A 62,132-nucleotide genomic window follows, 5' to 3' on the forward strand; every position below is an offset into this window, starting at 1 on the left:
ACTTCAATAGTGAATAAACAATTGATTCCTACGTGTTAGGGAACTTTAGGAAGTGTTAGGATTTTGTTTTTCCACTCGACATATTTGTGTTTTTAATTTCTTTTATTGTCAATGTACAGTAACCTCAAACTTCTAAAAGTCCAATTGATATCTATATTCCTGATTGCCTTGAACATCTGTGGGGATAAATTTACATTGCTTCTTTAGGAACTCTAGAAAGTCACAGCAGGACCTCGGGCATTTTATTTTACCTTGGGGACCCATGGGAGAAGAAGTGGGAGACACAGAATGGGGACTTTGGGCTCAAGGTCATGTTCCTAGAAACTAGAAGAGTTAAGAAGGGTACTTGTGGAAAGGTTGGGTCAGATTCCCGGCTAGGTGAGTGAAGGGATATATTTTTTTATTTGGGAGATTGGCCAGGGTTCTTAGAAGAAGTCAGCTAGAAAATGTCATTGGAAACTTTCCAGACTTGGGTTCTATGGGATCTGAGAACTGTCCCTCAAGGAACAGATGTAAAGTTCAAAGCAAAGAGTTACATTTTGAGGGCACAAACCCCTTAGAGTCAGATGCTTTAAAACTGGCTGAAAGAGCTGCATCACCTGAGGAAAATTTTTCTGCATTGAGACAGTCAGGGGCTAAGAAATGAGGCAGTCACCAGTGCTGGATACTGAAAGTGCTGGGGAGGAGTTGGAAATGGTCAATAGAGCAGATCAGTGATGGAACAGACACTGGAAGAAGTCAACAGAGAACTGGAGGTAAAAAGCACCCCTGGTGGGGGGAGCAGCATGGCAGGTCAGGATGACATGTGCTCATGATTTGAAACCTGAGAGGGAGGTGGGTGAGAAGGGTGGCTCAGGCCAGCTTCCTCTTGCTTCATAGTCTGGGCTCGGGATTTTCACCCCATGAACAATATAGCCTGAGAAAATCACGTGGGTTTTTGCTGTTACTCATTTCATTCCAAGTAACTTCAACCTATTTTCTTTCACCTGGAATAAGCCCATTAATCCTCAGCAAAGTGGGACCATCATGAAGGAGGTGGCTCTTGAAATAGACTTTGAACCTCATGTAGGATTATAAGAGTATTGGTGGAAAGAGTTCTAGACCAAAGCACATGCGTTAAAGCTTAGAGGCACAAAAGCAGGTTGGTAATTAGTAAGCAGTGAGATACCTGGTGACTGCCCCACAGGTTTTCAATAGGAGGGGGGAATCAGCTGGAAAGCACATTTGAAGCCATGGGGCAGAAGACGCAATGGCCCCAGGAACCAGGGAATTAGCAGAATCATTTTGGGAAAAATTACTTTCTTCTGATTTCTCAGAGTAATAATCTAAAATCTCCATCCTCATTTTTTTCTTTAAATATTTTCTTTGATTTAAAAATCAATAGGGGAGTTTAGAACATTTGGGAAAATAGAACAAGGATAGAAAAAAAATCACCTGTAATTTTACCACCTAGAATCAACCTTTTACATTTTCTTCTACAAATTTCATTTACATATTTGTGACATAGGAGCATTTATTAAGCTTTGAAAGTTTAATTTATGTGTATAATATCACATCTTAAGCATTTCTTCATGCTATTATCTGGTTTTCATAAATACCAATTAATGGCCTTCCGTATTCCATGATGTTGGTACATTGTAGTTTAATCATCTGTCTCCTGCTAGATTTATGAGTTACTCCTTTTATTGGGAGGATAGTGAGCCTGCAACACAGTGATAAAAAAGATCTTTCCAGTTTAGCATAGTAACTATAAAGGAAGAAAATTTAATAGGAATGTATGGGTCTTTTAATAACTTATATTTTAGTTTCAAAAGAATAACAAGTATCAGTGAGATACCAGATGAACTGACATGAAAAGAACCCAGGAGCTTAATTTAATTGGACTCTCATTGAAATGAGAGTTGTGCCCTGTGATTGTGATTTACAATAAGAAATATATACTTGATCTTCATCCCCGTTTCTGGCACAGAGTTCTAAAAACTTTGGAATAACCTAAGTGATGACAGCAAGGAAAAATGTCTTTTGTTATGTTAATTAGGACCCTACTTAGGGTTTGGGGCTGGTTGCCAGTGAAGCCAACCTTGTGATTAGAGGGTTGGAACTTCCAGTCCTACCCCTGCCCGCCCCAACCTCTCAAGAGAGGAGAGGGGCCCGAGAACGACTAATGTTTGATCAACTGTGCCTGTGTCATGAAGCCTCCACAAACCCCCAGAAGGACAGAATTTGGAGAGCTTCCAACCAGGAAGCTTGGTGAACAGGTACAGACTCGGGGAGAGTAGAAAGCTCTGAGAGAGCTTGGAAACTATGCCCTTTCGACACATCTGTACATGTGCTTCTCTTCCATTTGGCTGTTACACCCTTTTATAATAAAATGGTGATCTAGTAAGTAAAATGTTTCTCCTAGCTTCATGAGCCACACTAGCCAATTAATCCAAGCGGAGGAGGGGCTACCATTTGTTGGAACTTCTAGTTTGTAGCGGGTTGGTCAGACACACAGATAACAACCTGGCTTTCAATTGAAATCTGTAGTTGAGGGGGGTAATGGGGAAGGAGCAGGCTTGTAGGAGTGACCCTTAACCTGTGAAATTTGATGCTATTTCTGGTTAGATGGTGGCAGAATTGAGTTAGAATTGTAAGACACCTTGTTGGTGTCTGGAGAATTGCTTGGTGGTATTGGAATTTGTCTCAGAACCAAAAGAAACCAAATAGCTACTGTGATCTTAGGTTTTTAATGTAAACATAGTGCCACGATAAAGGTAAGTAAAGGTCATCTAAGCTCTGACACATTTATTAAGGAAAAAAGAATTACTTGAGAATGCATGAGAACAAGGCAAAGTCAGTACTTCCCAAGGCAATCACCTTGAGAAGTATATATATAATGATGAGCTTGAAATTTCAACTTTTAAATATAGATTGGTGATGAGAATGAGTAACATTACTTTCCAGGAATGCTTTCCCCATGACATTATGCTAACAGTTCTCCTGGGGTCCAGGGTATTAAATCAAAGACGTTGTTGGACAACAAATGCTAATTTCCATTTTGTGCAGGAGATGAATCAGCAAAAGGCAATTAGAATCAAATTCTTTAATAAAACCTAACTGCTTAGGTCCTTAAATTCTGACCATGAGTTTAATAGACATGCAATATGTAGATGTCAATGAGAAAGGTTCAGAAATCGGGTTGAATGGAAATGAGGACCCTGGTGTGTTGCAGAGCATGAAATGTTAAATTATAATTGCTGTTCACTCAATATGCTTTTTTGGAATGCTTCCTAGGAGGCGGGCAAGGTGAAGGTGTGAAGCATGCAAAGGTGGTGAGCAGAACACAGTCTCTATTTAAGAATTACACAGTGAAATGGGGTCGGCAAGGGCACAGGTGGTAAATGGGATGTGTGCTATAATAGTGATCAGTACAGGGACTAGGAGAACTGACATGAGTGAGGAATTAGTGACTCTCTATTGAAGTGTGATGACAAGAATGGAATGATACCTACAGGGGACATTGAGCTGGTTGTGGAGGACAGAAGATGAATATTCCAGAAAGCAGTGGCAGCTCATGAGAAGGTAGAGAGAGATCATCTCTTTGACAAGAGTCACATTCTAGCTAGACAACAAGCTATGAGGTTTCTGGGGCCTCTTAAGGTTTGAAAGTAGATAAATATATTTCAGAGTTCTTTTTAATAAAGTGGTTGTAATAAAAAATGTTTTCTTCCTTTAGTTAGCCAGAAAGTTATTCATAATTTTGTTGAGCAGTGTGCATTACAGGCCACATATCATTTATTCTTCACAACTCTGTAATGTAGGCATGACATTGTTATCTCCATTTTGCTTCTGGGGCAACGACGTCTAGAGAGTTCCTGTATCTTCTTAAGATCACTCGGCTAGACCCGGTATCTGAACCCATGTGTTTGTCTGTAAGCGCATTCTCTCAACTGTTATTTGTTTGTTTGTTTGTTTTAAAGATTTTATTAACTTATTAGACAGAGATAGAGACAGCCAGCAAGAGAGGGAACACAAGCAGGGGGAGTGGGAGAGGAAGAAGCAGGCTCCCAGAGGAGGAGCCTGATGTGGGGCTCGATCCCAGGACTCTGGGATCACGCCCTGAGCTGAAGGCAGGCGCTTAATGACTGAGCCACCCAGGCGCCCCTTGTTTTGTGACCATTCAGTTTTCTAGCTTTTCTCTATCGTGTGAGACTTCTTCTCAGTGTACAGACCTGTGCAGGCGGGTGCACGTATAAAGTGGTTGTTTGTTATTGCCTGGCCACATGGATCATAGTGTTCATTTTGTAGACATCTTTTGGAATCACTAATCCTCATTCCTCTCCTGTATAAATGTTGACAGCAAACCTTGCTATGCACTGTTCCAAACACTGCTTATATTAACTCATTTAATCACAAGTAACTTGCCCACAAGCAAGCAGCTAGGAAGTAGTGAGAGGTTCTCGTGTGTGAACACAGGAACCAGGACTCCAGAAGCTATGCTCATAACCACTACAATATTTACCTATTTAAATCTTAGTTACTCTTCAAGTTCCCACCCTTGAGCTCATCTTGCCTGTTAAACTGTCTCAGACTGTGAAGGCTGAGTCCCCAAGTATCTAACTTATGCCACTGGAGCTGTGGTCCTGGAGCTTTCCTACATTGTGTGGTTAGATATTTCACTGCACATTCTAATTCTTCTGCTCTTACCAGACTAAAAGCCCTGTAGAGGCAAGCATCTATGACTGACATTATCATAAGGCACATCTCTCCCTTCAATATTTGTCATCTGGAAAATGCTTAATAAATATTTGTGTAGTTACTAAGATCAGAATTATGGATATTAATATTTTATTATTGCATTGTGCTATAGAACATTGATGATCCCAGGTGCTCTCACCATGTGCATAGCCATTTATCTCAACCTTAAGTGTCTCTGTATTTTTATCTTCTGATAAATTCTTTATTTTGTTATATATATGTATATATATTTATAATTTTATATATATATCTATATATATATATATCTTTCCCTTGCTGGCTGGTGACCTGTAATCATGGCTTCTTTTGATTAACAAACTCAATTTTTTCAGAGCAATTTTAGGTTCATACCAAAATTGAGCAGGAAGTACAGAGTACTCATATATCCCCTGCCTCCACACATGGACAACCTTCCTTAAGATCAACATCCCCATCAGAGAGGTACATTTGTTACACTTGAAACTTACATCAACACCTCATTATCATCTAAACTCCATAGTTTACATTAAGGTTCACTCTCGATGTTGTACATTCTATGCGTTTTGACAAATGTACAATGACATGTGTCCATCATTTTAGTATTCTACAGAATAGTTTTATTGCTCTAACAATCTGCAGTGCTCTGCCTATTCATCCCTTTGTCCCCTTTATCCCTTGACAACTACTGATCTTCTTACTGTGCTTATAGCTCCACCTTTTCTAGAATGTCATATTGTTGGAATCATACTGTATGCATTTTTTTTTCACCTTTTGTTTTTAAATGTTAGCTCTATGACCAATGTGGGGCTTGAACTCATGACCCTGAGATCAAGGATTGCATGCTCAACCTACTGAGCCAGCCAGCTGCTCTTGTATTTTTCTTTTTTTTTTAGATTGACTTATTTCACTTTGTAACATGCACTTAAATTTCCTCCATGTCTTTTCATGGCTTGAAGAAGCCTTTTAGCACTGTATAATAGTCCATTGTCTGGATATACCGCAGTTTTTTTTACCCATTTACCTAGTGAGGGATATCTTGGATGCTTCCAAGTTTAGGCAGTTATGAATAAAGCTGTTATAAACATCTGTGAGCAGGTTTTTATGTGGGCATAAGTTTTAACTCACTTGAGTAAATGCCAAAGAATGTAATTGCTGGATCATGCAGTAAGAGTATATTCAGTTTTGTAAGAAACCATCAACTTGTCTTCCAAAGGGGCCATTGCAATCACCTTTGTTTTTGGGATCTCTAGTTTTTTTCTGTACTTTTTTTTTTTTAATATTGTGGTAAAAAACACCTAACATGAAATTACCCTCTGAAAAATTTTTAAGGACTTACTTATTTGAGAGAGAGAGAGAGAGAGAGCGCTCATGCACTAGTGGGAGGGGCCAAGGAAGAGCGAGAGAGAATCCCTAGCAGACTTTTCACTGAGCATGGAGCCCCATGTGGGGCTGAGATCATGACCTGAGCTGAAATCAAGAGTTGGATGCTTAACCAACTGTGCCACCTAAGCACTCCTACCCTCTTAAATTTTTATAGAATAGTATCATTAATTATTTGCACATTATTGTACAACAAATCTCTAGAACTTTTTTATCTTGCATGACTGAAAGTCTATACCCATTGAATAGCAGCGCATTTTCACCTCTCAGCAGTCCCTGGCCACCACCATTGTACTTTCTGCTTTTATGAGTGGACTACTTTAGATCCATCATGTAGGTGATCCGGCAGTAGTTGTCCTTAACTACCACGTGATCCAGCAATCCGCTTCTGAATATTTATCCAAAAGAATTGAAAACATGATCTCAAAAAGATATTGGCACTTCATTGTTCATTGCAACACCATTCACAATAGCCAAGAGTTGGGAACAACCTAACTGTCCACCAACAGATGAATGAATAAAGAGAATGTGGTATATACATACAATGGGATATTATTCAGTCTTAAAAAAGGAAGGAAATTGTGTCATATGCTACAACATAGATGAACTTTGAGGGCATTATGCTACTTCTGTACTTTTAATCTCCTTCCAACATCCTGCAGTCAGGGAAGCCAGATAACTAAGCTTGTTAGAATTGTGTCTAAAGTAACAGGAGAAAGCAAAACAGATCTGATCAAAGAGTTCTGTGATGCACACATGCACGTCAATATGTATAAATGTAGAGACTTTCCTTGGTCATCCTTGTTTTATATTTTATGACTTATGATATACATTGTTACATAATTATAGTCAGTATAAAGACTATAACTAAAAAACAGGAATAAGCAAAAAATGTTTGCATTTCATTTTGTGTTAAAGATATGTAATAAACAGCAGTAATAATTTATATAAAATTTGTGAATAAAATCTATTGTTCAGAAATCATCATGTCAGGTAGATGATTCCCACTGTTATTAGCTGACTAGCTGTCATATTTATGTCCCTGATCGACATGAGAAAGGTTGGGAAAATTTTGTTTGGTGTTAAAATAAATTTTGAGGGTTGATAGATTTTTTAAAATTCTGTCATTATGTTATAGCATTTTTTCATTGAGTGGAAGTGTCACCTGAGGGATTCTCCAATTATGTCTGAATGGAAATTTCAGTTGGTACAAAAATAACTATGTCTTAAAATATCATTTACTTCACTTCGCTCACTTTTTTTCCTCTTTGAAAGTCTCTGTGAAGGGAAATCTTTCTGCACTTTGCTCCCTATAAATCTCTAGAGAGCCAATTCCATGAGAACTATAAATTCCCCTCAAAACACACACCCACACAACTCTTTTTCAAGTTTTTTTTTTTTTTTTTTTTAAATCAGACAGGCTTCATGTTTCATTTAACCACAACATTCAGCATTTGCACACATTTCTGGGGATGTGTGCTAGAACTCGCAAGTGTGCCCAGTAATACTACAGCTTGGGTTTGGACGCCATCTTCCTCGCTGTTTCATTTGGGCGGGAAGCTGTGCGGAATCCAGATCGGTGGCTGATGTGCTAGTGACCTTACCTCATCTTCTCTAAGAGCTTTTAGAAACTCCTCTTTAGGATTGTTGGACGGGACATTTGGACAAACGGATAAGCTGGGATAGTCCATGGAAGTTTATGTGGTTCAAGTAAGGGATAATAACATTTAATAACCTAAAACATGGTTGTGATGAACATAATTATCTTGTTGATCTAGGATGAAAAATTCCTGTGAAGTTATCTTTTGGGACTGTTTCCTTCCTCATACTTATTAGGCAAATACCACTATTAGGCAAATATAGTCTCTCTCCCTCCCACATACATGTGCACATACTTACACAAGTATAGGTTTGGCATAGAGTAGTGACTCAATAAACAGTAGGAATTATTGGGGCACCTGGCTGGCTCAGCTGGTAAAGCATGTGACTCTCCATCTTGGGGTTATAAGTTCAAGCCCCATGTTGGGCACTTAAGAATAAAATCTTGAAGAAAATCAGTAGGAATTATTATTATTACCATCATCACCATTATTTTTTTAAACTATCATCTTAGTCATAGTCATCAGGTGAAAAAAAGATTTACTTTAGGTAGTTGTGATAAATTTCTCCATGAGGTGCTGTTTGATCTTTGTTTCTCTTACTCTTTTTTTTTCTCTTTGTTTCTCTTGAGAAATTTGTTCTGTCCTCATTATTTTAGAACCTATGGACCCTGACTGATATTTCATAATGTATGCAGCTGATTTCATGTTTCATTGTGTTTTATATTTTATCATGTTTTGAAAAATTACCTGGAGGACATTGGGTTCTGCCTGTGTCATGGATGGCATCTTATGTTACGACTTGGGGCATGTTGTGATGTGAAGGGTCCAATGCTCTTCCCATTTCTTACCCTCCTGATGTTACTGCTCACACACATTCATTTCTGAGGAATTGTTTGCTTTAGGAGAACTCTATCTCATTACCTCATGAGATGTGTGTTCATAAGAGTCACAAGGAGGGTTTTAAATATGCATAATAAGATCTGAATTAGAAACCCCAATGGGGCCCAGGCACTTAGACGAGCTTGCTAAAGGATTTTAAGGTTCAGTTAAAGTTTTAAATCACTGAGCTAAACCTGCATAATTATAAATTTCATCCTTCCACTGTTCAGTCATTCACTGAGGCAAATGCCATTGAATACCCAATTCCACAGACTGTTCTTTCTTTCAGGAAACATTTTAATGGTCATTGCTGGTTTTATTGATTTTTCTTTATTGTTTTTCTGTTTTCTATTTCATTGATTTTCGTTTTTATTTTTATTACTTCCTTTCTTCTGTTTATATTTGGGCTTTTTTCATTCTAGTTTCTTAAGATGGAATCTTAAGTCAGTGATTTGAGAAACTTCTTTATAAATACGTATTTTTGATGAATTCAACCCTTCATTATTATCAAATGACCTTTATTGCTTGTAATTTTCTTTGCTCTGCAATTTACTTTTTCTAATATTTTTTCAATAATTTTTATTTTGTTATATTAGTCACCATACAGTACATCCCCAGTATTTGATGCAATGTTCCATGATTCATTATTTGCGTATAACACCCAGTGCACCATGCAATATGTGCCCTCCTTAATACCCATCACCGGCCTATCCCAATCCCCCACTCCCCTCCCCTCTGAAGCCCTCAGTTTGTTTCCCAGAGTCCACAGTCTCTCATGGTTCATTCCCCCTTCTGCTGACCCCCCCTTCATTTTTCCCTTCCTTCTCCTACCGATCTTCCTGCTATTTCTTATGTTCCATAAATGAATGAAAGCATATAGTAATTGTCTTTCTCTGCTTGACTTATTTCACTTAGCATAATCTCCTCCAGTCCCGTCCATGTTGCTGCAAATGTTACTTTTTGTAATAGTAATATTGCCACAACAGCTTTCTTTTTATCAGTGTTAGTGATGTAGTTTTTGAATGTAGGTGAGGTCAGGGCAACTGCCAAGAAAGAATTCTTGAGATGTCTTTGGGGCAAAATGGTGGTTTTATTAAAGCACAGAGATAGGACTTGGGGGCAGAAAGAGCTGCTGTCTTGGGGTTGTGAGGGGTGGCTGATTATATACTTGGGAGTTGGGGGTAAGGAGAAAGGGAGGTTCTCAAAAGAACTTTCATATGCTAAAGAGGACCTACAAGATACTGGAGGCCTCTCCATTGTCAAGTTAAGGTGGTTTTTCCCTCTAATAAAGCGTTAACATTAAGACAGTTGGGAGCTCTGCCTGCCTCAAGTATTTGTCAATGGGCAGCAGGTTATAAGGTCATTAATTTTATCTACATTTCCTTCTGGAAGTTAGGTTATTGATAAGAATACTTTTCCCTTGTAAATCACTAATACATTTGTAAACTGAGGGAGACTCATGTCTTGCAGGCCTGCAATCTTTGTACTGCTTGTTAACCGTTTGTTTTTCCTTCCCTTAGCTTTAGGACAGCTACTAGTGCCTGAGGAATGTCACACATGGTCCACCTGGGAGTGTGTGTGGGGGTGGTGGCTGTGGGGTGTCAGCGTGTGCTTTGTCCTCAGCTTTCCTTTTGCTCCCTCATCATTAACATGGTATATCTCTTCTTCTTTTTTTATTTTGGTGGTTGCTTTAAGAATTATTATATACATCTTTCTTTCTTTTTTTTTCCTATTTATGTCTTTATATTTAAAGTGCATTTCATGTAGGCAAAATGTGGTTAGCTCTTGCTTTCTTACCCAATCAGGTAATATCTGCCTGTTAATTTAAGGGTTTAGAGCATTTACGTTGAATGTGGCTATTGAAGTTTGTATCGCTCATCTTGTTGTTTCTTTTCTACCTGTCCCATCTGTGATGGCTAATTTTATGTGTCAACTTGACTGGGCCAGAGTGCTGGATATTTGGCTAAACATTATTCTGGGTGTGTCTACAAGGATATTTCTGCATCAGATTAACGTTTGAATCTGTATATCCAGTAAAGCAGATTGCCCTTCTTAATGTAGATGGGCTCTGTCCAGTTAATGGAAGACCTGAAGAGCTCACAAAGGTCCTTCTGCAGTAGAGGAAGACTGTGTGTCTTCAAGCTGGGACCTCAATCTTCTCCTGCCTTTGGACTTGGACTGAAACTTGTACCATCAGCTTTCCTTGTTCTTATGTCTTAGGCTCACACTGGAACTATGCCATTTAGTCTCCTGTGTCCTCAGCTTGTCTACTGCAGGGCTTGGGACTTCTTAGCCTCCAGAATCACTTGAGTCAATTTCTTATAATAAATCTATCTCTCTAATACACACACACACAAACACACATCCTATTGGTTGTTTCTCTGAAGAACCCTGACTAACACACCATCTAACCATTGTTCCTCTTTTCCTCTTTTACTTTTATGATACCATCTTATTTCTGTTGTTGGTTTATTAGCTATAATTCCTTGTTTTTTTATTTTGGTGGTTGCTTTAAGAATTATTATACACATCTTTAACTGATCACACAGTCTACCTTCAAGTGATAGACACTCACATACAGCATAGGAATCGTACAATATTATACTTCTATTTCTTCCTTCCTGCTCTTTGTGATGTTGTCATTCACTTTACTTTTCTATATGGTATACCTCCTACACTACATTTTTATTATTTTTGCTTAAATAATGAAATTTCTAAGAGATTTAAATAATAAGAAAAATATCTCATATTTTTGAGGTATTTGTATTTCTGTTGTTCTTCATTCCTTTGTGTAGACCCATGTTTCCATTTGGCATCATTTTCCTTCTACCTTAAAGACTTCTTTGAACACTTCTTGTGTAGTGTGGGTTTGCTGCTGCGGAATTCTTTTTTTTTTTTTTAAAGATTTTTTTATTTTTTATTTATTTGACAGAGACAGAGACAGCCAGCGAGAGAGGGAACACAAGCAGGGGGAGTGGGAGAGGAAGAAGCAGGCTCATAGCAGAGGAGCCTGATGTGGGGCTTCGATCCCACAACGCCGGGATCACGCCCTGAGCCGAAGGCAGACGCTTAACCGCTGTGCCACCCAGGCGCCCCCTGTGGAATTCTTTTAGCTTTGTGTCTCAAAATGTCTTTATTTGCCTTTGCTTTTGACATGCATTTTCTCTGGCTATAGAATTCTACATAAATCTCCACTCCTGCCCCCTTGCCCATTACTACTCTTAACACTCTGTTCCACTGTTTTTTCTCTCGCATTGCTTCTAGTGAGAAAATCTTTGTTCCTCTGTATGTGATGTGCCCTTTTTCTCTGACTGCTTCTAAAATTTGCTTACAATCACTGGTTTTAAGCAAATCAATTATGATGTGACTGGTTGTAGTATTTCTTTGTGTGTCTTATACTTGCAGTTTATCGAACTTGGATTTGTGGGTTTAAAGTTTTACTCAAATTTGGGAAAAAATGCAATATTTTTTTGAACATTTTTCTGCTAAAGTGACTCCAATTACACATACATCAGACCATTTGAAGATGTCCTACAGCCCACTGATTCCCTTTTAATTAATTAATTAATTAATTTTTAACGAGTGTATTTATTTGAGAGAGGGAGAGCACCAGGGAGCTAGGAGGGGTACAGGGAGAGGAAGAAACAGACTCCCCACTGATCAAGGAGCTCAACAACAGGGCTTGATCCCCGGACACTGATGTGGGGCTCGATCCCAGGACCCCAGGATCAAGACCTGAGCTGAAAACAGACACTTAACTGACTGAGCCACCCAGGTGCCCCTGATTCACTTTTAATTTTTTAGAATTTCTCTTTTCTCTTTATGCTTCATTTTGAGTTTCTATTACATTTTCTTCAAATTTGCCGTTCTTTTCTGATCTAGTTTGTCTAATGCACTGTCACTCCCAGCTAGAACATATATATATTTATCTTGGACATGTAATTTTCATTTTTAGAAGTTTGATTTGGGGCATTTTTGTATTTTATATTTTCCATGCCTCTAGGTAACTTTCAAACATACATATGGAATACAGTCATAACAACTGTTTTAATGTCCTAGTCTGCTAAATTCTAATGTGTCTCAGATCTGGGTCAGTTTTGATTGGTTGATTTATCTACTCATTAGAGATGGCATGTTCCTGCTTTTTTTTTTTTTTTTTTACCTCCCAACTCCTTCTTGATGCCCAAGTTTATATGTTAAATTTCAGTGATGCAGCATTAACTTGAAACCATCTGTTTTTCTGATCTGTCAATATAGCTTTTTACTTATAAGCTCTTTAATAAGCCTCAGGCTCCAGAATTTTATAAAGGAAGATTTTCTTCTTTGTTCATTTTTCCTTAATCTCCTTTGTTTGGGCAGTCTGGATTCTTCCTCCTTGGATAACACATGGAAACTCTCTTGAGGCAGAAAGTGGTGTCCCAAAGCGTACATCATAAACTTGTCTTTGGGCAGAGTGACATAGGAGTCTCATAGTCTCATAGGAGGCAAGAGAGAAATCCTTGAATATGTCGGCAATGTGAACCTTCCAGGCGGAGAAAGGGCCAAGGCCCTGAGGAGGAAATAAGGAGAATTGAAAAATAGCTAGCTATCATAAAACTTAAATGTACTAATTTATTTATCAAGTAATTTGTTATAAGGCATGGATATCTAAAATAATTATTGCATCCAGTGAAATGATTTAGATAAATTCGAGTTTGTTCTGAGCTAAGATGAAAGCAATCCTTCAAAACCATGACCCCAGAGACTGAGTATAGGCTAAAATTCTGAAAATAAAATGTTGCTAGATAAATTATTTGTTGTAGCTCAAGTGACAAGTTGGATTACTTCAGTTTAGTTGATGCATAGTTTTTTGTTTTGTTTTGTTTTTTTGCTTTCTGCATGGAAAACACATTCATTGAGATGGATTTTTACAATGATTGCTTTCCTTATCTAAATGGAGGAACAATTCTGCATCCTTCTAGATGCCCAAGTTTATATGTTAAATTTCAGGGATGCAGCATTAACTTGAAACCATCTATTTGAGTGTTCTTTGTTGTAAGTCAAAATGACAAACAAAGGAGATTAAGGGAAAATGAACAAAGAAGAAAATCTTCCTTTATCAAAATCCACACCCCGAGGCTTAATAAAGAGCTTGTAAGTAAAAAGCTGTATTGAAGGATCAGAAAAATAGTACCATGACTAATCATCTGAAGAATTTAGAAGCAAGCAGGAAGAGATAAAAGTAAACCCAGTTAAGGGGGGTTCTAAAAAAGTAAAAAGGCCCCAAGAGTGATACAGAACAGAAAGTCACAATCTATAGAAACAAAGACTTTACTGGCAACAGGACATCTTAAAATCATATCGCTCAATAATCAGTCTCAGTGTAAATGGCCTAAATGCTCCCATAAAACGCCACAGGGTTGCAGATTGGATAAAAAGGCATGACCCATTCATTTGCTGTCTACAAGAGACTCATTTTGAACCTAAAGATACATTCAAACTGAAAATAAAGGGATGGAATACCATCTTTAACCAATGGACCTCAAAAGAAAGCTGGGGTAGCAATTCTCATATCAGACAGATTGGATTTTAAACTAAAGACTATAGTTAGAGACACAGAAGGGCACTATATTATTCTTAAAGGATGTATCCAACAAGGGGATATGACAATTTTAAATATATATGCCCCCAACAGGGGAGCAGCAAGATACACAAGCCAACTCTTAACCACAATAAAGAGACATATAGATAAAAATAAATTAATAGTAGGGGACCTCAACACTCCACTATCAGCAATAGACAGAGCACTGGAGCAGAAAACCAACATAGAAACAAGAGCTTTGAATGCCATACTCGACAAGTTGGACCTCATAGATATATATAGAACACTACACCCCAGAACCAAAGAATACTCATTCTATTCTAATGCCCATGGAACATTCTCAAGAATAAACCACATTCTGGGTCACAAAACAGGTCTCAACCGATCCCAAAAGACTGAAATTATTCCCTGCATCTTCTCAGACCACAACGCTTTGAAGTTGGAACTCAACCACAAGGAAAAACTTGGAAGAAACTCAAACACTTCGAGACTAAGAACCATCCTGCTCAGGAATGATTCGATAAACCAGGAAATCAAAAATCAATTTAAACAATTTATGGAGACGAACGAGAATGAAAACACAACAGTCCAAAACCTATGGGATACTGCAAAGGCAGTCCTAAGGGGAAAATACATAGCCATCCAAGCCTCACTCAAAAGAATAGAAAAATCTAAAATGCAGTTTTTATATTCTCATCTCAAGAAGCTGGAACAGCAACAGAGGGACAGGCCTAAACCACGCACGAGAAAGCAGTTGATAAAGATTAGAGCACAAATCAATGATTTAGAAACCAGGAGTACAGTAGAGCAAATCAACAGAACTAGAAGCTGGTTCTTTGAAAGGATAAATAAAATTGACAGACCACTGGCAAGACTTATCCAAAAGAATAAAGGACTCAAATTAATAAAATTATGAATGAAAAGGGAGAGGTCACAACCAACACCAATGAAATTAGAGGGATTATTAGAAATTTTATCAACAGCTTTATGCCAGTAAATTAAGCAATCTGGAAGAGATGGAGGACTTCCTGGAAACCTATAAACTACCAAGACTGAAACAGGAAGAAATTGATTTTTTAAGCAGGCCAATTAATTATGAAGAGATTAAAACAGTGATAATAAACATTCCAAAAAACAAAACTCCAGGACCTGATGGTTTTCCTGGGGAATTCTACCAAACATTCAAAGAAGAAATAATACCTATTCTCCTAAAGCTATTTCAAAAAATAGAAACAGAAGGAAAGCTACGAAACTCATTATATGAGGCCAATATTACCTTGATCCCCAAACCAGGCAAAGACCCCCTCAAAAAGGAGAATTACAGACCGATTTCTCTAATGAATATGGATGCCAAAATCCTCAACAAGATCCTTGCTAATAGAATCCAACAGTACATTAAAAGGATTATCCATCATGACCAAGTGGGATTCATACCTGGGATGCAAGCATGGTTCAACACTCGCAAATCAATCAATNTGTGGTTCAATATTCACAAATTCGATCAGTGTCATAGATTTTATCCAGAAGGAAAAAGCCAAAAATCATATGATTCTCTCAATAGATGCAGAAAAAGCATTTGACAAAATACAGCATCCTTTCCTGATTAAAACCCTTCAGAGTGTAGGAATAGAGGGTACATTTCTCAATCTCATAAAAGCCATCTATGAAAAACCTATAGCAAATATCATTCTCAATGGGGAAAAGCTGGAAGCCTTTCTCTTAAGATCAGGAACAAGGCAAGGATGTCCACTCTTGCCACTATTAGTCAACATAGTACTAGAAGTCCTTGCAACAGCAATCAGACAACAAAAAGGTATAAAAGGTATCCAAATCGGCAAAGAAGAAGTCAAACTGTCTCTCTTTGCAGATGACATGATACTCTATATGGAAAACCCAAAGGAATCCACTCCCAAACTATTAGAAGTTATAGAACAATTCAGTAAGGTGGCAGGATACAAAATCAATGCCCAGAAATCAGTTGCATTTCTATACACGAATAACGAGACTGAAGAAAGAGAAATTAGGGAATCCATCCCATTTACAATAACACCAAAAACCATACGTTACCTTGGAATTAACTTAACCAGAGACGTAAAGGACCTATATGCTAGAAACTATAGATCACTTTTGAAAGATATTGAGGAAGACATAAAAAGATGGAAAAATATTCCATGCTCATGGATTGGAAGAATTAACATAGTTAAAATGTCCATACTACCCAGAGCAATCTACACTTTCAATGCTATCCCGATCAAAATACCGAGGACATTTTTCAAAGAACTGGAACAAATAGTCCTTAAATTTGTATGGAACCAGAAAAGGCCCCGAATCTCCAAGGAACTGTTGAAAAGGAAAAACAAAGCTGAGGACATCACATTGCCGGATTTTGAGCTGTACTACAAAGCTGTGCTCACAAAGACAGCCTGGTATTGGCACAAAAACAGACATATAGACCAATGGAACAGAATAGAGAACCCAGAGATGGACCCTCGGCTCTTTGGGCAACTAATCTTTGATAAAGCAGGAAAAAACATCCGGTGGAAAAAAGACAGTCTCTTCAATAAATGGTGCTGGGAAAATTGGACAGCTACATGCAAAAGAATGAAACTTGACCACTCTCTCACACCATACACAAAAATAAACTCCAAATGGATGAAAGACCTCAATGTGAGACAGGAATCCATCAAAATTCTAGAGGAGAACATAGGCAACAACTTCTATGACATCGGCCAGAGCAACCTTTTTCACGACACATCTCCAAAGGCAAGAGAAATAAAAGATAAAATGAACTTATGGGACTTTATCANTAAAACATCCGTCGGAAAAAAGACAATCTCTTCAATAAATGGTGCTGGGAAAATTGGACAGCTACATGCAAAAGAATGAAACTTGACCACTCTCTCACACCATACACAAAAATAAACTCCAAATGGATGAAAGACCTCAATGTGAGACAGGAATCCATCAAAATTCTAGAGGAGAACATAGGCAACAACTTCTATGACATCGGCCAGAGCAACCTTTTTCACGACACATCGCCAAAGGCAAGAGAAATAAAAGATAAAATGAACTTATGGGACTTTATCAGGATAAAGAGCTTCTGCACAGCCAAGGAAACAGTCAAAAAAACTAAGAGACAGCCCACGGAATGGGAGAATATATTTGCAAAGGACACCACAGATAAAGGACTGGTATCCAAGATCTACAAAGAACTTCTCAAACTCAATACACGAGAAACAAACAAATAAATCAAAAAATGGGCAGAAGATATGAACAGACACTTTTCCAATGATGACATCCAAATGACTAACAGACACATGAAAAAATGTTCAAAATCATTAGCCATCAGGGAAATTCAAATCAAAACCACACTGAGATACCACCTTACGCCAGTTAGAATGGCAAAGATAGACAAGGCAAGAAACAACAATTGTTGGAGAGGATGTGGAGAAAGGGGATCCCTCCTACATTGTTGGTGGGAATGCAAGTTGGTACAGCCACTCTGGAAAACAGTGTGGAGGTCCCTTAAAAAGTTAAAAATTGAACTACCCTATGACCCAGCCATTGCACTACTGGGTGTTTACCCCAAAGATACAGACGTAGTAAAGAGAAGGGCCATATGCACCCCAATGTTCATAGCTGCATTGTCCACAATAGCCAAATCATGTTAGGAACCGAGATGCCCTTCCACAGATGACTGGATTAAGAAGTTGTGGTCCATATATACAATGGAATATTACTCAGCTATCAGAAAGAACGAATTCTCAACATTTGCTGCAACATGGACGGCACTGGAGGAGATAATTGCTAAGTGAAATAAGTCAAGCAGAGAAAGACAATTATCATATGATTTCTCTCATCTATGGAACATAAGAACTGGGAAGATCGGTAGGAGAAGAAAGTGATAAAGAAAGGGGGGGTAATCAGAAGGAGGAATGAAGCATGAGAGACTATGGACTCTGAGAAACAAACTGAGGGCTTCAGAGGAGAGGGGGTGGGGGAATGGGATAGACTGGTGATGGGTAGTAAAGAGGGAACGTATTGCGTGGTGCATTGGGTGTTATACGCAACTAATGAATCATCGAACTTTACATCAAAAGCCAGGGATGTACTGTATGGTGACTAACATAAAATAATAAAAAAAATTAAAAAAAAAAGTAAACCCAGATTCTTATACTCTTTCTCTCCTTTCACAAGGGGACGAGTCAACACTATCAAGTCTCATTGTATCGGATCTCTGCAATGTCATCCTGGTTCCTTGCTTCTTGCTCTATTTCTAAAATGGAGCTCTTCTCTTTCCTCCTTTTCACCAATTGATTCATTCAACAAATACTTACTGAGTGCCTACTGAGTATTTTCTGATATTGTGCCTGGCCCTGAGAATTCTGTCAATGGCCAACAGACATAGTCTCTGTTCTCATGAATTCTTCTGTCAAGCACAAGGTAGTTGCCAGTTTTACAAAGGAGAGGTTCAAGATTATTTGGGAATACATAATAGGGGGTCACAGTTTTGTGGACTAGATGCTGGAAACTCTTGTCCTGGTGGTGTCATTGAGATACTTTTGGCGGAGCTCCTGAGGTGTGTGAGATGTGCACTTCACAGTTTCTTATCTTGGGTGGATACCAGGGGTCCCAATAGTGGTTAGGTGCTAGATCTGATAAAGGGACCATTGTCCTGGGTTTGATGTTTTTACCTACTTCAGTATCCTTAGGAAGCATATCCTCTCATTTCCATTGGCCTATTTGCTTATTTCTAAAATAGGGATTTGCTGCCACAAGATTTTGGAGACATTTTAAATTCCTATTAATGCTTATTGGATAGGTGTTTATCCCAATTGCAGTTAAATTTTTTTGTGTTGTAGGATACAAAAATACTGATTTGAAGGGATACATGTACCCCCAATGTTTATAACAGCATTATCAACAATAGCCAAATTATGGAAAGAGCCCAAATGTTTATTGACAGATGAATGGATAATGAAGATACAGTACACACACACACACACACACACACACACACACACAATGGAATATTACTCAGCCATTGAAAAGAATGAAATCTTGCCTTTGAAATGACATGGATGGAACTAACACGCTAAGCAAAATAAGTTAGTTGGAGGAAGACAAATGCCATATAATTTCTCTCATTTGTGGAATTTAAGAAACAAAACAGATGAACATGGGGAATAAAAAACAAAGACAGGCAAACCAAGAAACAGATTCTTAACTATAGAGATAAAAGGATTACTGGAGGGGAGGTGGGCAAGGAATGGGTTAAATAGGTGATGGGGATTAAGGAGGGCGCTTGTGATAAACACTGGGTGTTGTATGTAAGTGATGAATCACTAAATTCTACACTTGGAACTAATATTACACTGTATGTTAACTAATGGAATTTGAATAAAAACTTGGAGAAAAAAATTTTTGGTGTAGTGACCTTGAACACCCATTAAAATGGAAACTCTACGAAGGCAGGAACAAACTTTGTCTTTTTACTATTGTATACTCAGCAGCTAGTAGATTTCCTGATTTATAGTGGAGAAACTTTTCTTTTAAATAGAGAATATTACCCTTTTCATCACCTGGACACTATTATATCACAAAGACCTATGTCAACATCTTCCAAACCATTGACATCTTCCTTCTTGAAACTCCAGTGTCTGGGCTTCTCCTTGGACACTTAACTCTGACTTTCTGATACAATCTATCTATTCATATAGATTGTAAGGGTAGCTAACCCTGGAACTTGGGTCTGCTGAATCTGTAGTCAGAGATTTCACTTTTTTGCAAGCCTGAATTTACACACAAGGCATAGTTTGACATTAGTAGAGAATCTGCAGGCAACTCAAGGAAGTCAGTGTTCTTTGTACTGTTCTGTACCTCCCCCCACAACCCACTTAAGCATCTTTTCGTTATTCTCACTCCAGCATCATTCTTTGGAGAGACATAATGACTTTTAAGTTAGAAAAAAATCGTAACACACCTCCAAGAAAGACAAATTTGTCCTCTGAATCCAGGCCTTTAAAAACTAGGTATTTTATTTCCGGGGAAAGAGTAAGTGGATGAGTGGGAGATGAATGGAGGCATGACTTAGGATGAGAATCTTTTCAAAAATGAAATCATATGGATAGCCAAGATATGGAAACAACTTAAGAGTCCATCAAGGGATGAACAGATAAAGAAGATGATATATATATATTCCATTCCATATATGTATATGGCATTGAGCCTTGAGAAAGAAAGAAATCCTTTTGTGACAATATGGATGGACCTTGAGGGCATTATGCTAAGTGAATAAGCCTGGCAAAGACAAATACTGCTGGCATCCCTTATACGTGGAATCTAAAAAAAAAAAAAAAAAAAAAAAAAAAAAGTCAAATTCAGAGAAACAGTAAAAAAGTGGTTGCCAGGGCTGGGTGTTGGGAGAAATAGGAAGAGGTTGGCAAAGTGTACAAACTTTCAGCTATTAGATGAATAAGGCCTGAGGACCTAATGTACAACATGGTGACTAGAATTGATAACCTGTACTAGGCAATTGAAATTTGCTAAGAGAATAGAACTTCAATGGTTTCACCAAAAAATGTAAATAAACAAACAAATAAATAAATAGACAAAGTAAGCAAGTGATGGAAGTATTAATTAACTCTGTGGAGGGGAATCTTTTCACTATGTATATGGAATTACCATGATGTCCACTTTAAGTTCTTAGAATTTCGTATATCGGGGCGCCTGGGTGGCACAGCGGTTAAGCGTCTGCCTTCGGCTCAGGGCATGATCCCGGCGTTATGGGATCGAGCCCCACATCAGGCTCCTCTGCTATGAGCCTGCTTCTTCCTCTCCCACTCCCCCTGCTTGTGTTCCCTCTCTCACTGGCTGTCTCTATCTCTGTCAAATAAATAAATAAAATCTTAAAAAAAAAAAAAGAATTTCGTATATCAGCTATATTGCAATAAAACTGAAATTAAAAAAAAACGAGATCGTATGATTGGAAAAGCACAATCACAGTGTTGCTAGGGTAGGCTATTTAGAACGGATTATACTGGAAAATCTGGGACTATTTCTCTTCCGGCCTGGTCTGAAGTCGTCTTATGTTTTAGAACGCTTGCCTTAAATGACTGTGTTTATTGACACGTTACATTTATTTTTCTCTCACATAAATAGAATTTCCCAGTTTCCCCCATGAAAACTTATTTGATGCACTGTTAGGTGTGGGTTAAAGGCTTCACTGACTTTGTCAACCAACATGTAACAAGATTCTCCTAGGACCTGAGCAGTATAAACCTTGCGTGGGTGCTGAATTTCTCTGCATCCCAGGATTCCCGTTGACAAAAAAAGGAGTAACAACCAAACCTTTCTCATAGCATTACTGTGGTGTTGTATGGAACAATGCGTGGGAAACGCTAAGCACCGCGCGGGTCATGGGGAGCGAACCTGTTCAGCTCCAGACTTTCGAGCTGCTTCGTGCCAAAGCACAAAAGCCTCATTTTCCATGCTGACGCACCTTTTGGGGCTGTAATCCAGGTCAGGATAAAGTGTTAATTTTTAGGATTTAAAAAATGATGTGTGAGCTTCTCTTTTTCTATTTTAGTGATCTTTCTCGAGCAACTATATTAGGTAATTGAACAGAGTATGTTTTGATTAAAAAAAAGGCCTAAGAAGATAATAAAAGCTTTCGAATTTAATTCTTGATTATTTAAAGATTGATCTGAGATGTTCAAAACTGCAAAGAAAAAAAGCGAGGATACGGTGTTTTAAAGCACAGTCAGCAAACGGTGTTATTCTAGTTTCTGATCAATATAGGGGTCAAGTCGCTGCTGCAGGTTTTTTAATCACCAAAAAGTTAAGCTTCCAAAAATTGCATCTCTGCTCATAATTCAATAAGATGAGATTATTTTTTCCAAAGATATGATTGGTCCTTTCAGCAGAGGGGTGGAGAGAGCAGGAACGTCTAGGAAATGAATACCTTTCACTTGATAATGTTTAAAAGCAGCCTGAGTACACAGTAATAGAGGTTGCTTTGGGAAGAACCAATAAAAAGACATCGCAGATCCGAGCAAACCCAGCCCGAGGAGCCCGGGGAAAGAAACTTCTTTCTGGCAGTTCTTTAAATTGGTGAGTTTTAACCAGGGGATGAAATAGCTAAGAAGCAACAGATTCTAAGATATACTGTACGGAAAATAGGACTTTGCATGGAAAGGTCAGTCGGAGGGAATTACGAGGATGGGCAAGGCAAGATTCACGGGGCACACAGACAATGGGATTCCGTCCCCTCCCCTTTGTCTTCGTGGCCGTGAGAACTAGGAGCAAGTTAGAGTCCTTCCGTCTGAAATCTTTATTCTGAATACCACTGTGTACATTGATGGAAGTTAATTGGACTTTTTTTCTCCTGTTGAGTTTAGGCCGAAATCTATCAACTAAGGCTTATCACCTTTATGCTTCGAAGACATCCCAGAAACAGAATTTCAGATCAGGAATAAAACAAGGCAGGCGCCGAGCAGTAGAACAATGAGAAACTGTAAAACTGCAGTTTCTGATCCGTCTGAACTACTCTGGGTTTCTTGCCAAAAACTGTGTGTCTTCTCGTCTATTTTTTCCTCCTTTTTTTTGTTTTTTAACCTTGTGTGGTGTGGTTGATTTCTTTTCGAGAAGGAATGAATAGATTCAATTGCTTAAAATTCTGCATGTGCTTTGTGTTGGCCATTATAATTACCGAGGGCAACTTCATTACTAGAAATCATAGCTCACGTGATCTGTAGAGATGTATGAGCTCAGGGCTGGAGCATTTGAATTTGAGAAGAAAAAAGGGAATCTCTGACCCTTTCTTAAATGTTATTTTATTTTGTCCAAGTGTCTTTTTACACTAAAATTTCAGAGCTGGAGGGGGAAATACAATGTCCCCAGTGAGGGTGCAGAAAAAGTGTTCCTAATTCAAGCAGGATGGGCAGGTCTGGTGTTCTGTAACGATGCTGACAGGAATCCCGAGGCTCCAATTTCGTTTCTGGGGTTGACAATTTCCCATAGGCTCGAGGCCAGGTGCCACCTGGATTATCTGCAGACTTTGGGGCTGTTGGATTGCTTCCTCAGGAGGGGCTCTTGGGTGTATTGGGTCCCCGGGGAGAGGAGGAGAAGAATGGGCCCCAGGCCAGAGCCGGACAATGTCATCTGGAACGTGAGTTAGAGGGACCTCTTGTTCTGTGAGTGAAAAGTATCGAGGGGTGGTAATTCAAATAGTAATTATTATATGAAATTTGGGCCTCATCCCTTTTACGGGGAGGAAGTGAGTGAGTGAGTTGGAAAGAATGTGGGGGTCAATTAATGTAAAACTTATTCCTCAGAAATTGAGGAGAGGAGAGATGGTTGAAATAGGAGTTCCATGACAGTGGATACTTCAAAGAATTAACGGGAACAATTTGAGATAATATTAAAGCAGGACTTCCCATGGCTCACAATTCTCCTATTACCTGAGACTTGTCAATTTGCTTCAAGCTGAACCTGCTTAGGAATAAATTGACCTGGTGGTTATTATTCTGAACAGACAACTCTGCCCATTTTTACATGACTTAGAAGTTATTGAGTTGAATTGATTGCTCTCTTGCTGGCTTGGTTCTGTGGAGGAAAATATTCTTCTTTCCTTCCTTTTTGCCTCCCTCCCTCCTTCCCTCCCTTCCCATGTTTCCTGCCATATTTCTAGTGAAGGGGTTGAAAAAAATTCAAACTATTTAATTTTCTTCTCTAGCATCATATTTAACCATGGCAGAAAAACCTGCAGAATGTATGTGCATTTTTGTGTGACAGCCAGCCTTTGCTGATCCAAAGTTTTCTTTGTGGTTGTGAACAGTTCCCCTGTAGAGAAGGCAGGGATCTCATTATCACCAACTAATAGACAAAGGTTCCCTCTCTGGCGACCTGGATTGGGGGTTTCTGAGCCCCCACATTATTTATCTTATTTCTTGATTGCTACTTTGCCTGTTGAACTGCTGCAGCTTTCCTTTTAACATATAAAGGAAAAATACAATACTCTTAAATATGTTCAAGAATCCAAATCTTTGGATGATGGATTGGATCGACAACCTCTTAGTATGGGTATTGTTACCGCTCGACACACAGTAAGCACCTGCAGCTGCTGACCCAGAAAAAAGAAATCATTACGAAGAGCATGGCTTATGCTTATTGAGTTTACAGAACACTCAGTGAGCAAGAGGAGACACAATTACTGGGGAGAAAATCCCCAGGGTGTCACCTGGGGCTCTGACCTGTGGCCGACATAGTATCCAGCACAGGGCTGGCCCACGATCAGGAGCACGGATTTAAGCTGCTGCTCGTGTGGTGGGATTTCAGAGCTCTGAGCAGAGTCCTTTGCAGAAAAATCTTCTATCTCAGATCCTGTGAGGTACCCCGTTGACAGCAAAGCCCCAGGGGGAGCGACCTGTGGACTCCGTAGGGGCCTGCCACATAATCTGTGGTCATTAAATATTTATACAAATGAACACGTGGATGAATGTAGAATTTTCATTAATGTTATAAATAATCTGTAACAAATCTCTTATTAAAAATATGGACAATAAATATGAAAGTAAAAGCAATGGTGCAAAATTAGAAAACAGATATATCATCAAGTGCCCCCTCAAAAAGTAAACACTATTTATAATAAAGTTTGAGTCCCTCGGCATATATTTTTCTAAATATTTCTGTCTATACTTTCCTTTCTCTTAAAAAAGTTTCATAGCTGTTCCATAATTAGTTATTTTTTTTCCAAATATATTGTGAACATCCTACCATGTCAACAAAATGTTCTCAACTCCATTTTCTTAAGAGAAGAATTTGACAGGAAAGGAAAGTGGCGATGGCAGGAGACACCTGTGCTCAACTGGGAGGCAGAGCGTGAAGTTAAGGAAGAGAGAGTAGAATAAAGGAGCCAAGGAAAACTCCACTTCCTGGTCTGTAATAATCTCCTTCCTGCATAATGATGGACACATGCTGGCTGGCCCCTGGGCTTAAGGAGCAAAGATGTTTGGTTCTGTGTTGTTGGCCCCTCACCACAAAACACTAGTCTAATGAGTGACACAACTTTCTGGAGTTGATGTCAAAATGAATCTAACCACACGTGCCCTCTCTTTTGGACTTATTGGGGGGTAATCCTTGAAGACAGTAGTAAAAATGTGCAAACACCCACTTGACAAAGACCTAAAGAAGCCATCCATAAGACTTCTAAATTTTTAAAAACCTGTGTTGCCTTGCTTATGTTTTATTGGGCTTAACGCTAAGAAAATTTATCCCTAAAATTTGAATATTTCAATTCCTGTTGCTCATCTTTCTTTGACATCCTTTCCCTAGCTCCTGGTTGCTCCTTTGTTAACTTTTTGGACATTTCGTGACCCTCATGCTCTTTCAAAGGTACCCGTGTATTACAGAGTTTCCATCTCCTTCCTCTGTGCCATCATTGATAAAGGCTACATCGCACATAATTTCAGCTCCGTTGGCTGCTGTTAGGTATCAAGTGATTAATTTCATAAACTCTCTCATGGTAAAGTTTTCACAGGAGCTGATAGACTAAAGTCTTTTATGCTCAGATAATACAGACCTCGCAATATATTTTGGGGTGATAATCCCTTAAGGCAAAAAATGGCAAAAGTCTCAGAGGCCAGAGGAGGCCAAAAGCAGGTGGGGAAGCTCGTTTTGCACAGAGCACTCTCAAACATTTTGCATAAGTGGCCATCCACATGCCCAAGCCTTTTGCTAACTCCTGCCGGACACCAGTGTCAACTTAGTAGATCAAAGGGAAAATTTAACGCCTAACATTTTTTGAAGATAATTCTAAGACTGAATAAAGTGAACAGAATTGTACTGCCCTCCTTGATACTCATTTATTGTGTGTATTTCATCTTCAGAGGGGCTTCTTTGCCATTCTCTTTTCCATAGCTGCTAAATAGCTGTTTTGCACGCATGTTCAGTTTAGGATGAGGATTTGGGTCTGGCTATGCCTCACGTTACCTTTCCCTTTTTATTGTGGAATCGTAAAGGATTTTTTTTTTCAGGTTAATTTTAGTAACACAAAATATTTAAAATGAGTGATGAGGAGTGGGGATGTTTTCAGATTTTTCTGTAATAAGCTATCACGAGAACAGTCTTAATAGTATAATTCATGGTCAAAAGGACCATTAATTAGCAAATGTGAGGGCAGTAGAGTGTATTTTATTGCTTAAAGTCTTATGCTGATGTGAATAATGTGAATAATCACATATAATTTACTCCAAGAGGTTACTTTATATCTTTGCAGAGAATCATAAATTCAGTGGAGATCTTAAGAGGTCATTTATTTTTTTTTTCTCCACCATGAGACAGGATGCTTTTCTTGCAACCTTCTCGCATCTTCCCTGATATATTAGACTCTTCAAATAAGTGCTTCCAGTGTTATGCAATATTTCCATAGCAGCCAAAAGCTTTTGTATTTCAACTGAAAGCTAACTTTCCCCCCATACTATATACTTTCAGAATTTCCAGTCACAAATACGTTATTTTAACTCTTGATTATTTAATGCAGCTTACTAAAGCAGCATTTCTCTGGGTATGCTGTCCCTCCAAGCACTAGTCCCATGAGATACTGTGACAGAAAAGAAAGTTTCCATAGTTACAGAATTCGATAGGCTCTGAATACTACTGGACTCTCTTGGAAATGATCCTTCTGTAGCTATCACGGTCTCTGGAAGTTGTACCTAGACCGAGTGTCTAAAGAACGACTAGAACACAACCAACAGCTAACACACAAAAAAGGCAAAAATAAGTGTGCAGATGATTTAGATGTACAGCTGGTTGAGAAGCACTGGTTTGACTGCAGGATGCTAACCCAGGGACCGGGAGCTGTGGTGGTGAGCATTCTGAGCACGCGGGAAGATGGAATGGGAAGCCTTATGCCACAGGCAGTCTTCCAATGCAGGATGTAAAACAGGAGAGCACATAACCTAACAGTCTTATGGTATTTACACAGTGAAGTAACTCAGGCCCATTCAATACTGGAAAAGGAATTCCCTAAGACAGTTCTCTGAACAAGTAAAATCATGACTATAGGCTGCACTCATTGTTTTAAGGAGTATGCTTAGTGTCGTTCTGTGGAAACCCTTGTGATGGTCCCATTGCTGCATCCTGCTTTCATCCTACTCCAGTGATGAAACAACACCCCCCACCCCCAGGGTAATGAGGACGAACCCATTGCCAGTGATGTTCTGTTTCTATGCCTTGGTACCTCCACCTTTTCCCTTTAGGACTAAGACTTATTTTACACATGGGGGGGTGGGTAAATAAGAAGAAGAATTAAGTAATTTAAGCATGATGAAGTACCTCTCAGGGAAACTTCGAGGAGTGAAGAGAAGAGAGGCTCTTTCCTCAAGTAGGTATTGAAGGAGCCAGATTCACCTTCTGAAGGATGTGGACTGTGGACAGGGACCTGAAGGTCCAGTGGAATTTGAATAAGACTAGGAAGAAAGAGAACAGATGCTGCATGTAGGGGGAACCCCGTGTGCAAAGTTTGGAGCTGAAAATAAGCTTGCTGTGTATGAGGAAGAGTCCCCAGATAACCAATATGTTTAGGATTTTCTATTTTCGAGTTGTTGCACTCTGCCTCAGGAAACTGCCTATGTTGTATTTTTGGAAAGAATTTGAAACACCTACCCTCCAATGTTTTATTGCCAAACTTGAATAATACAAATTTTGATCAGTGGATTGAGGAAAGAATAAGCCCACACATGATATGTCAAAAGCAACTTCTCTTGCCCTCCAGAACAAGATGTCATCTCACCAAGCCAAGGTGGATCTCACTTCTCACCGTCACGGACTCTATTCCGGTGAAGCAGATGGCTTTCTTTCCTTACGTGCTTTATGCTCAGTATTGCCTCTAGATCCTTGCCTATGTCATTCCCCCGCTGAAAACACCCTCCGCGGTTCTCACTGCCATTAAAACTCCCCACCTAGCTAATTTCTCTGATCACATAATTATTTCCTTGCTTTAAAAAATTATTGTCTAAAACCAAATACGTCGGCATTCTATTGTTTTATATTCTTGTATTATTATTTTCTGATCATTAATTGTGTTGTTTTTCTCTGTCCAAAAATGATAATTATACTCCTTAAGTCTAGGTAAGTCTATGATACATATCTTTTATCCTACCTCACCCTGGGTTAATAGTAGATGTTCAATAATTACTTTAATTGTTACCCAAGCATATTTTTATTTGGCATAGGACCCCAGAGGAAATTTATCATTCAATAGTTGTATACTCATGGATGGGCAAATTTGGGAAAAGTAAGTGTCCCAGCATGTAATAAGCAAACAGTGCTCCCCATTTGCAATGTGCTTTCACATCCGATGTCATATTGTTTCTACAAGAAGCATGAGTGGTGGGTAAGAATGATATAACTCACTTTATAGATGAAATGACAGGGTCCAGAGAGTTGAAATAATCTGCTCCAGATCAGAGGGTGGGTGTCACAGCAGGACTCAAACCCTCATCTTATGATTTTGAATCTACCGTGGTGGACAGGACTAGTTAGGCCGTGGGAATGGGGAATCTGTGGTGAGGAGAGAATAAACCAGAAAGAGGCACAATCAAAAGGGAATTAGGAATTCTAAAGTTAAATTTGGACTTGGGGCAAGACTTGAGATGGCAGGGATGGGGGCGTGGGGAGGAGAAGGGAGGCTGGCAGCCAGAGAGTCTTCCTTCCGTCAGCTCCATTTCTTATAGCTCCCAGGAAGAAGGATTTTGAATGAACATTAACCAGGTGACTGTCCTGAAACTGTGTGGAAGGTGACAGTAACCTCAGCCACTGGGCACCAGGAGAGTCCTGGGTGGGTTGAGAAGTCCTATTTCGACTGTAAGTTGGAAGTTAGGAAGAGGTTAAATCTGCGTCTTTTGGAGAGGTTGAATGGCTTCCTTACACATTGGCCCCTCAGTCTGTCTTATGGGGCATAGGACTCTAGTTCCACCTGGAGGCTGGTAGGTTTGGTCCCAAATGGCTTCCTAGAGGGCTGAACAGTGACATCTATTGGTTCAATTTGAAATAACAAGTTCAAAAGCGGCAGAAACATCCATGATTAGGATATCTCCCCCTTGCAAAACAAGCAATAACAATCATTCCAGGGGAAGTGTGACATCAGCAGTGAGCTTTATCTCAGGAATAACACACCAGTCAACTTTCAGTATTGGGGATAGGGTGTGACATTTTTATTTTCTTTTTTTAATAGGGCCCATCAAAGACTTCTGTAAGGCTTTTAAAATCCAAATTCAATAGAAACACTACAAAGGCCTGTGTGCTTTGGGAGTTCCTCATTGCTCAAGATTTCATCCTGGAGCAGGGCTGAGCGAATTTAGGGAATGGATTTGAAGGGGTGGTGGTGGGAAATAACGNTCCCTCTCTCCCCCTTTACATATAGACATGGATGTATAGATATAGAGATCTATATAGCCATATAGGTATAATGTAAACTCCTTATAAATATCTTCTCATAGCTCAGCCCTTCATAAAACTTGCTAAGTAACAGTAAAATGGAGTTTGGCCTTCAATGTCTTATTCACCCAAGCGGGGGGTGGTGAAGTGACACAAGAGAGCATGATAAAGAAATGACGGAATGTAGGCTTGGATACCCTATCTGCACACCGAATAGTTGGATATGGACGTATTTGGGTCATGGAAGAAAAGTGTTAAAATACTCACCAGTTATTAATTAAGGAATCAAGCATGACCCCGGAAACTCGCGTTTTCATTTTAAAAGGTGGAGGGCATGGTTACGAGCTGGTTCAAGCTAGCGTATTCGGGTCTGTTGCCATCTCTACTGATTTCCTTTCCAGACTTCTGGTCGCTGGAGCACAGCATGGCGCTAAATCACACTGCCCCGCCCCAGGAAGAGCACCTGCCACACTACCTGAGAGATGGGGACCCCTTTGCTTCCAAACTTTCCTGGGAAGCGGACCTAGTGGCTGGCTTTTACTTAACAATAATTGGTGAGCTTCCTTAATTTTTCTGTGCAAAGGCTGCATTTAGAAAATTCACAGGCTAGTATGTTGATTTTGCACAAGGATTCACAGACTTATACAGCTATTTTGACAAGAGGTGGAGAGTGGGAGGAAGGTAGAAGGTGGGGTGGCATAGCGGGTTTCAGTGGATGTTTCATAGCAATGACTCGGGTTACCTTTATTATTATTGATGGCTATTCCCTCGATAATCAAAGACGTTTTACAGCGAAATCATTTATCCTGAGACGATTTTGATTGCTTTAGGAGAAGTTTTGTTTTCTGAATAACAAAATTAATGATAATGATGTCTTATTTAAATAGAGTGCTTTCACTTTAAAACAATGCTTTTCATAGAATTGTAAGATGATAGGCCCAGAATGGACTTGAGAAATTAACTAGTTCAGCCTCCTCTGGTCACAACCGAGGAAACTGTCCCCTGGCTGGGGTCACAATGGACACACTAAGTTTACTGCACGTAAAGCAGAGCTGCTTTGTGATGACATCACGGTGTGAGTTTGGTGAGAGTTGAAAAAATGTATTGGTAATAAAATGGGAGTCAGCCCAGGGTCAAAAAGTTTTGTGCATCATTCAGAACATGGTGCACCTGCGTCCAGACTACGCTATCCAATGCCATAGCCACGTGTGGCTGCTGAGCGCTTGAACCGAGTCTTGTCCAGAAGATGTGCTGCAGTGTGAATATACTCGAGACACTGAAGACTTAGCACTAGTGAAAATGGTGTGAAACAGTTCACGACTAACTAAAACAATTTGACTACATGTCAAATCCATAACATTTTGCCTATGTTAGGTTAGATATATTATTAAAATGAATTTAGTGGTATTTTTACTTTGTTTAATGTGGCTGCCAGAAAAAAAATGGAAATACATAGGCTCACATTTCTGGTATTTACATTGTATTTCTATTGGACAGCATTAGTCTAGGTGATCAGAATTCGATCACAAAACTTCTTAAATTTAAAACTGTTGTTTTAAATTTGGGTAACCAGTGCACAGGTGGGTTACGTCTTAGGTGTGTCTGCCTTTAATCTTTTCAGATTTGGGTCAAGCTTTCTCTCTCTCCCTCTCTCCCTCTCTTTCTTTCTCCTTTTCTCTCTCCCTCCTTCCCTTTTTCTCATCTATTTATTACGGGCTAAGAATTTCATTTAACCTCCTGAAATTAGCAAACTCATTAGAAAAGTCTGGAGACACCTCTATGGTCAGTGCTTGAGGCAAAAGGAATCGATGAGATTGAATCAGAAATTCCACTGCAAAGGGATTCCCTGGGTCCTTGGCTTTATTATTAGCAATTATCACACCGATTTAAATTCTATTTCTTATAAATGGGCCCTCGTGTCCTTTCAAACACAAGTGTATATTGAGTGCTCATTCTCTGCCACTGTTTAAGTTTCTGGGAATACAGCAGCGAACAAAATGGGCAAATTCTGTTTCTGCACAGGGACTACCTGGTAGTAAAACCCACATTGCATTTTCATTTAACATAAGTACTTTCAATTATCAGAAAAGGTGGAAAAACTGACATCTTATAAATTGAATTTGTCTCAATCAATTGCAAGAATTGAGTTAAAAAGTAGCACTCCAGATAAACAAAAGAGGGAGAGGAATCACAGTCTATTCCCCGCCTTGGTATAGAAGATCTCAGGAAGAGAGGCAACAAGCTGGATGCCTGGGGGAATCAGGAAAATTTCTCCCTTGTTGTATGTGGGGATGGAAGGAAAATCCACAGTCAGATTCAAATGGGCATGCTGAGGTGAAGCTAGGAAAACAGGTCCAAAAAGAATCCCAAACAAAGGGAACATCAGGTGATTCAGGGAGCTGGGGGTGGAGCCAAAGACATCTGTTTCAGGATGTCTTCATTCTGGATAAGGCCAGGGTCATTTGGAGGGATTTGGATTCATCTAGACCCAGTCTTGGACTTGGTGCTTATGTCTGGTTTTTACCCCGCCTAGGATAGGTATGGGGATATGTCCAGATATTTTTTTAAGGGACCAGAGTGGAATGACATTCTTGGTGAGTTTTGTTAAATACTGGAAGTCTTAGGGGAAACCGGAAGTTGAAAAGATACATCTGAGTTTGGAATAGAGGAGAAATAAATTAGAGACCCGTTTCCACCCTTCGACTCCTTTACTTTAGATAATTGGTTTATTAACAGTCTATATATGAGATTTCATCGTTTTGTATTCCTAGAAAGATTCAGGATTTTGATAATCAAAAAATGTCCCCCCACCACCCCCACGCCTGCCTTTAGCCTTTAGCTTCTTAATTTTGTTTTCCTTTAACTATCATCAAAAATGTTTGCATTCTCTTGATAATCCCCTACAGATAAGATTGCCAATGGGAATCATCTACATTCTTCTCATTGAGAGTTGACTATTTTTTTGATAATGCTTCGGGCACTGGGTAAAGCCTTATGAAACACTAGTAAAGATAATTTAAGAAAGGAAAAGTAAGAAACTCAAATTCTCAAAAGAGAAGTAGAAAGACAAAGGGTGTTTGAAGGAGCTTTGTGTATCAATTACATATGTATGCTTATTGTTTTTAATCTTCCTGGATACAAAGTAGAAGGCATTTATTTAAAATTCTTCAAGCCATATTTTCACATTAGTTTCCCAGTGTGCCTTGCCTAGCTGGTTTCCTTTAATGAGACACAGATTTCATTTTAGTTGCCTTGCTCTAGAACTCCCTAATCTCTTCTATTTTTTCCTCTTCTGTCTTAAGAAAGCTAACGAGGTTTTAACAGACCATTAGGCAGCACTGACTCCAGGGATTCATAACTTCCTAGGAGCACAATGCAGTTCGTTCCTGGTGGTTTCATACCATCAGCTGAAACACACATTTCTTTCCTTGCCCCCAAAATGAATTGTGGTGGAGAAGTAGAAATTAAAATAGAAAAATCTGGGTTTCTCCTGTTAATACTCTCCTTATTCCTTACTACTAAAGGCAGCTGTACCAGATTCTCATTTATACACAGCTACACTATGAAGCAAGAATTCCTGAGGAAATCTACTCTACATGTTAAGCTATGGAAGTAGGTGTATTCTTTTCTTAAATAAAGTCAGTAGGGATTGGGTCTTTTTGGATTTAAACTGGGTTTGTAAGAACTTTTGAACAGTATCATTGTAATGCCAAAGCCAATTAGTCATTAATAAAAGGATATTAAAAAAGTGGGCACACATTTATACCATTATTGGTAGGTTGGTGGGCTGAGGGTCACTTTCTCTCCCTTTGGTGGGAGGGGTGAGCCCATATTATCCACTGTCACCTACTTCCCCGTAATACCTAGTCCAGTAGTAGCTGCAGACACCCAGCGTCCATGTGTCCTCAGGAGGCAAAAAGTCCTGGGATGTGTCTCCAGGAGATGACCCTTCCTTGCAGGGGGTTATGCCAGCCCACGCTGGCCTCTGCCTGTCCTGAGGCTGGTGCTCCTTCAACAGTCCACAGTGATAGTGAAAGCACCTTGTCTGGTTGGGGTCACTTCAGCTTCAGAATTTACCAAGAGCCCAGGGGTTAACCCTACTTCTTAGAGGGAGGGCGTTCTATAGAGCCGATACTCGGTAAAAATGGCGGAGGAAATACTCCATCCTGGGGGCCAGTACAAGAACTGACCATGGGGATTCCCACCCCCTCCTGAGCTTCACTGGGAAGTTAGCAGTTCCTTTTTCTGGGTAAGTTCAGTCTTATAATCCCTGACTCCTATCCCTTTGGAGGCAACCCATCCCTCGCCTGTCACTCGCAACTCATGCTTTTTATTTCATCTTCTTAATTTAGATTTTTATTTAGAGTCCTCTCACTACCCTCTAAATCTATGGTGTCCATTTTTGAAATTGAGAAGTGTTTCATATCTGAGGGAACTCCAAATCCTAGTGCTGACGATGGGAATTTATATTTTTCTTTGTAGGGATTCTGTCCACATTTGGAAATGGGTATGTCCTTTATATGTCTTCTAGACGAAAGAAGAAGCTGAGACCTGCGGAAATAATGACTATCAATTTAGCAATCTGTGATCTGGGCATTTCAGGTAACACAACCGTTTCTTCTTTGGGGGTTTGAGCTGTGCCCCATTCTAAAGACCTCACTGGCTCAGAGATCACCCCTCCCCCACCTCCTTTCGCTCCTCCCTTCACCAATCATCTTTACAGAGGTTGTGGTAAGTCAACGGAGTGTCTTCAGGCCAAGGAGCTCATCCGTTTAACATTTCTTGAGTCCTTTCTGTGTGCTGAGCATGTTAGATGCTAAGGAGACAATTTTGAATGAGCATGATACCTTCTAATGCTACACGGCAAATTGTATTGGCTTAATGATTGAGAAGACAGAAACTTACAGCACACTATCTTGAGCTCCTCTACAACCCTGCCACCCTTACGGGACTCTGTTAGAATAAATACCAGGGGGCTAGTTCTTGAAGCTTAAATGATGGGCGATGGGCGAAGACAATCTGAGAGGTGAGTATAGGAAGACAGGAGAGCTGACCTGCTGGTACATTGAAGTGTGTCTTCGGGACTGATTGCAAACGTAGGAAGCCTCTAGGTCAGTCGTTCTCAGACTTGGATGCACAAAAAAGCCACTAAGGGGAACTTAACAAAACAAAACAACAACAGAAAAGCAAAAAACTTCACGGCTGGGTTTTATACCCAGAAATTTTTATCGCATCGGTTGAGAATGTAACCTGGGCATCAGGATATTTAAAGTTGGTATTATCAGGTAAGTTAGTGTGTGGCCAAAATTGGAAACCACTGGTTTATTTCTTGCTTCTTTGGCTTCTCAGATAACCCAGCCAAGGAAGAATTGGAATAAAATTTCTCTTTAACTGTAATTCATTTTTATAAATATAAATGATTTTGGATAAGTAGCCTCCCTTTGCTTTCATCTATAAAGTCCCAGGGCTGCCTAGATGCACTCAAACGTGCTTTTGGATCCCAAATTCTGCTGTGTGGAGTATGGTCTTAAGTTTCTAGAATTGGGAAAATGGAGTGTGAACAGCACACGGCAACTCCTCTTTCCACTGGAAACTTTTTAGCAGTTTTCTGTCTAAAATGTCCCTTTTAAAATGTTTTCTGATATTTGTTTCTTCTCCAAAAACAAGGCTCAATAATAGTTTCTACCTATTGAGTCACTATTTATCACCAGCAGATATGTTGCCCTTGACAGTCTGCGTGGTCTTCGTTACTTGGGAAGGCTTTACTCAGTATGGACAGGCTTAAATATCATGAGCTCTTATCGGAAATGCACATTCATATTAAGAGAAGCCGATTGTGTCCCCTCGGATGAAAATAGCTGAAAGGAACCCCAGGCAATTTGCTAGGGCTGCAAGATGACTGCAATTTTAGTAATGGCCACACGATGGCGGTGTCACAACATGAATGATAACTTTCCGGGTCACCTCTCCTGGCTGAGCCCAGACGGCTCCCCACCCCCCCACCCCCAATTCTGAACGTAAAATGCTCCAATGAAACCTGCCATTTCATCCACATCCTTCACCAGCGAATAATACCAGGTTCATGTTTAAGGCTGGATTAGACTAAGCCTGAATAAAAAATGTCCTTACTTGGTCAGATACATTGAACATGCTTTCCACCAAGCAAATCTGCTCTAGAATTGCACAAACCACCTCAGTACTCTGCCTATGTCTTCGGAGTAATTCAGCAAGAAAGCGTTTTCTTTCACGTGATAGCTTTTGCTAATGAACCCAGATCATTTTTCAACTTTGAGATCTTTATTGCATTTCCCATTCCAATAAACCTTAAAAATTTTTGTCTTTTTTTTTTTTTCTTGGTCAAATATCTTCCATTATAAGCACCTTGAAGTGCATAGTAAAGACCAGGTGTATTTCATCTAACTAATATTTGTGGTTTATATACTTGCGGCTTGCAATTGTGTATAAGTATTAGAATCACCTGGGGAGCTAAAATATATATATATCTATATTGAAATATATTCATGCCTGAGCTTGCTCCAGATAAATCAGACTTTCTGGAGGTTAGAGTCCTGGAAATTGATATTTAAAGTAAAATAAAAGCAAAGCAGAACAAAACAACTCCTCCAGTGATTTTCGTGTGCAGCTGGGTTCAGAACTATTCTATTAAATGAAGAAGAGAGAGGTATTCTAGATGAAGTTCCAAAGGTTTACCAAAGGCTCCACTCCAGAAGGAAGCTTAAAATAGTTCCAGGCAGGACAGACACTAATTTCACTCCATCCGAGTCACTTTCACTTGTCTCTTGCTGCTTTTAGCACCCACCAGCTGACACTTAGCTCAAGCTTTGAGTTCGTGTCTCTTCTGTCTAGAATATTTCCCCTCTAGACATTTACTTGCAATCTCTACCAGTGATTTAGACATCTCCCTAAATGTCACATTCTCAAAGAGGTCATCCCCGATTCCCTTATATAAAACGACAATTTCCATGTCCTTCCGCTTCCTTTTTCCCCCTCAGCACTAATGACTATCATTCCATCGTATCATATCTTGTATTACAAATTGTGTATTTCTCTTATCTGCCCTCCCTACTATGAAATACATTTGTCAAGCTCGACCTCCACTTTGTCCTCTGTCACGTCGCTCTGTGATTGTTACATAAGAGGCACTGAATAATTATTTGCTGAATAAGAAACAGTTCTTTTACACTCAGTTTCCTCGCTGACAATTGGGCTAGACCACTGGCATTAGGAAACCCTAATGGGGGGGTGCACAGTGCAGCAAGATGGAGTGTGAAACTAGCTACCTAGACAACTAGACAAACTAGAGGAGATGTGTGTCGGACTTACAGAAGCCACTTGAGAAATATGTGTTAACTGACCACACTAACAGGAACTTGGGCGTACCTCTGTCTACTACAGAAGGGACACACCTGGGAGGGATGGGGCAGGGCTGGCACCTGTGAGTATCAGTCACTCGGTTTTCCTAAAACGATAAGTTTAGGGAAACTTATGATAGGTAGATCGATCGATCGATCGATCACATGGAGGTCGTGGAGAGCTTCCTCAGCACCTTCCCTTCTGGGAGGGTGAAGATTGAATATAGTAGCTGAATACAAAGCGTGCAGGGCGGGAATTAAAGTAGAAGGATGCTTTCTAGAAAGTAAAAAACGCAAAACACTAACAGAGCCTGAGGAATAGTCTATTTTTTATTGTTTATCATTATTTTTTGCAATTTAATATTTTTACATTTAAATTCAGTTCATTAACATAGAGTGTATTATTGGTTGCAGAGATAGAGGTCAGCGATTCATCAGTCTTCTATAACACCCAGTGCTCATCACATCACGTGCCCACCTTAATGCCCATGACCCCGTTACCCCATCCCCTACCCCTCACTTCCTTTTCCCTCCAGCAGCCCTCAATTTGCTTCTTATGATTAAGGGTCTCTTATGATTTATCTCCCTCTCTGATTTCATCTTGTTTTATTGTTTTGAGGAACAGTTTAAATCCCAGAAATCTGGGTCTGGTTGTAAACAGATTGAACCTAACATTAACTAAGATAGCTATCTCTTGTCTGAATAGAATATAACTCAACAGTGAGTTGAGGCAGGTGGGTACTTTTAACTGGAGGGGATTTCCCTTGACAAATTGCTTGGCGCTCTAGTTGTAGGCAAACCGTTCACGATCATCTCTTGCTTCTGTCACCGCTGGGTGTTTGGCTGGATTGGCTGCCGCTGGTATGGATGGGCTGGATTTTTCTTTGGCTGTGGAAGTCTCATCACCATGACTGCTGTCAGCCTGGATCGATATCTGAAAATCTGCTATTTATCGTATGGTAAGTACGAAGGCTTCTCATTCCCTGATAGTCCAAACTAGTGGATCGTCAGACTGTAAATACTGTACCGACAGGTACTGAACAAAGGTTACTAATAACCTAAGAGACCAAGAGTATCTTTATTTAGAGCCTATTTTGTTCTAACATTAAGTTGAAAGATGTGAGCCTGTGTCAATGTAGGTTTCTTTTAATGCTGCTTTTATAGGGATGTCTGGTGTTTGGCTACAATGTTTTGGCAAGCATCATTTCCTTGTATAATCTGTGTAAGCTTCTACCGTGTTTTGCCATGCAAACAAAGACATAAAATGCATTGAAAGGATGTTAGGTCCGAGATGTTTTAGCTGGTGGCCCACATGGTAAGTGTAATTATAAGAAAGATGTTTCTGATCCTTCTTTAGGACTCAGGTTCCCTGTGATTTCAGAGATGAGGAATTCCAACCAGTTCAGCTCCAAGTTAGAGAGCCGTGCAGCTGTGCTGGCAGGAAAGGACACACGCAGAAATATCACTCAACACTCTTTTTTGTGGTATTGTAGGTACAAAGATGAGTGACTATAAGCATTGATGAGGGGAGAGCCAGCTACAATAAAGTTTTCAGAGTCTCAAGATTTTTTTTTTTTTTAATAATGAGACCATGCAACATGTTAGAAATAAATTTTTATTACTTTTGCTTCTTGGGGTTCTGGAAACTTACTGAATCCCAAAGAGAAGCATTTGGACCCTTATGTTTAATACTGAGAACCAGGTGCAACTGGGGAATAGTATTGGCTCCCTCTGGAAAAAGCTGCTCTGTTTGTTAATCTGTCAATCAGAACAGTTGTGACCATGGAGACGGAGGATGGCCTGGAAACTGAAGTGGAAAGGATCAAGTCAACTTGATACTCTCAATGTGGTAGAACTTTCCTTTATATTTTAAAGCATTTTTTAAAAAAAGATTCCATTTATTTATTTGAGAGAGAGCGAGCATGAGCTGAGAGGGAGCTGCAGAGGGAGAGGGAGAAGCAGGAGCCCGACGCAGGGCTCGATCCCAGAACCCCGGGATCATGACCTGAGCTGAAGGCAGATGCTCAACCGACTGAGCCACCCAGGCATCCTTTTTCCTTTATATTTTAAAAGTTTATAGTCCCAGACTCCACGGAAACCATGCAGGGGAAGGTAAGGTCATGGACCATTATCTTCACAAATTAGCACTCATTTTTTTTTAATTTGCATCTCTTTTTCTAAACAGCTTAACACTTCCAATAGAAATAACTTAAACCAGAATTTCCAATAATTTAAAAATATTTAATTATGTATATTCTGGATGATTTCAGAGTCCTATACTTTCTATAAACTATTTTTGGTCATATCAAGTAGATTGTAAATATACTTATAGACTTTCAACTTCCTGGGGATATTTGAGATACCACGATGTCTCTGCTTTTTAAATATTTTTCAATTTAGGCTTGGTGTCCATGAAAGAGGTGATACTGCCCACCTCCAGAGTCATTGCAGGGCATCACTCCATGTGGGAACTGTATATATTTTTCCAGCTTCTTTTAGGATTGAGCCCCAATAGAATGGTTTCACCATTTGATTTGACTCATGATTAAACCCTCTACACAGTGTCTTAAAATGTTGGAATTCGAAGACCACTTGGGAACATGGAGACCTTTTTCCCATTAATGTGATAAACTGTTTTAAGGCATCCCTGACAGACAGCCACTTGGCCTCTTCTCGAATAATTCCAGTGACCAGTGACGGGGAGCTTACTACTGCACAAGGCAGCCCATTCTCTGATTGGTCTGCTCTCATTGTTACAATGTTATTCCTTATATTGAGACAAAACTGCCTCCCAGTAACCTCCACCCATTGGTCCTAGTTCTGACTTCTGGAGCAACACAGAACCAATCTACTAATCTACTCCCTCCTGTACTTGACAGCCTTTCACCATACTCGAATGTAAGTATACAACACCTTGCAAAGTAACCCTAACCATAAATGCTTATACGTATGCATATGCACATTCCCCTAAATATATGTGATTATCCGTGCCAATGTTTTCTCCATTATAATGGATAATCAGGAGCTGACATATATTGTGGCTACATGATTGTTACCTCTCTCTAGTTACCTCTCTCTCTAGTTTAGAAATTTGAATTTTATGATACGAAATGCCATGTATTTGAAAAAAAAAGAGACGATAGAGTATAGATACAATCTTTTATATTTCTTGCTAGTGCTGAGACAAACACAGGAGTAAAAATTGGTGTTAATGTAGTCCTTTGTAGTTTGCAAATCAGGCCTTGCATTATTTCATTGAACCCTTATCAAAACCTGTAAGCGATGTATTCTTATTTCCTCCATTTTACTGATAAGAACATGGGCATCTAGAAAGGGTACACGAAGAGGGTCAAACACTAGAAACAAGAAGAATTAGGCCCTACTGACTTCCCAAACGGCATATGGCTCTGAGCAGAAGCAGGCCTTGGGTCCGTGTTGAAGAGATCATTTGGCCTTTGTTGACTGTGTTCTGATATTTCTTCTCTGCTACTCCAAAATCAAGGCAGTAAGGATTCGTTTCTGGGGCCCTTTCTCTTTGGGGTGATAAGTGGGGTGTGGAGGTAATTTCACGAGTAGGCTGGAGCCCTAGATCAAGCTGCCCTGTCTTTGGTGGTTATGGCGAACTTTGGAAAGTGATCACTAGTGCTCTATAGCTCTTCTTAGATGACTACACCAGTTCTTCTTGGAATTCTCTTGTGGTCGATGGAAACTAGTTCTGAAAAATGTAGAGCTCGTTTTTTGTTTTCCTGAAAGTATTTTCACAGAATTACTTTTACAGAACACGATGCAACCTACCTAGATTCTCTACTTCTCTTGCTATGGCCGTGCGAGCATGACTGCTGTGTTGGTCACGTTGGAAGATTCAAAACCTGCTCCTTGAAGCAGGGTCAGCCACTTCAACGTCTCAGCACGCAGCCATGGTCGTGGCCCACCGACCCCCACCGACAAGTGCTTAGGAAGGTGAATGAGATGAGAGACATGAAAGCTTTTAGGGAGAAGTGTATTTAAAGGCACAAACAATGTGTTATCAGTTCTTTCCTTCCCCAAAGGAGTCTACCTTGGATAAACCATAAATACATGCTTTTGGGGGCTTTGTCCTTCTATTCTACCAATTGGCCCCATGTTGGATAGGATCTCAAAGGTCATTCTGGATGCTTTCTTAAGATCCTTCCTTCATTGTCTTTGGCATCCTCTCATCTCTCTACTGTCCCCTTTCCTCAGCTTTTGTCACTTACCCCTCCCAAGGCTCCTGCGTGCCTATGGAAATCTTCCCTGGGAAAGCACTTCTGATTTTATTCGCTTGGAAAAAGGCCCACGCTCTGGAACTTTTCTCCCTTCGCTCCACTCTCCCTCAGAATCCAATTATCTGACCACTTCTCCCAGAATCCAATGGAATAACTCTTTGGATGTGGAATTTGACATATCGAGGGGAGGTACTTGGGCGTAGGGCAGAATACATCCCGGTAATGCTTTTCTTCTGCCTCCAGGGGTTTGGCTGAAAAGAAAGCACGCCTACATCTGCCTGGCATTCATCTGGGCCTATGCTTCCTTCTGGACCACCATGCCCTTGGTAGGTCTGGGGGACTACGCGCCTGAGCCCTTCGGAACCTCGTGCACGCTGGACTGGTGGCTGGCCCAGGCCTCCGTGGGCGGCCAGATTTTCATCCTGAACATCCTCTTCTTCTGCCTCTTGCTCCCAACGGCTGTGATTGTGTTCTCCTATGTGAAGATCATTGCCAAGGTTAAGTCCTCCTCTAAAGAAGTAGCTCATTTTGACAGTCGGGTACACAGCAGCCATGTGCTTGAGATGAAACTGACCAAGGTAACTACAGTAACAATTTACAAGGAGGTTTTCTAATCAATGAAAACTTCATAGGGCAAAGAGGATGGGGAACGTGGGGGGCTGGGAGAACTGAGAATCTCTATTCTTTATGTACTTCTGAACTTTGCTAGTATTTATCTAAACCTTGGCAGTATTTCTTTTCCTTGTTTCTGTCTCGCTCTCTCATTTACACACACACACACACACACACACACACACACATCTAATATCTACTAAATTTGTATGGTGAATCTACTGGGAGCTTATTCTCTCGATTGAATGAGATATTCTTGGTTCTCAAAAATTATTTAAGTCATCATAATAATAACTTTTATGCATCATAAAATGCCTCACAATATCTATACTGTTTTGTATGGGCTTTGGTGGGTGTGATTAGGGACATTTTGCCATCTCACATTATTTACAGAGTAAGAGCTTACCACATGTACTATGCTATGGGAAACTTATCTTAATACAAGAGTACTTGCTGCAGGGTCGAGTCCCTTGGTAAACGCCAGTTGCAGAGCCGAGAGCTCCTTAGATACTGCAGTGTGAGGAAAGGAACACACAATTTGAGAATAGACTAGGGTTCTCATCCCATCACCAACACTTGCCAGGTTTGTGATCTGGAGCTAGATACTGAATTTCTTTGAATCTCTATTTTCTCACTTGTGCAACAAGAATAGTAACATCTATCTTATTGGATTGTGGTGGAGATTCAATGAGATCAAAGCATGTTATTCTGTCATTTGGTGCATAGAAGGTGTTAAAGAAACTGCAATTCCTTCATTCTCTTGTAACTTTCAGGTATTCGGGGACAGTATAAGGCAGTGGTATTCCCACTTTTGTCCTGTCTTACCCTTATATTGAAAAAAGTATTTTCCAGCACATACCTCGATATAAATGACTTGCAGCTAATACCATCAAACTGCATATTAACATTAGCATGCCCTCATTTCTATTTTACTTTTAAAGATAAAAAAATAAATGTAGATTGGAGTTCTGAACATTCCTTCTGGTATCCCAGTCAATCATCTTCACATGTCCTCAGAGCCTACTTTGGAGACCACTTGTCTCAGGACCTATAGTAACAGTTCCCTCCAGACCTGAGAGCACTTCTAGTAAGTCAGGGCCTTCGTTCTAGTAATATTTCTCTCCTCACATTGCAGACGTTTTGAGATGGTGCAAGGATCTCTTGGTTGTACAGTGTGAGCTAGAAATTCTTGATGGTTCCAGTTAACCTTTACTTCTTAAACTGTACATGCTGAGTAAATGAAAGCTCCACAATTTTCATTGCTCTAAATCTATACTCATAATCTAATAATAGAGCAGTTATACCTGGACGAAAACACAGCCTCAGGAATCACAATCTGCTTTTTATCTTATCACTGGCCGTAAAATAGAAAAAAATATTTCCATAAAATCCAAGGTCATGAACTAAGTTCATTTCCAGCTCTCTCTTTAGCTCTTATCTGTGACTTTTAAAAAATATACTGATCTAAATGAATGAATCCAAGTTAAATTTGTATTACGTTTAATCCAAACCCTACTCAGAACCACGTACTGTTCTAGGAACAGGGTGACTGCAACAATAATAAAAATTTTCCTTCTCAATACTTTATGGAAGTATGTCCAGGGAAACGACGTGATATCCATCACACTGGTAGGTGTATTTGAACTGACCTTGTAGTCCTGCAGTTTGGCATGCCAAAAAGCTGCTGAGATGTCATATGACTTCCTGTCTCTTCTTGCCACCCTCCAATGGTGTTGACCTCAAGACATTTTGTGGTCTTGATGAGCAAGCCCGGATCCTTTCCCGTGAGGTCCTTCTCCAGTTTCTCTGAGTCTGTTATTCATCATCTGCTCTCCTGTTAGTTGAATTGCCTAAGTCAACCCACAGTTGCTTTTATAAATACCCTAACATCTGGTTCTTTGTGTATTCTGGATGGTGGGCAATTTGTTTAGTGAGTGATTCTGAAGCTAGTTACGCATATGAGGTGAAACTTGGCACACACCATTTAATTTAGTTTGTGGTTATCAGCCTCCTTGACCTGGACTGGACTGTATAGATCAAATAGCCAGACTCACCCAGCCCAGATTAACCGAAGAGATATTAAATGAAAAGTATAGGCATCTATATATATGATTTTATTTTATACATATCTTCTTCTGACATATACCAAATGACATTATATGTAATATCTATATGGCATAATATATGTTATATTATACAATACATCTATACCTCATTTATATATATAAAACATATTAAAATAACCTGAATACAAAATGCTTCTAATTATTAACACTTATGCAAAAAACATAAATCAGAGGGGCACCTGGGTGGCACAGCGGTTAAGCGTCTGCCTTCGGCTCAGGGCGTGATCCCGGCGTTATGGGATCGAGCCCCACATCAGGCTCTTCCGCTATGAGCCTGCTTCTTCCTCTCCCACTCCCCCTGCTTGTGTTCCCTCTCTCGCTGGCTGTCTCTATCTCTGTCAAATAAATAAATAAAATCTTTAAAAAAAAAAAACATAAATCAAAATTCAATGCACATTGATAAACACAACTCTCTATTTTGGCATCTTCTCTGCTAAATTTAAAATGTTTTCAATTACCATTTAATTTTGATCTTGATTTTTTTCCTACTGAGTAAAAATAAGCAAAAATGACCTCACACTGGACCTTTTCTTGGTCTTAGGAAGCTTTTTCTCCATTCAACTACCTCTCAGGATTGGCGGTTTGCTTATTTACTTCATGCTTCTGATCTTTCAGAACAGCCTGGTCTAAAAGCTTACTACTTACAGACCACCTCCTTGGATTCTGGTGTCAAAATCATTTACTTTTCTGGGTACTCTAATGATGTCCAGCTGGGTTATTATCTGGGCCTGCATTTTGCCAGTCTGGTTTATCCACCTGAAAATTGACATCCCACCTACAAATATCTCTTTGCTTTGTAATTTCCCTTGAATTAATTTTTTTTTTAAAGATTTTATTTATTTACTTGACAGAGATAGAGACAGCCAGCGAGAGAGGGAACACAAGCAGGGGAAGTGGGAGAGGAAGAAGCAGGCTCATAGCGGAGGAGCCTGATGTGGGGCTAGATCCCATAACGCTGGGATCACGCCCTGAGCCGAAGGCAGACGCCCAACCGCGGTGCCACCCAGGCGCCCCTCCCTTGAATTAATTTTTTAAGAATGATGGCTTTGTTAGACTTTTGTACCAGGCCGAAATTTCACAGATTGCCAACAGAAGTGTGCAAAAAAAGCCCAAGAAATAAAAGCAAATACGCAAACAAAAACTCTCTTTAGATTTCTATGACTCAGTATCATCTCATTTTCATGCCTGCATTTGACTTTGTAAAACAAACTTAATATTAAACCATCAGGATAAATTCAGTTGAATTGGGGGTCTTCCTCTTCATCCCAGGGCTATGTATAACTGCTAGGGAGGCTTTTATAATTCCATGGTGTCACTGGGTGGGGGCTCCTGGTCTGATTATTGTCATTTATTGGCCCTGGTATTGCTGAGATATTTAAGTTTCTTTCTGGTCTCAGTCATCGGTTGTCATGGGTCACTTTCCATCCTTTTTGTTCCAACCAGAAGCCCTCTTCAAGTTCATCAGCAATTCCAGTTACTTCCCTGTCCTTTGACTGGAACTCATCACGTGCATGTTGAGAGCTTGGCTGGGACCCTGGGAAGCAAAGCACAAATTTTTGGCTCTGAGATCCCCAAATGCATTAAGGGGCTCTTACTCCCCCAACACCATCCCTGGCCCCTTGTGCTCAGCTCTGTGGAATAGCATCAGAACAGTTTTTCAAGGTCAGTTACCAGCTCCTCTGATGTCCTCCCTCACCTTTGAGCTGTAGACCCTTTGCCCACTCTTAGGTGGGAAACCTGTAATCATGTGCATTCCTCTAAAATTGTTCCTAGTTAGTGAGATTAATGCCTCTGGTCCTTCAAGTTCCTGACTGTGGGTACTCAAAGTCATTTTTTTGCATACTCAAACCCTCTTTCTCTCAAGTATTTTCTCTCCTGTAAGTTTCAAATTTCTCTTTTAAAACTCACAAGCTGAGAAATGAATGTTTTACTTCTTTGGGTATTTCTGCTTGAAAAAATCTTCACACAAGGCAGTGAACACTCTTGTTTCTGCTTTAATGAGGGGGGCGGTGGAGTCACAGGAAGAAAACACCAGAAGCATAGACTAATTTTTCCAAATATTATTATGCTTTATGGATTAGTACTTAATACTTACTCATTCAGCACAAATAGATTATCTATGAGTTCCAGGTGTATAAGTAGTGTCTAGATCCTTTGGGCATCTGGATTTCTCTTAATTTCCTTTATTTCTACCAGAAAGCCTTCCTGATTGCCCCTGGCTAGTTTAAGTCCCCCTGCAATAGGCCATCGGAGCAGTTGACACATTCAATTTATTGAGCCACACATTTGTCTTCTTTGCAAGTAGTAGGTCGGTGAGCTCAAGTGTTACACATCCTGTTGGCTACTGAGCCTCACTGCCTGGTGCCTACTAGATGCTTAATTAAGATTGCTATAATGAATACATAATTGAATAAATTAAGTTAATCTAATTACCTTGATGAGCATTAAGTGGTCCCTTGACCGCTGGCTCGAGTTCCTCTGTCCTTTTCATAACTGACAGGCATTTTGTTTTGCTTTGTTCTTTCACATTGATCGTGAAGTCTTAAAAAATCATGAATGTAAATCTCTGCTTTCCTCACATGATTCCTCTCTTTGATTTCTCCTATCATTGAAGGTTCATATTCAGAGAACCCCCTGGGAGGACTCTAAGGGCAGTTTGTGGGAAAGCTGAGATGCATTGCTTTTTATTTTTTAAACCAATTAATTGATTTCCTCTGGTTCCTCATAAGTGTTCTTAGCTTAAATGCCACTTCCCAGAAAAGCATTCCCCAAATTGAATTCAGACTTTCCTATTACCATGTGGCAATGTTGTCTTTACATTTTCTTCTTAGAACTGATCATAATTTATAATTAATTTAAGATTACATGCTTATTTTTGTGATTATTTGTCCAATGTCTGGCTTTAGCATTAAAGAGTAAGGCCTGTGGAGTGACAGCCATATCATTTTGTTCATTTTATGTCCCTAGGACATAACACAATGTCTCAAACATGATACAGTAAACATTATAATATAATATGATATAAACTGTACAATATATAATTAATTATATTATATTAATATAAATTAAATATAAATATATGTATATATAAAATAGAGATATTTGTTGAAGGAAAGAATTTCAAATTAGGGGTCAATTCCAGTTTTGCCATGAGCCCCCTGAGAGTCTTACATAGATGACATTTGTTAGTTATTTTGGCTGCCAGTGGCTGAACCCCTTTCTGTGTTTAGAATTTCTGTGTTGAAGAATTTCCAACATTTTGAGTCTTGGGAAGTGGAGGGGAGGAGCAACATGTCTGAGCAAAGGCTGACTCCTAATTTAAAAGATACAGAAGGACCCGTCATTGACTTTCCAAGATTCTCATTCAGATGGAGTACGGCTCCGATCTTAGGCTCCATCCAGTCTGTCTCAGGATCTAGTGATACCAGCACCGGGACACGGAGATGTCAGAAACCACTGCATCGGAGCTGGTTTGGGACATCAGTTTGGGTGTCATTTCTGTCTGCATGGCCTCAGTCCTGAGTCCAATGTTCCCAATGATGCTCTGTCCTAACCAACCCATTACTTTTCTGTGCCACTTGGCTGAAGTCAATTTCTGTTGCTTGCAACTCAGAATCTTGACTGATTCACCTTGGACAAACCACTTCACCTTGCTGGGCCTTGGTTTTCTCATCTGTGAAAGAAGGTGGAGGAGGGGAACTATATGCTGTCTAAGTTACCTTAGATTGGTTGGATTGTTTAAGGGTTGACGGCAACAGCTCTTACTCCTAAAACCACCTGGTCTCTCCACCTGAGTACATTTCTCCACTGAGTAGCACTTTCCTCACCTTAAAGGCTTGGTTCATCTTTAATGAACAGTGAAGTCTTCCTTGTTTTTTTGAGCCAAATACTTAGAGATTTGTATCTCCTGTTCTTTAAGCCAGCCATTGTCTCATTGGGGAATGCTGTGTTCGGTTTTAGACCCAAACCCCACAACACAGATGTACAGAGTGACACAATCTAATTTACATCCTCTCCTTTCAATCACAGCTTTTGCTTGTTTGTGGAAGAGTGGTATTTTAAAATTTGGAGAAAATTGCAGTGGGGAAGTGCAGACCCCTCCTTCTCCTAGATCTTTTTTTTTTCCAAGTCCAAATTAATATTTTCTACTTGGATCACCCCCAGGTCTCACATGATGCTAGACACAGCAAAGCTCTCAGAATTCTTTTCTTTCTAAGTGCATGGTAAAGGTCTGGGACTGTTGGACTTAGTTGTCATTCTATTGATAAAATAGAAGGAAGGAAGGAACTCAAATTAGACATGCTTAGAGTTGTCGAATTACTTTATTTCTTCAAAGGTGGTGTGAAAGCTAAATATCACCCTTATTTTTATACATATCAGGAACTGAGGGCCAACAAAGGTAGGTCATGGTAGCTAAGTTGCCCCCCTTCCTTCTTGTCATTGGTAGTGTCACTCAATGGCAGGATGCCCATGTGTGGGGGGTAGTGGCCTCATCACTGGCTTTTACTCTTGCATTACCATCTTTTTATATCATGATCATTATTACTTTTTTTTTGATTAGTTGGGAACAAATCCATATGCTTGCCAGCTAGGCTCAAGATCGGAAAACCAAATCTTATTATCCCTATGTTCCGGTCAACTGTATGCTCCCCTGCCATTTTCTCAATGCCCACATGTAGTGATCTTTCTTCTTGTGACCTTGTCTCATCCCAGCCACTGCAATATCCTTGTTTTCAGTAGTCTAGCTGGTTCTGTGATGTGGTCAATCTTGTTATTGGTGGGGGAATTATTCCATTTTGTTGGCTCTCCTTGTAAGGTTCACTTCTATATCTATTCCTGTCCTCTTCTCATCCATTTCATTATTCAAGGTAGCACACAGCTTCAAATATTGGCTGAAGGCCTACTCATATTTGAGCAAAGGACTCTGGTGTAAGGAACTGAAATGCCAGTTCTTAGAGAATCAGGGGTTCTGTCTCACTCACACTGGTCAGTGGAGTTGAACCACAGTTGGAATCCAAACCCAAGTATCTCCATCTGTGCTATTTTACACTACTCCGCACTGTCTCAGCACAGAGAGAGGGCAGGACTTCACTTCTTGGAAACCATATCTACTGGAATGGTTCAGATGAACTGGGCCCAAAGACAGAGCTTTATGTAATTTGGAAAATTTACTTTCAATCCCATTGTTCTATTACTGCTTTAATTGATCAATTCACTAGAATTGATCAGTTATGGACAATATTGCCTATGGGACACTTAAGGCCAGCTTGAACTGTAGCTGGAACATACAGATATCCCTTAGTCCTCTGCAGCAAGATATATTTAAAGTGAACTGGGTTGCAGATGTGTGATTCTTGTGCAGAAGCAAAACACATATTCTGTGAATTTCCTCCCACAAAAATTGCCTAATTTAAGAATTGAAGTTTTCCTGCTTTTTCAGTAAACCAGAAGACAGTGATACAAGTGAAGCGATTAAAAAATAAACAACTTAGCAAAAGTTGACAGGTACAGGTGTCTGTGCTAGAACTGGTTTAAGGATATCTAAAATAGAAATTTTGGAAAACGAAAATGAGGACACACGCAGAAATGAGGAAAGAACAGACTGATGAAAGATTAAACACATTCCACTTTGAGTAGAAAGCACTGGGAAAATGAGTGTAACATGCAAGTTTTGTAACTTTTATGGACTTTATCTTAAAATGTCTTTAATATTGAATGTTTTAATGTTCTGTGGAGTATATTTTAACAGGAGAAGATTATAAAAAATAAATGGGTCTCATGTTAACTTTGTATTCCCTTTGAATGCATGAGTAATGTTCTGCAGTGCTTTTAGATCTAGGCTTTTATCCTTCTTTCTGCTCTAAACTTGATTTCTAGTCATTCAATTTAAGGCACTTAGTTTTATCCTAATCAGAAAAAGCACGATGATTCATTTGCTATGTGTTTAAAAACTACAGCATGGTTAATTCTCCTATGTCCTTTTAAAAAGGATAACGTAATGCAAATGTTTGAAGTCCTTCCTCTCCCCATGGCACACTCTCACAAAAGTAGAAAATATGTAAAATGTAGAAAATATTATGGACTAAGTGCTAATCTATTTTTTGTCAATGGCTTTGACAGCAACATAGAAAACAGCTTTTGAGATACTGTGAAATCATCAAATGAGTCACCAAAGAGAAAGGATGGAGCTATGTTAAGTTCCCAGACATCTGCTAAAGCAAGTTTTATTTATACAGTTATTGTTTATTTGGGGATTTAGAAAAAAGACCCTCACTTTGAGCCTTGAGGCATCCATTCCATTTACAAACAAAAGTCACACAGGCCAAATGAAATACAATTTCTCCTGGGTAACCCTTTGCAGAGAGGTGGAAAAGCAAGCAAGCAAGCAAGCAGGAGGATTGCATGTGTGATCTGGGTCTGGTTGGTAACTGTTAAGCGTAGGTGAGAATTTTGGCACAGGCGCCTAAAGCGAGGCTGCAGGACCCTGACACAGGGCGGCAGGACTCGAAGGAGGTCTGGGCTCACCTCATTCACCTCTTTGAGATTTAGACTCTATTTGTACAATGGAGTGAAATGGATATAACCGAGGTGTGTCTCAGCTGCAGTTAATTTTTAGAATGAGCCTTGAACTTCTTAGGTGGCATTTCATAACCTGAGACACATGGTAGATTTTCCAAGCTTCTTTCTTGACACGGCCCACAGATTTGGGGTTCTCAGGCCAAACACCCTACTGACAGGCTGTTCCGCAGGTCGAATAGGGCTAGGGACCATTCCCTGCATACAATAGCTCTGTCCTCATGGAAGCCTATTGGAATGCACCTGCGCACAAATGACTTCGTTATGAAAGAACTTAGCCACTTCTAAAACAAAAAAGCATGCATAAATATTGTTGCTTTAACTATTACTGATAAAACATTTTGTGTCTCCTTCCTCATCCTTGATCCTCTACACTAGCTTGTCATGACCCTCATACAGAGAACGCTGTTCTTTTCCTTCTTAAGGAAGAGGATGGGGGAAGAAGAAGTGGTGCCTGCCTCTGAGAGCTCCATCTTTTCAGCTTTCCTGGGTTTGGGGGGTATGCAGAGATAAAAGGAAGCTCTACTTTTCCTACAAATCCCTTATAAAACCACAAAGATGGGTCTCATGATGCTCTTTCTCGTCATGGGCCCATCCCTGTTCTTGCTCTTGCAGCTAGGGGCATGCGGTCCTCCGCTCAGTCTTGGGTCATGGGATGCCGGCTCCATACAACAGCCTAGGGATAGAAGGGATGCTGGTGATACTGAAGTTTACGAGGAAATGAAAGACATAGGGGGGATTTGCAAAAGTAGATGTCCACTACCCAGAGTGCTAATTTGAATATCGTTTCAGTATTTATCTTATAGACAAATAGTAGATAATCATGTAAAGATATTTCGAAGTTAGTACACTCTCTCTTAACTAGGACTTGAAATGGCTCATGTTTAAAATAAGCACCAAAGCTTGGACTTCATTGCCCAGTGTCAGTACTCAAAGGAAGAGTCCTTTCATTTCTTGTTTAGACTGTTGCCTAAACCTGTTAAAAGTGGAAATTCTGTGTGGCCAGGGATTGTGTCTTCTTTGTTCATCGCTTTATCCTCAACAAAAAACATATAGGAGATGCTCAGTAATGCTTGTTGATTGAATGAAAAAACAATGATTTTTCTACCTCCAGTTTCTTCCTGTGCCATTTCATTGTACAGGAAAATCTTCCTAAACACAGCTCTCGTTAAGGCTCCTGCTCGGAAACCTACTCATGCCTCAAAGCATATGGAATTAAGTACAAGCACAGTCATAAGTTCTACAAAACCCTGAATACATGGATATTATCTTTCTTTCTAGCCTCATCTCATAAGCCAAAGTAAATTGCTTGCTAGTTTCTTTTCTTTTCTTTTTTTTTTTTTTCAAAAATGTGGAGCGCTTCACGAATTTGCATGTCGTCCTTGCACAGGGGCCGTGCTAATCTTCTCTGTGTCTTTCCAGTTTTGGAGAATGTGCTGCTGAAGCGAGCACTTGCTAGTTTCTGTGCAAACCTCACACATACCTGTGCCTTTGCTCACGCTGATCTTACTACTATTCCTTTATTTCAACTTGTGAACGTGCAGGTTATACACCACGTCCCTCGGGAAACCGTTCTGACTTTGCCCCGTGCCATGTAATCTGGTCCTTCTCTGCTGGCACTTCAATCCTATTCTTCCTTGTGCTCTAGTTGTTTGTATTCCAGTGACGTACAACTGGGCACTAAGGTGTACTGGTGTCCCCAGCAGCACTTAGCATTGTGTCTGGCACCAAGCACTTGCTAAAAATGGATTGTTGGATTCAAGTGAGACAATCTATACGGTCAGGTATGTAGTTACAGGGCATTAATTGGGGCTGCATTTGTAGAGAGACTGGGTTGCAGATGGGGAGAAACCAGTGAGGCTGTTTAAAACCCTCTAATTATTCTTTGATCTGAAAGTTAAGAGGCTCCTAAGGTAATTATAATTTTGTGAGAGAGAGAAGTGCTTTCTGGAAAAGTCTTGCTTTATGCCACTGTGTCACTTTAGTTAAAACTCAGTAACTCTATTGTACTTTATATCTGGTTAATTTCCACTATCCAAGCCTCATACTTGANTTGTGAGAGAGAGAAGTGCTTTCTGGAAAAGTCTTGCTTTATGCCACTGTGTCACTTTAGTTAAAACTCAGTGACTCTATTGTACTTTATATCTAGTGAATTTCCACTATCCAAGCCTCATACTTGAAAAAAATGAACCAAAAGAAGAACACTTAATAGAAATCTCTGAAGAAGATTCATATTAAAATTTACAACAAGCACAGAGTTTCTGTTTCCTGAGGCAAATAAGAGTGATTTAAAATTTCTTCAAGGTGAACATATTTTCCATCTAGCTCCAAACATGATGGGACATGTCTTCCATCAATGTGGGTTGAGAAGTCTGGAAATTTCAGGAGCACGGATGTCTTCTTAGCATCGTTTCTTACGCAATGTAAAATCTGACAGCTTTTATAGGGTTAAACTTTGGGTCTTTGGGTACATTCAAATTCTGGAGTGAAGAATGGATAGGATGTGGTAACTGGAATAAGACACTGTAATAACTTCTTCTGGATGAACATCTCTGAGGTCCATAGGAAATGTGTCCTACAGGCAAGGTAAATGGACAAATAATAGACTTTCTTGGGTGTAAATGGGCTACTGCTCCCTCCCACCCCATCATTTTCACCAAGTGTCTTGACTCTGTTCTATTGCTTTCCCTCACCAGGTAGCGATGTTGATTTGCGCTGGCTTCCTGATTGCCTGGATTCCTTACGCGGTGGTCTCTGTGTGGTCAGCTTTTGGAAGGCCAGACTCCATCCCTATACAACTCTCTGTGGTGCCAACTCTCCTTGCAAAATCAGCAGCAATGTACAACCCCATCATTTACCAGGTCATTGATTACAAATTTGCCTGTTGCCAGACTGGTGGTTTGAAAGCAACTAAGAAGAAATCCTTGGAAGACTTCAGGTAAAATTTCAGAAGCCAGAAATGAGTGATACTGTTTCAGAATCCTGTGGGGTTCAAGCCACTCCAATATGCTGTCTTCTTAGAGTTAGAGCTCACCACTTAGGAATAGTCTAAAGAGGATTTTCTGTTCCTCAAAATTCCTGAGATCAAGTCATCAGATATGTTGGGTTAGATGTCATGGGTAGATAATGAGAAAAGTAATTCCATATTTGATTGCAGAGCAACTAAGATAGGAAGCTATGTCCATGAGAGTGACCACTATTTCTCACTCTTCCTTATCTGGGACCAAATCCCTTTTACTCCAAAAGTATGGTTCCACATGGCATTGATCCAAAATTAAGTACTCACGGCAGAAAAGATTCTCCTGTTTCAGATGCTTCTATCGTTAGCTATGAGTATTGGATTTGGGCAGGCAAAGGAGGGAGAGAAGGGAGGTGACGTTTTTATTCTCTGTCAGGTTCTTGATGCTATTTTCACAAAGAGCCCCTATTGTACCTTCTCTTTGTCAGATAACGAAATGGAGGTGCAAGTGGGGTTAATGTTAAGTGAGCTGCCTGTGCTTACACAACCAGGAAGTAACAGAGCAGAGATTTAAGCTCAGGCCTATTGGGTTTCCAAACAGACTACACTATTTCTGCTATAAAATGAACAAGCGAGTTTGGGGACCCTGCACCATTTTTCTTAAAGGCTCAGGGTGAGTAAAGAGTTGAGGATGATGTGTGGGCTCTGTGTCCATTCAGGACCAGTGTTAGTGGTGAAATGTGGATCAGACACCTGAGTGCATGGTCTGAGGTGAGGGGCGTTAAGAAGGTCCAACTTCCCTGATTTCTTACTCACTGGATGTCTAGTTATTTTTCAGTACTGTTTTTCTTGATTTAGTAGGAAACAGAAGAGGAAGGAAAGGTAGCACCAGCTAGAGAAGATGTGGGTCTTTATCTTGTTCTTTCACTGTGCTTGAGCAAGTGACAAATCTTTTGACCTTTAGCTTCCTCACCATGTAGGGTACAGGATCAAGTGAAAAAAATTAAGAAAAAGGCACAAAGAAAAAGTAGTATTGTCATTGTGGCTGTGGTACAGGGGAAGAAATATACAATGTGGAAATAGAACACCAACGCTTNCCATAGAACACCAACGCTTGGCTGATTTTTCTGTATCTTTGGGAAAATGAACTACTTAGGGCCTAGAATTGGGATGAGATGATTGCAACACCCATCTTTGCAACTGTAAGAATTAACCAAATGTGTGTTTGGAAAGGGCTAGGTACCGAGTGTTAGTGGGTTTTTTTCTTTCACATTGTTGTTGATTAATACCTTTTCTGTTGAATTGGATAAATTCAAACGTTAAAAAGCATCTATTTTGGCAGTAATAACACTTTGCCCTTATCAACTATTAATACTTTATTATGAAAGCAGGTTAGAGAGAGTATTTTTAACAGAGCAGTTTCGGGAGAAAATAATGGGCATTTCTTCCTCTGAAAGAGATGATGGGAATTTGACAGGAATGGCTGAAGGCACATTTCACCTACCTCATAATTTTGCCTTGGACTGATTCTGTGTTCTGTACATTAGCTCTCAAATGTGAGCAGCACATAAATATTCAATGCTCAATAACGAAAAGAGAGAAATTTATGAGGAAGGCAGTGACTTGGGGCCACAGACCTTTTAAGAAGCCAGCCAGGCAAGAATCAGTTCCGTTCACCTGTTCCCATTAGCCATTTCTACGAAATACAATTGCTTTGCTGGAGGAAGACAAGTGCTATTTCCTTACTCCAGAGTCTTGAAGCTTTCAGTGGAAAAAGCTGGCAAGTGGTAGCTAGTGCTAAGGCAGAAAGCAGCCCTTGGGTTTTTAAGTTTGGAACGTCTTCAGAAAAGAAACACTGAAGAGGTGTGATGAGTTCCTGATTTTTGGAAGGCTCTGTTTCAGAGAACTTTCCAAAGAAGCAAAAGAAAACTTTTGTTGTTGTTGTTGTTTATCTTTGTTGTTATTAAGGAGCTAAGAAAGTGGGTAATATTGAGGCTTGATAGAATGGCGTGAAGTGGTCTGAAGCCAGTCCAGAGTGGTTAATGCACTACCAGAACAATTCAATCAAATTAAACTAGATTAATTGATATCCTTGTTTTTTCCTCTTCTGAGCTCTGAAATGAGTTTGCTTATCATGGAAGGCACTCTTGGGAAATATTCTGAGCTCAAATAAAAAAACCTAATGTGTTGAATATGAGATTGTGGAAATAAATTTTGAGTAATTTTTACAGTTCATTAAAAGTTAACTCATTTTCCTCCCTAAATTGAGTCCCCTGAGATTTTGGTAAAAGCTGATGAACTACAGCAAAAAATATGGCCAAGAGGCCGTTTTGAAATGCTAATATTCATCACATCTGGGTATCCAGATGTAATCTCCCATATTTCATAAACGGTGCTTCTCCACCCTGGCTGTGGATTAGAGACAACTAAGGAACTTTGAAAAACTGCTGCCTAGACCCCACTTGCAGAGATTTGGCTTCAGTTGGTCTGGATTTGGGTCCAAGCTTCATTAGTTTGTTTCATTGATTAACTCTCTCAGATGGTTCTCATACCCAGCCATTGTTGAAAGCCAGTGGACCAGAGCCTGGGAAAGAAAAACATTAGCAGGGAAGCTCATATAGTTAGAGACCTCTCCCCCGACCTATACAGAGACCAATGTGTGACAGAGGAACCAGATTTCAGGTGCCAGGCCAATTTTACATGCCATATAAGTGATCAAATGATCCTGGGAGTACATAGTGAAGGACCGAGGCGTTTTACATTCCTGGTATTTTAGTAAAGATAAAGAACAGAAAACAAAGCCCTAAATTCTGGCATTGACATTCTAATACACCTCCCCTGACTACCTTAGTTTGAATGCTGTCCTTCCAAAGAACACTCTTTGTAGGTAAGTCACAAGGCCCAACTGACTGGTAGGTCTATAGAGAGGCAATGAATTTTGCTCTGAGGATGGGAAACTCACTGGGGCACAGGAAATGTACCATGAACAAGTGGTTTGTTTCTGGAAAGCTCCATTCAAGGGATTTCTTGACTTCGAATATTTTTAAGTGAATTATTATTTTCCTTCTCTTCTAATTCAAGTCTTGTACATATAATCTTCTCAGTAGACACGACTGCTATGATATTTATACACAGGATGTGTGTGTGTGTGTATATATATATGTTAAGTTATGTTTTCCTTCTCCTGTGTGTAGGCTGCACACTGTAACCACAGTCAGGAAATCTTCTGCTGTGCTGGAAATCCATCAAGAGGTATGAAGACGGACACAGCCTCACTCATGGACACAATTATTCACTTATTTGCCTCTTCACTGCTGTTGTTTGATTGTGACTACACTTTTCTCTTTATATTATATTTTTATATTTTGTACACTTTCCCTCTTTTTCCTTCAACTAGGATTTGCTGGAAAATTCCAATGGCCAAATGGAAATTAGATTATAGGATATCATTTAAGGAGTATTACTAGGATGAGGCTCCCTGGAATGTTCTTTTTATTATATTTTAAGACCTAATTGTNAGGAAGGAAAGGTAGCACCAGCTAGAGAAGATGTGGGTCTTTATCTTGTTCTTTCACTGTGCTTGAGCAAGTGACAAATCTTTTGACCTTTAGCTTCCTCACCATGTAGGGTACAGGATCAAGTGAAAAAAATTAAGAAAAAGGCACAAAGAAAAAGTAGTATTGTCATTGTGGCTGTGGTACAGGGGAAGAAATATACAATGTGGAAATAGAACACCAACGCTTGGTTGATTTTTCTGTATCTTCGGGAAAATGAACTACTTAGGGCCTAGAATTGGGATGAGATGATTGCAACACCCATCTTTGCAACTGTAAGAATTAACCAAATGTGTGTTTGGAAAGGGCTAGGTACCGAGTGTTAGTGGGTTTTTTTCTTTCACATTGTTGTTGATTAATACCTTTTCTGTTGAATTGGATAAATTCAAACGTTAAAAAGCATCTATTTTGGCAGTAATAACACTTTGCCCTTATCAACTATTAATACTTTATTATGAAAGCAGGTTAGAGAGAGTATTTTTAACAGAGCAGTTTCGGGAGAAAATAATGGGCATTTCTTCCTCTGAAAGAGATGATGGGAATTTGACAGGAATGGCTGAAGGCACATTTCACCTACCTCATAATTTTGCCTTGGACTGATTCTGTGTTCTGTACATTAGCTCTCAAATGTGAGCAGCACATAAATATTCAATGCTCAATAACGAAAAGAGAGAAATTTATGAGGAAGGCAGTGACTTGGGGCCACAGACCTTTTAAGAAGCCAGCCAGGGCAAGAATCAGTTCCGTTCACCTGTTCCCATTAGCCATTTCTACGAAATACAATTGCTTTGCTGGAGGAAGACAAGTGCTATTTCCTTACTCCAGAGTCTTGAAGCTTTCAGTGGAAAAAGCTGGCAAGTGGTAGCTAGTGCTAAGGCAGAAAGCAGCCCTTGGGTTTTTAAGTTTGGAACGTCTTCAGAAAAGAAACACTGAAGAGGTGTGATGAGTTCCTGATTTTTGGAAGGCTCTGTTTCAGAGAACTTTCCAAAGAAGCAAAAGAAAGCTTTTGTTGTTGTTGTTGTTTATCTTTGTTGTTATTAAGGAGCTAAGAAAGTGGGTAATATTGAGGCTTGATAGAATGACGTGAAGTGGTCTGAAGCCAGTCCAGAGTGGTTAATGCACTACCAGAACAATTCAATCAAATTAAACTAGATTAATATCCTTGTTTTTTCCTCTTCTGAGCTCTGAAATGAGTTTGCTTATCATGGAAGGCACTCTTGGGAAATATTCTGAGCGCAAATAAAAAAACCTAATGTGTTGAATATGAGATTGTGGAAATAAATTTTGAGTAATTTTTACAGTTCATTAAAAGTTAACTCATTTTCCTCCCTAAATTGAGTCCCCTGAGATTTTGGTAAAAGCTGATGAACTACAGCAAAAAATATGGCCAAGAGGCCGTTTTGAAATGCTAATATTCATCACATCTGGGTATCCAGATGTAATCTCCCATATTTCATAAATGGTGCTTCTCCACCCTGGCTGTGGATTAGAGACAACTAAGGAACTTTGAAAAACTGCTGCCTAGACCCCACTTGCAGAGATTTGGCTTCAGTTGGTCTGGATTTGGGTCCAAGCTTCATTAGTTTGTTTCATTGATTAACTCTCTCAGATGGTTCTCATACCCAGCCATTGTTGAAAGCCAGTGGACCAGAGCCTGGGAAAGAAAAACATTAGCAGTGAAGCTCATATAGTTAGAGACCTCTCCCCCGACCTATACAGAGACCAATGTGTGACAGAGGAACCAGATTTCAGGTGCCAGGCCAATTTTACATGCCATATAAGTGATCAAATGATCCTGGGAGTACATAGTGAAGGACCGAGGCGTTTTACATTCCTGGTATTTTAGTAAAGATAAAGAACAGAAAACAAAGCCCTAAATTCTGGCATTGACATTCTAATACACCTCCCCTGACTACCTTAGTTTGAATGCTGTCCTTCCAAAGAACACTCTTTGTAGGTAAGTCACAAGGCCCAACTGACTGGTAGGTCTATAGAGAGGCAATGAATTTTGCTCTGAGGATGGGAAACTCACTGGGGCACAGGAAATGTACCATGAACAAGTGGTTTGTTTCTGGAAAGCTCCATTCAAGGGATTTCTTGACTTCGAATATTTTTAAGTGAATTATTATTTTCCTTCTCTTCTAATTCAAGTCTTGTACATATAATCTTCTCAGTAGACACGACTGCTATGATATTTATACACAGGATGTGTGTGTGTGTGTATATATATATGTTAAGTTATGTTTTCCTTCTCCTGTGTGTAGGCTGCACACTGTAACCACAGTCAGGAAATCTTCTGCTGTGCTGGAAATCCATCAAGAGGTATGAAGACAGACACAGCCTCACTCATGGACACAATTATTCACTTATTTGCCTCTTCACTGCTGTTGTTTGATTGTGACTACACTTTTCTCTTTATATTATATTTTTATATTTTGTACACTTTCCCTCTTTTTCCTTCAACTAGGATTTGCTGGAAAATTCCAATGGCCAAATGGAAATTAGATTATAGGATATCATTTAAGGAGTATTACTAGGATGAGGCTCCCTGGAATGTTCTTTTTATTATATTTTAAGACCTAATTGTTATGCCCCAAAGTATTAAGTCTGAGATACTAAGAAAAATGTTTCGTTATTTTATTTACTAAAATTATTTCATTTCATTACATCATCATTATTATTTCTTAATGTAGGGCCAGGATGGCAGTTTTGGGGCCCAGTCAAGTGGGTGGTCATTGTTGGGATCGTGGTTCTCTGACTGGTGGATGCTTCTGATTCTGGTAGCCATTCTCCTCTCCTCCAGAGGGTCACACTCTAATGGTAGTGATTCCACAAAGCAGTCCTCTAGGGAAATCAATTTTGCCTAAATGGAAATGTATCTTGTATCTCAGAATTTGAGAGCAAAACAATTCCCGCTGGTGATAATTTTACCCACATGGATTTTCCTCATTAAGCTGCACATACTAACATAGTGGATGTAATAGGACATTACTAGCTGTAATTACTCAAGAAACAAATTTAGCAAAAGTAGCTATATATATATATATGTAATTTTTAAATTTATTTGTTCTTTGTTACCTTTGTTGTTTCTCTTGTTCATTGGTTGTTTTCAACAAATACCGTGTGAGGTATACAGGTAAAGAAATGCAGATGAGAATGGGATGGAATGATTTCAAAAGGCAGATGCCTGCCCCTTAAGAACTAATGAAAGGGGCAGGCATGTAAATACGAGGTCCGAATTGATCTTCTTTCCTAATCCGAGGAGTAGGACCATCTTCCTTGCAGTTCTTTTCATTCCAGTTCTAGGCACATGTCCCCTATGCTCCCTGCTCCATTCACCTTCTCCTTCTGCTATGACCCTAAATCCTGCCCAACAATTCTGATCCTACCTTTCTGATAACAGCTGGTGAGAGAAGAGGGAGAAGGAAGGGAGAGGCCTCTCCAGTGCCCTTGATAATCTCTCCACTCCTTCCACCTGAGGATATAGAGATGAGACCCTCCTTCAAGGCTCAGCCCTCGGTAGATGGTACCTTGGGTTTTTTGTCTATTAGTTTTCTCCAGAGTGGGAGTGAAAATGGAGTTGATGTGCATCAGTGGTTTATGATAAGGGCTCAGTAGATGTGTGTATAAAACACTCTGATTAAAGGAAAAGAAGTGACCACTCTGCCTGGGGCTTGGGACTACTTACCCAAGTGGGGACAAAAGAGGCAGGATTATCATTAGAATAGAGGAGCAAGGGGCGTATAGGCAGATGAATAAAATACAGAGGAGCAGAAGAGCGTGGCATCTCAGGTGGAGGGAGACACAGGCTCAGAACGAATCTGTAAAACAAGGATAGTAACATTTTGCTCACATGGTCCTTGTGAGGCTGAAACGAGAAAATGTTCACATAAATCACTTCGCACCATGACTGCAATGGAGGAAGCAGCCCTTACATATTAGCAATTGCTATCATTATTATGAACGTGCGCGGTGGTGGTCAGAAGTGAGGCACGAAACTGTGGTCAGGCCAGGTCCTTGTTGTCGATGCTGTTATGTGAATCTTACCTCGAAGGGGATAGGAACGCTGTGGGACTTTAGGCGGGGAAAAGAAGTGATGAAGTTTATAACTTTAGAAAGACCAGTCTGAGGTCAGTGTGGAGGGTGGATTGTTCTGTGTGGGGATGGGGCTCAAGAGTACAGGTTTGGGCAGCTTTATAAAGAAATGACAGTTTATGAGGCCTGAATTAAGTAAGGACTGGTACCAGACTTGGTAGTTGATTGCATGGGGGGGCATCTGCTTAGGAAACAATGAGGCTAGTGGTATCTACCAAGGGGCACCATGCAAGAGGGAAGAGGGATGGGGGCAGACAAGGAATTGTATTTGTGATATGTGTCCACAACACAGATGAAGGTATTTAAAATAATAGGTAAAAATAATCTAAAATCATACCTGATGTACGGGGATTAGAATTTGCAAGTTAAGCAAGTAGGAAAAGAGCGAACATTAAGGGAGAAAAGACCTCAAGAAAATGAAGGGAAGAATTTTTTGTTTTGTTTTTGAAGGAATAATTATGGAAGTGAATGATGGAGGCAAGTAAAAAAGAACATTCAGATTAGTGTCCAGAAGGAGGGATTTAACGCTGACATTGTACAGAAGTCGCTGAAGGTAGACCACACCCTATCATTTATTGACGTTTCCAGCATGTGGTCTTTTACACAGCTGGGAAAAGCATGTATAAGAAAGGTAGCGTAGTTATGGGGGCAGGGGGGCGAGAGCAAGCACTAGGAGCTTTGGGAGAAGATCTGAAAATTGACTTCTGCTTCCACTTGAAAAATATGATTTAAAAAGTGATGCCACATGCTCTGGTTCCACAGTTTTGGGGCGATACTCTGGGAGCTGGGAGGCACCAGATCGGTTACGAGTGTCGATAGGATGGGAGAAAGCTGGTCTTTCAGCTAGAATGGAGAAGAAAAAGAGTGAGCCCTTGAGGGCTGGCTTGTATATACCAGGCTGTTGGTGGATAATTGCCCCTTCCCCTGGGGCTTCCAATGATTTGAGAAAGCTCTATGTAGTTCTACAAATTCAATTTAAGCTTACTTGAGCTTAG

The 62,132-nt window shown here is 39.8% G+C and overlaps 1 protein-coding gene and 1 non-coding gene across 2 annotated transcripts; one reads left to right on the forward strand and one right to left on the reverse strand.

The window, feature by feature from the left end:
- The first annotated feature begins 30,022 nt into the window (after positions 1-30,022).
- On the forward strand, positions 30,023-56,746 carry OPN5 (opsin 5). The gene is made up of 6 exons (XM_002919006.1): positions 30,023-30,152; positions 34,081-34,200; positions 37,760-37,930; positions 41,459-41,793; positions 53,226-53,467; positions 56,683-56,746. The coding sequence occupies exons 1-6, from the start codon at positions 30,023-30,025 to the stop codon at positions 56,744-56,746; spliced, it is 1,062 nt and encodes a 353-aa protein (XP_002919052.1).
- On the reverse strand, positions 51,875-51,981 carry LOC117797189. Its single transcript, XR_004622107.1, has one exon. It is a non-coding gene; the product is annotated as a U6 spliceosomal RNA (small nuclear RNA).
- Positions 56,747-62,132: the final 5,386 nt, after the last annotated feature.

Source organism: Ailuropoda melanoleuca, chromosome 19, assembly GCF_002007445.2.
Source record: "Ailuropoda melanoleuca isolate Jingjing chromosome 19, ASM200744v2, whole genome shotgun sequence".
Lineage (NCBI taxonomy): Eukaryota > Metazoa > Chordata > Mammalia > Carnivora > Ursidae > Ailuropoda > Ailuropoda melanoleuca.

Excerpts from the sequence above, each read along its gene's own strand:
- OPN5 (XM_002919006.1), top strand. The coding sequence starts at position 30,023 with ATGGCGCTAAATCACACTGCCCCGCCCCAGGAAGAGCACCTGCCACAC. Across the intron at positions 30,153-34,080 it reads CTTTTACTTAACAATAATTG|GGATTCTGTCCACATTTGGA; the intron begins GTGAGCTTCCTT and ends TTTTCTTTGTAG. Across the intron at positions 37,931-41,458 it reads AATCTGCTATTTATCGTATG|GGGTTTGGCTGAAAAGAAAG; the intron begins GTAAGTACGAAG and ends TTCTGCCTCCAG.